The 71,622-nt window shown below is 32.8% G+C and overlaps 3 protein-coding genes across 5 annotated transcripts; 2 read left to right on the forward strand and 1 right to left on the reverse strand.

Annotated features, from left to right (window-relative positions):
* Nucleotides 1–3,099: 3,099 nt before the first annotated feature.
* LOC134696193 (cytochrome c oxidase assembly factor 7B-like) lies at nt 3,100–33,829 on the reverse strand. Of its 2 annotated transcripts, none has more exons than XM_063557871.1 (3): nt 33,728–33,829; nt 13,263–13,415; nt 3,100–3,565 (listed from the first exon to the last, which is right to left on the reverse strand). In XM_063557871.1, the coding sequence occupies exons 1-3, from the start codon at nt 33,768–33,770 to the stop codon at nt 3,135–3,137; spliced, it is 627 nt and encodes a 208-aa protein (XP_063413941.1). In that variant the 5' UTR covers nt 33,771–33,829; the 3' UTR covers nt 3,100–3,134. The 2 variants fall into 2 exon arrangements, with proteins under 2 accessions (XP_063413941.1, XP_063413935.1); XM_063557865.1 differs by lacking the exon at nt 33,728–33,829 and adding an exon at nt 20,164–20,375.
* Nucleotides 20,333–30,518, forward strand: LOC134696183 (uncharacterized). 2 transcript variants are annotated; one of them, XM_063557853.1, is made up of 3 exons: nt 20,333–20,378; nt 21,957–22,030; nt 24,254–30,518. In XM_063557853.1, the coding sequence occupies exon 3, from the start codon at nt 24,275–24,277 to the stop codon at nt 26,762–26,764; it is 2,490 nt and encodes an 829-aa protein (XP_063413923.1). In that variant the 5' UTR covers nt 20,333–20,378; nt 21,957–22,030; nt 24,254–24,274; the 3' UTR covers nt 26,765–30,518. The 2 variants fall into 2 exon arrangements, with proteins under 2 accessions (XP_063413923.1, XP_063413914.1); XM_063557844.1 differs by lacking the exon at nt 20,333–20,378 and adding an exon at nt 20,402–20,457.
* A 1,758-nt stretch (nt 33,830–35,587) lies between the features above and the next one.
* LOC134696210 (serine palmitoyltransferase 1-like) lies at nt 35,588–49,219 on the forward strand. The gene is made up of 16 exons (XM_063557883.1): nt 35,588–35,735; nt 37,454–37,558; nt 40,420–40,523; nt 40,892–40,985; nt 41,527–41,599; nt 41,989–42,121; nt 42,873–43,002; nt 43,736–43,825; nt 44,224–44,331; nt 44,578–44,673; nt 46,033–46,129; nt 46,410–46,464; nt 46,941–47,058; nt 47,319–47,392; nt 47,881–47,976; nt 48,636–49,219. The coding sequence occupies exons 1-15, from the start codon at nt 35,652–35,654 to the stop codon at nt 47,969–47,971; spliced, it is 1,452 nt and encodes a 483-aa protein (XP_063413953.1). The 5' UTR covers nt 35,588–35,651; the 3' UTR covers nt 47,972–47,976; nt 48,636–49,219.
* Nucleotides 49,220–71,622: the final 22,403 nt, after the last annotated feature.

Here is a 71,622-nt window from a genome sequence, read left to right on the forward strand (position 1 = left end):
TTTCGAGATATTAATAAACACTTTCTTTTTATGCAGTGGCTTTGTTAGAAAGTACTTAAGGTTAGCCATCTATTTATTAAACAATGGGATTTTTTTTCTTTTTCATTATTTATGCTTTATGGATAAAGCTGTTGTCATAAATTGTATCCTTTGAAAGTATTATTTATACAAGAAGATGTGACATGAATGCTAATGAGACAAATGAGTAATCCCCTCTAGATACCAAATGGGTAGAAGTTAACATCTATAGGGCACTGTAAGGCCTTCATCAGTGATCAAAACCCATTCCGCAAAGTAAGCTGTAGATTGCCTCGAAACAATGTAGGATACTTCAGAAGGGAAAACAAACAGCCAGATTTATGTACAAACCATTATATGAAAAACAAACATACATAAAGAAACAAACAAAAAGCACTGAATTACAGGCTCCTTACTTGGGACTTGCATATGGATTAAACCTGGGTTCAAAACATTCCACGAACTTTTGACAGTGGTATAACAGTACAGTGGCCTGTTTGAACAATTCACAATTTGAAACTACTTAATAACACAAGGACACAGATTACAAATGGATTGAAATAAAACTTTCAAATATTAAAGAACAGGTGCACTAAGTTTCAAATCAATGCAACAATTTCCTTGACCTCATTTTCATTGTATAGCAACCTATTGATATAAATTATTTTTGTTAAGTGTAAAAATACTCAATTATTGCGAGTACAAAATGTATTTGGTAAATAGGATCCCTACTAGGTTTAGTTTATTCAGAGTTATCTTGACCTGGACCTTAATTCACAGGTATGTTTTTATGGTAAAAGTCGGATACTAAAGGATATAGGTGTAGATGCATCTATCTGGCAGATTTCATCCTATGGTAGAATTTTATTGATTCATTGGTCAATATTGAGTTTTAATGGTTTTTGTGTCAGTTAAATAGGATACTCTTAGCAAAAGTTCAACTATATTGTTGTATGGAATCATTTTTAGGTGTGTAGGTCTGTCTGGCAGGGTTCATCTGACCTTGATATCTTTTTTCATGGTTCACAAGTTAATGATATCTTTTTTGTGTGTTTCTCAGATAATTATCATATTGACTTAAATTTGTAGGTTATCCTTTGCTTAACAAATTTGCCATGAACATTTTATCTGTGTCTATCATAGTATCACAGATATGATTGGCTTTTTGTAATTTTGTATTAAAATGGGGTGTGGGGGGGGGGGGGGGGGTCCTGATCCCGAAATCCTGTGCTTAATAACAATGAAATCCAGAGGTCCTGAAATTTAAAGAAATTTAAATCCTCACATCCTGAATGATATAAGAATTCCCAAATTCCGAAATCTTGAGCTTAAAAAGACCTGATACGGATGCCTAAAAAAGGTTCTGCCCCCTCTAAGACAACTATGAAAGATTCAAAGTTTATGAACTGACTGTGCAGGATCAAATAACCACCATGGAAAGAAAAATGACAATGCTTCATACCAACTAAAACTTATTACTAAATATGAAAAGGGGAAACTTCAGTGTTTTCCTAAAGTTAGAGAGTGAGTGAACAGTCAGTACTGTTGAAGCATCTCCATGACAATAAGACTTGCATATACATGCTTATATTAATTAATTAAACAACTGCATGCCAACTATCATTGACCTTATATTAGTGGTTTTCTTCAAACTATTTAATAACAAACTTAATATCTTGTGGAGAGTTGCCTTTTTATATTGAACATGTAAATTGTGCAACAAGAATGAATTAGAGGAATAAATAACCGTTTTTGAAATGAAATGTGCTAATTTTCCCCTGTAAAACTGAACCAATTATGAACTAATAATATCATGACCAATCACCAGTGAGGGGGGATAGGACCTTTATCGGGACTCGGGGATCGGGTGTTTTTAAGCTCGGGATTTCGGGATTGACCTTTTCGGGATCCGGGAATTCTTGTTTTCGAATTTCGGGACGTCAGGATTTACTTTATTTAAATTCGGGACTTCGGGATTTCGTGTTTTAAAGCCCGGGATTTCGGGATCAGGACCCCTCCTATCCCCCCTCACCAGTGATTCCCAATAAACTGACCTAATCTCAACTAATATACCACTGATAGAAGTCTAAGTCTTGCTATTTTACTGCTTTAAGAAAGACAATAACTATTATGTACAATAACTATCAAGGACAATAACTTCACTCCTACATTGATGGACAAATTAACCATGTTTGTCAATATATGGTAATTAACTGCTTAAATTTGTTGCTGTTTAAAATTGCTTTTATCTTTATTTGTTTTCAAAATAATAACTGATAAACTGGTAAAATTCATCATTTCAGGGGCAATAAGTTGCCAATAAGTCCATACAGTTGCTATTGATGTTAAATTAAGAAGATGTTTTATCTTCTAGTTTATATGTTCAGGAGCATTAGTATTCCTGATAAACTTTAGTCTTTTAATTCCTCCCTCTGAAAACAAAATTGTATAGACCATAGTTGAAAGAAAAGTGGATCAAACTAAAATAAATATATTTAGTAGTTGCTTAAATCTACATCATTTGGTCCCTGTTGGACTGGAGTGTCTACATGTATCTCATTTGCAATCATGCCACATGTTCTTATTTGTATTTACAAGTTCAATCTGATTTTTTTTATCAACTTGAAGCATTTCTTATGTGAAACCGATGATTTTTTTAAGTATTCTAGGACAAGTATGGAACTTATCTATATTTTTAACAACAACTGCAAAACTGGCTGTACAGCAGGAACCATCAAACACATATTTCATTCTTATAAGATTTATATGATATTATCAAAAGCATTGTACTGTGACCATTGAAAGTTATTATTAGTAATGGCAGCCATGTTGATAGACCATTGAGTGGAATTATAAAATGTGTAAGTTTTATGATGCACACCAGATGGATAATATTTGTCAACTCGTGTTTCAATTGGGCCAGTGGTGTAAGATAAGATGTCTATTTAGCTTGGCAGTTACAAATTGATGGCAGCAAACTCTCACAAGAGAGCTTATACTCTTCAACATTTATCCAAGAAAAATAAGCTTAAAAGTATAATGAAGAAATTATTAATAACATGTTGATACCCAATAATAATAAACATCAAAATATCACTTTATTAAACAGAATAAAACTATTGACTCATTTTCATTGTTGATGCCTTATCTTTTTCAGCCAGTTTTTTCACAATGTCTCTATATTTTTCAGCTAAGTCATCATTTTTTGGAATACCATCACCCTTTCTGTACATGTAACTAAGATTCACACATGATTGTGGCATTTCCAAATCACAGCCTTTTTTATGATATTCCAATGCTTTTGTCATGTCTTTTTGGACATGAGAACCTTTTCTATAGATCTCTCCTAGTTTACTACAACTCCTACCATCATTTCGGTCACAAGCTTTATTGAAATATTCTAAACATTTTTTAAGATTTGTATTTTCACCAACATATTCAGGGTCCATTTGCATCAATGCTGAGGAATAGCATGATTCATTGTTTCCATACTGACAAGCTTTATCATGGTATTTAAATATGTCCTCTGTCTTTCCATCCTTAATGCCTAAAATAAAGAAAAAGAAAAATGTGAAGGATAATAAGTAATCTATATTTTTCTTGTTGGTTTGATTCTACAATTCAAAAGTATTGCACATCTATGCTTCACACACTTTCAATATTAAAATGTATCAAAGACATGGTTACACATGATTGAGAGATTACATGAAACATAAAATGACAACAATGAAGGATGAGACACCATGAAACATGGAACAAAAGATTGTTAGAGGTCATGAAACATAACATGGAACAAAAGATGGTGAAATGTCAAGAAACATAACATGGAACAAAAGATGGTGAAATGTCAAGAAACATAACATGGAACAAAAGATGGTGAAATGCCAAGAAACATAACATGGAACAAAAGATGGTGAGATGTCATGAAACATATCATGGAACAAAAGACGATGAGATGTCATGAAACATAACATGGAACAAAAGATGGTGAAATGTCAAGAAACATAACATGGAACAAAAGATGGTGAGATGTCATGAAACATAACATGGAACAAAAGATGGTGAAATGTCAAGAAACATAACATGGAACAAACGATGGTGAAATGTCAAGAAACATAACATGGAACAAAAGATGGTGAAATGTCAAGAAACATAACATGGAACAAGAGATGGTGAGATGTCATGAAACATAGCATGGAACAAAAGATGGTGAAATGTCAAGAAACAAAACATGGAACAAAAGATGGTGAAATGTCAAGAAACATAACATAGAACAAAAGATGATGAAATGTCAAGAAACATAACATGGAACAAAAGATGGTGAGATGTCATGAAACATAACATGGAACAAAAGATGGTGATTTGTCATGAAACATAACTTGGCAAGAAAAAAGCATTAAATTTACATAAGTTACCTATTTTTAAAATTGGTGCTTAGTGGGCCGATATTAAAGTTTATGACATGCTTCGACTTTTTATCATATGCCTTTCTGTAAATTTATCGCATGGCATTCCGATGATACTTGGCAGTTTTGGGAAAATACACCTCAATAGTAAGTTTTCAGTGAACACCATTACAAAGTAGGATACAAAACAGTTATTTGGATACAGGAAAGTATATTGTGTTAAATGAAAAAATAAAAACAACAAACAAATAATCAAATTATCGAAAGTTTCCTAGAAGTACATAATGTAAAAGTTTCTTTTAAATGTTGACTTTTCCAAACAGTGATCAATTATGTATATTGGATTTTTATATCTTCCATTCAAAAATATATGATACTTTCATATTTCTTCTCTGTTAAGGCATATGATTGAAAGAGGGACGAAAGATACCAAAGGGATAGTCAAACTCATAAATCTAAAACAACTGACAACGCCATGGCTAAAAATGAAAAAGACAAACAGAACCAGATGCTCCGCAGGGCGTAGCTTTATACGACCGCAGAGATTGAACCCTGAACGGTTGGGGCAAGTATGGACACAACATTCAAGCTGGATTCCGTTCTAAATTTGGATTGTGATTAAATAGTTGACACAGCATAGGTTTCTGACACAGAATGAATGTATTCAAATGAACTTAAAATTTTTGTTTTCTCTTAGAGCAATTCACTATGCTGTTGAATATTAATCCTCTCAAAAAAATGTTTGAAGAAATTTTCTTTTTATTTATGAAATTTCAAATGAGAAAAAATTGAACCCAATTTTTTAATCACATCCCCCTTTCCCTTATTCCAAAACTAATTTCAATTAAAATATTCTAATGGAGTTTGCAACAATTACTACTCATTTAAATACATCATAAAATATTAAGATGTAAAAAAACTGCTTGTTATCACTGAATGGTTTTAAAAGATTATTTAAATTTATCACTTGGTAGTAAAAAGTGAATATACATTGTATATTGTATATAACAAAGATTTAAGTTGATTCTGGACAAAGAAAGATAACTCCAATTAAAAAAAATTCTTGCAGATATTTCTTGCTTACTATACTGGACAAAGAAAGATAACTCTTAATTAAAAAAAAATTTGCTATTTCACAATATTGTGAAATTAGATATTTCTTGCCATTGCACAATACTGTGCAATTGAAAAGACTTGCTATTGCACAATACTTAATATAATAATTTTAGATCCTGATTTGGACCAACTTGAAAACTGGGCGCATAATCAAAAATCTAATTACATGTCTAGATTCAGCATATCAAAGAGGCCCAAGAATTTAATTTTTGTTAAAATCAAACTTAGTTTAATTTTGGACCCTTTGCACTTTAATTTAGACCAATTTTAAAACTGGACCAAAAATTAAGAATCTACATACACAGTTAAAATTGGCATATCAAAGAACCCCAATTATTCAATTTTTGATGAAATCAAACAATGTTTAATTTTGGACCTCGATTTGGGCCAACTTGAAAACTGGGCCAATAATCAAAAATCTAAGTACATTTTTAGATTCGGCATATCAAAGAACCCCAAGGTTTCAATTTTTGTTAAAATCAAACTAAATTTAATTTTGGACCCTTTGGACCTTAATGTAGACCAATTTGAAAACGGGACCAAAAATTAAGAATCTACATACACAGTTAGATTCGGCATATTAAAGAACCCCAATTATTCAATTTTGATGAAATCAAACAAAGTTTAATTTTGGACCCTTTGGGCCCCTTTTTCCTTAACTGTTGGGACCAAAACTCCCAAAATCAATACCAACCTTTCTTTTATAGTCATAAACCTTGTGTTTAAATTTCATAGATTTCTATTTACTTATACTAACGCTATGGTGGGAAAACCAAGAAAAATGCTTATTTGGGTCCCTTTTTGGCCCCTAATTCCTAAACTGTTGGGACCGAAACTCCCAAAATCAATACCAACCTTCCTTTTGTGGTCATGAACATTGTGTTTAAATTTCATTGATTTCTATTTACTTTAACTAAAGTTATTGTGCGAAAACCAAGAATAATGCTTATTTGGGCCCTTTTTTGGCCCCTAATTCCTAAACTGTTGAAACCAAAACTCCCAAAATCAATCCCAACCTTTCTTTTGTGGTCATAAACCTTGTGTCAAAATTTCATAGATTTCTATTAACTTAAACTAAAGTTATAGTGCGAAAACCAAGAAAATGCTTATTTGGGCCCTTTTTGGCCCCTAATTCCTAAAATGTTGGGACCAAAACTCCCAAAATCAATACCAGCCTTCCTTTTATGGTCATAAACCTTGTGTTAAAATTTCATAGATTTCTATTCACTTTTACTAAAGTTAGAGTGCGAAAACTAAAAGTATTCGGACGACGACGACGACGACGACGACGACGACTGACGACGACGACGACGACGACGACGACGACGACGACGACGACGCCAACGTGATAGCAATATACGACGAAAATTTTTTCAAAATTTGCGGTCGTATAAAAACAATAGTACATGTGACACAACATAGAAAACTAAAGAATAAACAACACGAACCCCACCAAAAACTAGGGGTGATCTCAGGTGCTCCAGAAGGGTAAGCAGATCCTGCTCCACATGCGGCACCCGTCGTGTTGCTTATGTGATTACAAATCCGGTAAATAGTCTAATTCGGTAGGTCAAATTCGTGAAACGGTTATTCCATAACGGTCAACCAACTTGTGATGGCGTCCGTAAAATTTACGAAGGGATGATTTCAACTTCACCATTGAAAGATTCAATATCAAATGTACTACATTTGGGGTCTGACGTTCCTAAACTTTCACTCTTAAAAACTTCAATTTGAGAGCCACTTAAGGGGGCTCGTGGGTATAAATCAATAACAAAAATTTAAATAAGATTTCGCTATTATTTTCTTTAAATGAACTTCATCATATTCTTAATAGAAAAATAAAGCAATAAAATGGGGGTCACTGTTTATTTAAGCTCACAACCTACCTTTGAAAGAAGCATGCATTTTAGTGAAGGTACTTTTTTTCTGTAGAACTAATAGGTGAAATATAGGTAATAACGAAATTAAGAACTTAATTACAGAAATCGCTTAAATTTAATAATAGTTTATTCTAAATACAGCTCATTTGAAAATAATAATAAAAAATATAGGTCATCGATGAGTTAAAAAAGATATTATAATTTTAATGCAAAAAAATGACATTTTTGCACCAAAGGGAGATAATTTAAACATTTTAAATGATATAAACATTTTAAAAGTCAACTGGGTGGTGAGATACATAAACATAAACATAAAATTAACACATGGCAACGAAGGATGGTGATATACAATGAAATATAACATGGCAACAAAAGATGGAGACAAACCTTGAAATATAACATGGCAACAAAAGATGATGACAAACTGCAAAATATAACATGGCAACAAAGATGGTAAGATACCTCAAAGCATAAAATGGCAACAAAATATGATGATATACCATGATATACAACATGGCAAAAAAAGATGGTGAACAACACAAGATGGTGAGGTGAGATAGCATATCAGATTGGTAGTTAAAACTTTTATCTCAAAAATTGTTCATTGGAGGCTTGAAAATGAGCAGTATTTTGAAGATAACAGACAAATGAGATTTTCATGAAACAAAACTTTTGTAGACTCAGTATTGATAATAAACTATCACACACTCCAGTAGAGCAATGTAATAAAGATAAATTCAACAAAAGAAAATAAGACCTTGGTGCTTGCATATAAGTAAAAAATATAAATGTCCCAGTTGAAAATAGTTTACATATATCAGTAAATAAAGAATACCTGTATAATTATTGTTCATTTTGAATGCTAAATCACCCTGAGCAGATATAAGGAGAGGTGTGAATAATTTAAGAGAGACCATCAAAGACTCTGGGAAACTTTAGAGCTTGAAATACTGTTTATACACATTTCTATTGCTGATGATTATATGTAGCATTATACCGATTGAAGACTTTAACAAAGACTATAACAAAGGACAGACATATATTTCAATTTGTATGTATTAAAGATACATTTATGGTTTACTATTGTTTTCTATGGTTTTCATTCCATGGGAACATCATATTTTTCCTTGAAAAAAACAATCATTTATTGACTAATTTGCCTGTACAAATAAAAATAACTCCTAGTCAATTACAGGCAAGAAAATAACTGAAAACATAACATTTTATTTAGAAACATTTTCTATTGTCAATATATTTCATTCTGTCCATAGTATGAGCATCTATTAAAATAAATTGTAGCACCAATTTTCCATATTGAAGCTTTATACGTTTGTCATAATTGTGTTACTTCTACCAAAATTACCTCCCCTAAGATGTCCCTTCATCATTAAGTGTAGCTTACCTCCCCTAATTTGTCCCTTCATTATTGAGTTTAGCTTACCTCCCCATGGATGTCCCTTCATCATTAAGTTTAACTTACCTGCCCTAAGATGTCCCTTCATCATTAAGTGTAGCTTACCTCCCCTAAGATGTCCCTTCATCATTTAGTTTAACTAACCTCCCCTAGGATGTCCCTTCATCATTAAGTTTAATTTACCTCCACATGGATGTCCCTTCATCATTATGTTTGGCTTACCTCCCCTAAGATGTCCCTTCATCATTAAGTTTAACTAACCTCCCCTAGGATGTCCCTTCATCATTAAGTTTAACTAACCTCCCCTAGGATGTCCCTTCATCATTAAGTTTAATTTACCTCCCCATGGATGTCCCTTCATTAAGTTTAACTTACCTCCACATGGATGTCCCTTCATCATTATGTTTGGCTTACCTCCCCTAAGATGTCCCTTCATCATTAAGTTTAACTTACCTCCCCTAAGATGTCCCTTCACTATTAAGTTTAACTTACCTCCCCTAAGATGTCCCTTCACTATTAAGTTTAACTTACCTCCCCTAAGATGTCCCTTCACTATTAAGTTTAGCTTACCTCCCCTAAGATGTCCCTTCATCATTAAGTTTAACTTACCTCCCCTAAGATGTCCCTTCATCATTAAGTTAAGCTTACCTGCCCTAAGATGTCCCTTTTCCCTTCATCATTAAGTTTAGCTTACCTTCCCTAAGATGTCCCTTGTCCCTTCATCATTAAGTTAAGCTTTCCTGCCCTAAGATGTCCCTTGTCCCTTCATCATTAAGTTTAGCTTACCTCCCCTAAGATGTCCCTTCACTATTAATTTTAACTTACCTCCCCTAAGATGTCCCTTCATCATTAAGTTTAACTTACCTCCTCTAAGATGTCCCTTCATCATTAAGTTTAGCTTACCTCCCCTAAGATGTCCCATGTCCCTTCATCATTAAGTTTAGCTTACCTCCCCTAAGATGTTCCTTCACTATTAATTTTAACTTACCTCCCCTTAGATGTCCCTTCATCATTAAGTTTAACTTACCTCCCCTAAGATGTCCCTTCATCATTTAGTTGAGCTTATCTCCCCTAAGATGTCCCTTCATCATTAAGTTTAACTTACCTCCACTTAGATGTCCCTTCACTATTAAGTTAAGCTTTCCTCCCCTAAGATGTCCCTTCACTATTAAGTTTAGCTTACCTCACCTAAGATGTCCCTTCACTATTAAGTTTAGCTTACCTCCCCTAAGATGTCCCTTCATCATTAAGTTTAACTTACCTCCCCTTGACTGTCCCTTCATCATTATGTTTGGCCTACCTCCCCTAAGATGTCCCATGTCCCTTCATCATTAGGTGTAGCTTACCTCCTCTAGGATGTCCCATGTCCCTTCATCATTAAGTTTAACTTACCTCCCCTAAGATGTCCCTTCATCATTAAGTTTAACTTACCTCCCCTAAGATGTCACTTCATCATTAAGTGCAGCTTACCTGACCTTAGATGTCCCTTCACTATTAAGTTTAGCTTACCTCCCCTAAGATGTCCATGTCCTTTCATCATTAAGTTTAGCTTACCTTCCCATAGAGGTCCCTTTATCATAATGTTTGGCTTACCTCCCCTAGGATGTCCCTTCATTAATTTTAGCTTACCTCTCCAAAAATGTCACTTTATCATTATGTTTGGCTTACCTCCCCTTAGATGTCCCTTCACTATTTAGTTTGGCTTATCTCCCCTAAGATGTCCCTTCATCATTAAGTTAAGCTTACCTGCCCTAAGATGTCCCATGTCAGTTCATCATAAAGTTTAACTTACCTCCCCTAAGATGTCCCTTCATCATTCTGTTTAATTTACCTCCCCTTAGATGTCCCTTCATCATTAAGTTTAACTTACCTTCCCATGAATGTCCCTTCATCATTATGTTTGGCTAACCTCCCCTAAGATGTCCCATGTCCCTTCATCATTAAGTTTAGCTTACCTCCTCTAGGATGTCCCATGTCCCTTCATCATTAAGTTAAACTTACCTCCCCTAAGATGTTCCTTCATCATTAAGTTTAACTTACCTCCCCTAAGATGTCCCTTCATCAGTAAGTGTAGCTTACCTCCCCTTAGATGTCCCTTCACTATTAAGTTAAGCTTACCTCCCCTACGATGTCCCATGTCCCTTCATCATTAAGATAAGCTTATCTGCCCTAAGATTTCCAATGTCCCTTCATCATTAAGTTTGGCTTACCTCCCATAGGATGTCCCTTCATCATTATATTTGGCTTACCTCACCTAAGATGTCCCATGTCCCTTCATCATTAAGTTAAGCATACCTGCCCTAAGATTTCCAATGTCCCCTTCATCATTAAGTTTAGCTCACCTTCCCATGGAGGTCCCTTCATCATAATGTTTGACTTACCTTCCCTAGGATGTCCCTTCATTAAGTTTAGCTTACCTCTCCTAAGATGTCACTTTATCATTATGTTTGGCTTACTTCCCCTTAGATGTCCCTTCACTATTAAGTTTGGCTTACCTCCCCTAAGATGTCCCTTCGCTATTAAGTTTAACTTACCTCCCCCAGGATGTCCCTTCATCATTATGTTTCACTTACCTCCCCTAAGATGTCCCTTCATCATTATGTTTGGCTTACCTCCCCTTAGATTACCCTTCACTATTAAGTTTGGCTTACCTCCCCTAAGATGTCCCTTCATCATTAATTTAAGCTTACCTGCCCTAAGATTTCCCATGTCCCCTTCATCATTAAGTTTAGCTTACCTCCCCTAGGATGTCCCTTCATCATTATGTTTAACTTACCTCCCCTAAGATGTCCTTCATCATTATGTTTGGCTTACCTCCCCTAAGATGTCCCTTCATCATTAAGTTTAAATTACCTCCCCTAGGATGTCCCTTCATCATTATGTTTAACTTACCTCCCCTAAGATGTCCCTTCATCATTATGTTTGGCTTACCTCACCTTAGATGTCCCTTCACTATTAAGTTTGGCTTACCTCCCCTAAGATGTCCCTTCATCATTAAGTTAAGCTTACCTGCCCTAAGATGTCCCATGTCCCTTCATCATTAAGTCTGGCTTACCTCCCCTTAGATGTCCCTTCACTATTAAGTTTGGCTTACCTCCCCTTAGATGTCCCTTCACTATTAAGTTTGGCTTACCTCCCCTAAGATGTCCCTTCATCATTAAGTTTGGCCTACCTCCCCTAAGATGTCCCTTCATCATTAAGTTTGGCTTACCTCCCCTAAGATGTCCCTTCATCATTAAGTTTGGCTTACCTCTCCTAAGATGTCCCTTCATCATTAAGTTAAGCTTACCTCCCCTAAGATGTCCCTTCATCATTAAGTTTGGCTTACCTCCCCCTAAGATGTCCCTTCATCATTAAGTTTGGCTTACCTCCCCTAAGATGTCCCTTCATCATTAAGTTTGGCTTACCTCCCCTAAGATGTCCCTTCATCATTAAGTTTGGCTTACCTCCTCTATGATGTCACATGTCCCTTCATCATTAAGTTTAGCTTACCTTCCCATGGATGTCCCTCCATCATTAAGTTAAGCTTACCTCCCCTAAGATGTCCCTTCATCATTAAGTTTAGGTTATATCCCTTAAGATGTCCCTTCGTCATTAAGTTAAGCTTACCTCCCCTAAGATGTCCCTCCATCATTAAGTTTGGCTTACCTCCCCTAAGATGTCCCTTCATCATTAAGTTAAGCTTACCTCCCCTAAGATGTCCCTTCATCATTATGTTTGGCTTACCTCCCTTAAGATTTCCTTTCAACATTCGATGTTTGTCTAACCTCTTGAAAACTTTCCCGTCAGCATAATAGATGTTTGGGTTACGTCCTCTTATTAATCTAAAATTTCCTTTCAACATAATGTGTCTGTCATGTGTTCCTCAAGATTTTCTTTTAACATTATATGTCTGTTTAAACTCCCTCCATCTTTCCCTTCATCATTATTTTTTTGGGGTTACCTCCAAAAGATTGCCCTACAGCCTTATTTGTTTGGCTTAACCTCCCTCAAGATTTCCCTTCAACATTATATGTTTGCTATGTCTCCCCCAAAATTTCCTTCAACATTATATGTTTGCTATGTCTCCCCCAAAATTTCCCTTCAACATTACATGTTTGCTATGTCTCCCCCAAAATTTCCCTTCAACATTATATATTTGTCTTACCTTCCCATGTTTTCCCTTCAGACTATTATAGGTTTGTTTTACCTCCTGAAAGCTTACCCTTCACTATAATATATTTGTTTCCTCCCCAAAGTTTTCCTTTCACTAAAATATATTTGTCTTACCTTATATAATATGTATACATGTGTAACTCCCCTGAGTTTTCTCTTCACTATTATATATTTGTCTTACCTCCCCCAAGCTTTCCCTTCACTTTATATGTATTATGTATATATGTGTAACTCCCCTGAGTTTTCTCTTCACTATTTAATATGTCTTACCTCCCCCAAGCTTTCCCTTCAGCATCATATGTTTGGCTAACTTGTTACAGCTATCCCCATGTTCATTATCATCACAATTTGTTTGATATAGCTTCATTGCTTTCTTTTTGTCAATTTTGATTGTGTCATAAAATGATGCTAATCTATAACACCCTGTAAAGAAACAAAGAATTTATGAAGTGATAATATACAATCTTTTATGGAACCCTTTATATATTAGGTTAGGTATTTCTGTTTTCCCTCCGAATACTGCCCACATTTATCAACATGTTGAATATAGTCGCAAGTTCAGCATGTATTTAAAACCTGTTTCTAAACAGTTTCCTTTTTGCATGGTTTTACACTAGTCATTTTAGGGCCCTTTATAGCTTTATGTATTGTGTAGTTCATGATATTCGAACTGTATGTATACTAGCTAGACTATTGTTGTTTTCTTTTTGTTATTGTCTTATTTTTGTCTTATATTGTAATATGCTCCTTGTTAGCCCATTTAAAGGAAATCAACATCTTCTTCTTCTGCTGTTCAGTTTGAGACAGGGATTCGTGTTAAAGGTCATACTTTGTCTTTGACCTATAATGATTTACTTACTAACTGCACAAACATTAACATCAACTTCATTACTTACCAAAATCCATACTGGACTTCTAATAGGGAGGATGTGTGTGCATATGGGTTGTGTGGTGACAGATGTACTATTTTATTTGGCCAGACTGGCTGTAAAAAACTTATTTTGACTAATTTTGTACACCAGACAGGACTTTGACTACAAAAGACTCACCAGTGATGCCCCAATAAAAGCATGGGGGGGGGGGGGGGGGGGGGGGGGGTCTCAACATGGGATTTTGGGTAAAGGTGTGCAGCTGGGATTTTAAAAACACCCCCCATTCATATATTGAATAATTGTGAAATCCCTACCTATACATATATTTCACAGCGAAATCATAACCCATTCATATATTTATGACCCATTGATATATCACAATCGGTCAATTACTACCTATTGATATATTTCCTCGGTAAAATTGCACCCCATTGATATATTTGACGTTCAAAAAAGGGACCCATTCCAGCGGCACATATGTATATACCTTTATATAGGAAGAGACCCCCCGTGAATAAAAGCAGTTTAACTTTAAACCTCAAATAAATTAAAAATTGGTTGAAGAGAAGAGTCATTGATGACCCAAAATTCTGAAAGTTTTGCATAATGGGTCTCACTTATTAGCGACAAGAAGTGTCAAAAGCAACAAGAAGAATAATTTAGCGTCAAGAAAACTTTTTAAAACTTTAATTCCAAATAAATATATATAAAAAATATAAATTGACCTGCCTTGACATTTTTTAAATATACAGGCAGTAATCAAGTGTTTTTCTTACATTATTTATTATAAAAATGAAGAAATTAACCATTTGTCATGAAAGAAGTTTTTTTTAAATATATTGAATATATGTTTAAGTTTTAATTTTGGAACACCAGGATAAAACTGTTTGCAAATGAGAATATGCATGTAAACTGTTTTTCAAGAGTTATCTCCAGAGTCAACAAATATGTCATATAGCCCAGCTGAAGTTGAACAAAAAATGAAATGCCATTACCATCCTTATATTCTTGTAGTTTCAATGGATACTTTAAATTCTAAAATTATTATTGTGAAAAATTTGTAAGGGTTCCGCGGAACCCAGTGTCTCGCCTACTTTTGCTGTAAATCGCAGGCTCAACAAAAATGAGGAAAAAATCAATAAAAATATTCTTCTTGATACTATCTTATGATTGTAAGAAGCTTCTGTCCAAGTTTGGTAAAAATCTATGATAGTTTAATGAATATGATAAATGTTTCAAAAACTTTCACTGCAGACTGTATGTAATGTTACCTCGCAAAAAAACTAAGTCCATTTAAAAGTAAAATACGGAAAAAATGGATTTATTTTTTAACAAAATTTACCTCTTGATACTATCTAATGATCATAAACAAGCCTCTGTCCAAGTTTGGTACAAACCAAGCATAGTTTAAGAAAGTTATTAAAATTCTAAAAACTTTAACCACAGAGTGAATGTAATGTTACCCCGCAGAAAAACTAAGTCCATTTAAAAGTAAAATACGGAAAAAATGGATTTATTTTTTAACAAAATTTAACTCTTGATACTATCTTAAGATCATAACCAAGCCTCTGTCCAAGTTTGGTACAAACCAAGCATAGTTTAAGAAAGTTATTAAAATTCTAAAAACTTTAACCACAGAGTGAATGTAATGTTACCCCGCAGAAAAACTAAGTCCATTTAAAAGTAAAATACAGAAAAAAAAGATTTATTTTTTTACTAAATTTACCTCTGGATACTATCTTAAGATCATAACCAAGCTTCTGTCCAAGTTTGGTACAAACCAAGCATAGTTTAAGAAAGTAATTAAAATTCTAAAAACTTTAACCACAGAGTGAATGTTATGTTTCCCCGCAGAAAAAACTAAGTAAAATACAGAAAAAACGGATTTATTTTTTTTACTAAATTTACCTCTGGATACTATCTTAAGATCATAACCAAGCTTCTGTCCAAGTTTGGTACAAACCAAGCATAGTTTAAGAAAGTTATTAAAATTCTAAAAACTTTAACCACAGAGTGAATGTTATGTTTCCCCGCAGAAAAAACTAAGTCCATTTATGAGTAAAATACGGAAAAAATGGAATTTTATTTTTACAAAATTTACTTCTGGATACTATCTTATGATCATAAACAAGCTTCTGTCCAAGTTTGGGAAAATTATTAAAATTTCAAAAACTTTAACCACAGAGTGAATATTTGTGGACGCAGCCGCCGACGACGACGGAATGTAGGATCGCTTAGTCTCGCTTTTTCGACTAAAGTCGAAGGCTGGACAAAAATGAGACAGGGTTATCATGGTTATAATCATAGCAATAATTTAAGCTGGCATTATGAATTATTTTATATGAATCAAATAGGATTTTCTCCAATATCGCAATATTAAAATTGAATTTTAGTTTAAACATGTTAAAATGAGAAAATTGCAATGATAAATTCATGCAAAAATTTCTGAATTTACAATAATTAACTATTGGAAATGAACTTTTATATTAAGTTTCCTGTTCGTGATATAGATATCAAGATCCAGGAAAGGGCAGTGTTTGTTGTTAGTATTAGCTTAAATATTCAAACTTTGAAGTCAGTTCGGCAGGATGAATCTCTTTAGGGTACATACTGAAGTTGTCACTATTGAGAGGCGATATCTCATCTAAATATCTAAAAGTGTTATCAAATCTTTGAATCAAATGTTGTTTTAAAGGGTCTTAATTGTAAAAAGAAAAGTTATAAACCAGGGAGAAAAACACCCAAACATACACCACTTAGAGTACTTACCATAAATTTCCAATCAATAAAAAACAAAAAACCTGAACTAGAAGAGATCTTAGACTCTGTTAAGCCAAATATTATATTTGGAACTGAAACTTGGCTAGATAAAGAAACATCCTCATATGATTACTTTCCAATATCTGACTACAATGTATACAGGAAAGATCGCCCACCAAATGAAAAAAATCAAAGTCATGGTGGTGTCCTAATTGCCATATCAAAAGACATCATATCTGATGAAATCTCAGAACTTCAAACAAACTGTGAAAATGTATGGGCTGAAGTTAATATAGCCAACTCCAGAAAATTAATTCTTGGTTGCTACTACAGACCACCTTCAGACACAGGTTCTTCACTTGAAGAACTTAATACATCTCTAAGCCGTACAAATGGAAACTCAAAAGCAACTATAATCTTAGGGGGGGATTTCAACCTTGGTCATATAGACTGGCAAATACCATCAGTAATTCCTGGAAAGCCAGATAACAAACAACACCAAATTTTAATTGACATAATAAATGACCACTCCCTGGAGCAAATAGTAGACAAACCAACAAGAGGTGAAAGAATACTAGATCTTATCTTAACAAATGCACCAAACATAAAAAATAAACTGGAATTAATGCCACCTATTGGTAATGCAGATCATGACATCGTATTCACTGAATGTTCAATATCACTGAAAAGAAACAAAAAACCAGCAAGACAAATTTGCCAATTCAAAAAAGCAAACTGGGAAAACATTAAATCAGACATACAAGTACTAGAAGGAAAGATTAAAACTATATACAATACAAGTAACACCAATGAACTTTGGCAAACATTCAAAGAAGACCTTATAAAGACAATCAGTACTAATATACCACAAAAACAAATAACACATAAAATGAAATTGCCTTGGATCACAGACCAACTAAGAATCAAGATTAATAAAACTAAACGTCTGCACAAAAAATCAAAGAAAAATCATCATCTGCAAATTAGATACAAACATATGAAAAAAACATTGCAGGCAGATATGCGTTCAGCCTATTGGCATTATATTGAAAACATGATCCTAGACCTCCCAATTGAAGAACTTGGAACCACCAACAGAAAGCACACACCAAAAAACTTGTTTTCATACATCAAGAGCATGAGAAATGATAATTCAGGTGTAGCTGCACTAAAAAAGGATGGATTGCTCGTAACAAACACCAAAGATAAGGCAAACATCCTCAACCAGCAATTTCAAAAGGCATTCTCTACTGAATCATCTGCAGATCCAATACCAGTAAAAAACTTATCATCACATCCACAAATGAATGAAATTAAAATATCAGAAAAGGGCGTCAACAAACTTCTTCACAACATTAATCCGAATAAAGCCACAGGCCCTGATGAACTATGTGGAAAGGTATTAAAGGAAATGAAAGATCATCTCAGTCCTATCATCACACTCGTATTTCAAAAATCTATTAACACTCATAAAATACCTATAGACTGGAAACATGCAAATGTCTGTCCTGCATTCAAAAAAGGCGACAAAAACAATGCCATAAATTACAGGCCTATTTCACTAACATGTATACTTTGCAAAATAATGGAGCATATCATAGCTAGTCAAGTAATGGAACATCTTGAAAAAAACAATATTTTATATGATTTACAACATGGCTTCCGATCAAAACGTTCTTGTGAGACACAACTATTATCTTTCATTCAGGACCTTGCAAGAGACAACAACATTAACATACAAACTGATGTCGTTGTGATGGACTTTGCCAAAGCTTTTGACAAAGTCCCTCACAAAAGATTACTTTACAAATTAAAATACTACGGCATAGACAATAATACCTTGGAATGGATTGGTGACTTTTTAAACAACCGTACACAAACAGTCATGCTAGATGGAGAACAATCAGAAAAAATTGGGGTAACATCTGGGGTACCACAAGGCACTGTCCTTGGCCCAATTTTATTCCTCATTTACATAAACGATTTCCCAGAATACTTACAACACAGCACCTTAAGATTATTTGCCGATGACAGCATCATCTATAGAAACATCAAAAACACAGATGATGCTGCCAAACTACAACAGGATTTAAATTCAGCGGCACAATGGGAAAAAGACTGGTTAATGTCATTCCATCCAGACAAATGCTCCATACTTAGAATTACACAAAAAAAGAAACCAGTCAACCATGACTACATCCTACATGGTCACATTCTCCAAACTGAAACAGCTACAAAATATTTAGGCATAACCATCCAATCTGATCTAAAATGGAATAAACACATCAATAATGTAACAGCTAATGCAAACAGACAACTGAATTTTCTCAAACGTAACCTTAAAGTTTCATCACAAAAAATCAAAGAAAGGGCATACATGTCTTTAGTTAGACCTAAGCTTGAGTACAGTTCTTGCGTCTGGGACCCTCACACAAAAAGTCAAATCAACCAAATTGAGATGGTCCAACGCAGAGCTGCTCGCTACACATGTAATAAATACCACAATACCAGCTCTGTCTCAAACATGCTTGATCACCTACAGTGGCCTACATTAGAACTGAGACGTATACAAACAAGACTAGTGGTATTCTATAAGATCATACACCAACACATAGCAATTTACCCTAAAGATCTTCTAGTTAAATCAGACAGTAGAACAAGATATAAACATACAAACCACTTTAAACAAATTCAAACAAATAAAGATTCATACAAGTTTTCATTTTATCCACATACAATAGTACAATGGAACCTACTTCCTACATCAGCAATCCTTTGTACAACAGTCGACGGCTTCAAAGAGCAGATTTCTATATCTGCTCTTTCACAAATATTCTAAAAAATGCATAACATGTACATAGTTTTAACAAGAAATATACATAGGATAACAATCCACAAAAAAAAAATTAAATCACTGTTATATTTTTACTTTAATTATTTTTTCTAAGCACCAATGCAATGTAACGTAATATTACTGCAAATTTATTTCTTTTTAATTGTAAATAAGCCACGCATGCAACGGCACGTAATAGTCAAAGTTGTGACTGAGTGCGGAAATATGAAGATAGATAGATAGCTGATTTTAGTCATAAATTATAACTTTAATCAATACAGAAACAAGTCTACAAAAAGTGGTGCACAGTTAGTCCCCATGGGAATTCAGATTATTTTTTCTATACTTTTTTATTCATTGATAGAATATTAATTTTCTTGTCGCTAAATTTGAGTAACTTTGATTTTCACATAGCTAAATATTCTTCTTGTCGCCATAATTATTGTTGTCACATATAAGTGAGACCATGCAAAATACATCTCCAACATAATCATCATACTGGTTTTGATCATCAGATCATTTTCTTTCATGGGAACAGAAAAAAAAGGTTAAAATCGACCTCATCCATATTTTTAAGCATGACAAAGTCTTTTACTGTAAATGTTACCTAAAGATATTTATATCCGGAAAAGGGACCAGTATTCATTTTTTTCTCAAATTATTCGAATGCGTTCTACAATTTATATTGTCCGATTTGCAAACTTACCATCAGGATTCTTTTCACTAAAGCAGTGAAATGAATACTCGATTTCTATATTTTTAAGGTAATGTTTTACATCTTCTTCATTCGATAAATCATACGAATAAGGGGTACTGGCACTTGTTGCCATTTTAAATAATTGAACAAGTGCGACCTTGAGTTGTCGAAAGTTGAACTGTGGTTTGCCACCAGATGGCAGTTCGCGCCAGAATAATCAAGTAGTAAGTAAAACGTTCAACAAATGTTCGATTTATTTCGATGACAGCATTCGTTGTTGGTTTTGGCAGTTATTTCGATAACGTACTGTGTTTCCCAACATATTCTTCATACATTTCAAACTGTTGACAGTGCTAGGGTGGTGCCAGATCGTTTTTTTAATGTTTGACAGTTGGCATGTTTACATCCCAGCGGCCATGTTTGTTATGTTTTCATCATTTTCAAGCAAAAAAAAAGTCCTTAAGTTATACTATGTCTGATTGTTCTCAAATATTGCCCAGTTTTTGTAACCTTATAATTTTATTTTATTGTCAACTGCATCGAACCGATGACTGTCATAAGATGTATAATACTTCTAAAGTAGTTTCTGTTTTATCAAATCGGGTGCACATGTTGATTTCATCAGATACCAAAATACACTTAAAGCAAGTACCTTTATTTGTTTCATTAAATAATTTTCTATTGAAATGTCCTCTTAAGGATATAAATCTTGCGCATACAATATTATTTTGTTTGTGAAGAAAAACTTCCTGGTATACATGTATGTGTGTTGGCTAATACACCTTATTGCTATTCCCAACTGACTTGAAAATTTGTCATGCTTGAACAATTGACGTCAAACAACAATCTCTTTTTTATTGTGGCTTCAGATATCTTGTATTATGACGTCAAAATTATACGGGAACCTGTAAGATGTCCATTAATGGTGGACAAATATGATAAGGTGTATAGAAACTATAGACTAGTAATAGGGTTTAATTCTATTTTTTTCCCCCAAGGGTGACTGGGGTACAGAAATATGGTCACTTGGTCTTCTCCTGACCGGCAGTAAATTGCTTGCCGAAGTGGGGCGTCCGTTTCGCTGTTTGCAGTCACGTCCAGTCAGAAGGGGGATGTTAAATCTGATGCCTTGTGTAAAGAGAGTGCCACGCTCTTTGCACGTTAAGAACCCTTGCAACAACTCTTTGAGGTGTCCATAGGTTGCCTGTTGCAAGGCAAAATTTCTGTCCCTATCCAATATACCCTCCTTTTCAGGTGGCAGTCCAAATTTCTCCGACCATCATCCCAGATTGCCTCTTTTGTATCAACCTATCTATTGTATTTATTGTGAACTTGTTCTCGTCCTGAATATGCATGAGATATTTGCCACTGGACGTTTAGCAAACAACAATCAATCAATAATTCTATTTTCGATAAATCAAAACCTGAATTATTGGCTCTATATTATACTGAATCTTACATTGTGCATTTATATTTTTATGTCATGTATGTTGGACCCTGTTTTCACTCAAGTCTTGAGCCATATTAATTTTTAATTGTTCAAAATTAAACTGCTTGATTACATCCAAAATTTAAAAAAAATATGTGCTAAAAAGAAAAATATATAAAAAAATATTGCCCCAACTATTCAGGGTTCCATCTCTGCGGCCATATCAGGCTGTCCCAGAAACACCTTTTTTCTCCTTTTGCAGATAATTTTGAAAGTACAAATGTCAACTGTAACTCGATTTTGATTATTATCATATTGCAATATTATTAAACATTATATATATTTTATGACTCAAATATGAATATTATTTCAGAGATTGGTTTGAAGATAACAAGATACAGGTGTAGAGATATAGATTTGTCCATTGAAATGTCTATCTGAAAACAGGTACAAATTAGAGATCCAAAATTGTGATATCCAGAAATATTTTAAGCTACATTACTGTACATGTTGTTAGGATTTTTTTCTATAAATCCAACCTAGAAAAGTAAGAAATCTAAAAAAGATAAAAAAGCACACAAACATTGATCATGTTGATTGTTATGTTTTGTTAAGAAAAATAAAACCTTGCAGATAGTTAAGGTTATTGTTGAGATTACCCAAGATAATCTGTTTATTGCTATGTTGTCTGACGACGTTGATGTTTACATTTACAACTGCACATGCATATCTAGCAATAATTTTCCTATCACTGTACTTTGCTGAGAGAGGAAATTATCAGGCAGTAAGATCAAACGAAACATTTTTGAAATAGCAATAATCCTTTTTATTGGAATTAGTTTAACTATTAGACTGCCTTCTTATACATTTACCGGAGAATATTTCAGCTTCATAATGACACAGGAAAAACAAGATTCATATAGTGTCTTTCATAATTAGGACTTAGTCCAGATCTTCAAAACTTTAAAGTAGTTTTGTTTTCAAAAACAATTACACTAGAAGGGAATGATTTTTATGGCCTTAAGAAAGGGGTAATAAGTGTTGCACTTAACTGTCAGTTCTTCTGTCCATTCGCTTTTCGTTTCTCTTATAAGTTGTTTTATGTAAATTTTATTATTTTTTATCAAACTCATACACAATGCCAAGTAACTCTAGAATTATGCCCCTTTATAACTTATTTTTAACAGCTCATGATTAATAATAATGATATATATAAAAATTGTAATGCTTATATTTGGAGAAAGGACCAATAATTATATATATAACCATTTGAAACATTATAACACCAGAACAAAGAAATACATTTTGGACCATACAACCTTACTAAAGATAAGAATTTTCTTTCTTTTCTGACAATTTTAAGTTTGAAAGAAAAAAACAGGTGCAATTCACAGCTTTTAACTTAAAAGCATATTTATGTTCAAAACATTTACTAAATTCTATCAACGGTATAAGGAAATAATTCGTAAATATAACTCAACATGCAGACATCTTATACGTTCAGGTATTTCACATCCAATTTTTTATGGAAATATTCTTTATAAAGCACAAAAATGTCAGTATTCTCCTCAGAAACTAACAAAACCTTTAAATAGACTTATTAAAAGGGATATAGTTACGATACTGTTGTCAAGTCATTAAAGATTGCATATTTTAGCTTTAACATTGATTCACTGATAGGGTCTTTGCATCGGAACTAAACACATTTATTTCTAAAAAAAACAGTTGTTGGCATGACACATGTTATGTTCTTCTCATATATTTTATGATAGTATGATACTAAACCCCTAACGGGAGGGATTATACCTGATATTCATATGATGAAGACATAATCTTTCAATCAGTTTAATTGAGGTCTGGAGCTGGCATGTCAGTTAACTGCTAGTAGTCTGTTGTTATTTATGTATTATTGTCATTTTATTTATTTTCTTTTCTTACATCTTTTGACATCGGACTCGGACTTCTCTTGAACTGAATTTTAATGTGCGTATTGTTATTCTTTAACGTTTCTACATTGGCTAGAGGTATAGGGGGAGGGTTGAAATCTCATAAACATGTTTAACCCCGCCGCAATTTTGCGCCTGTCCCAAGTCAGGAGCCTCTGGCCTTTGTTAGTCTTCTATGATTTTAAATTTTAGTTTCTTGTGTATAATTCGGAGTTTAGTATGACGTCCATTATCACTGTACTATTATGCATATTTTTAGGGGCTAGCTGAAGGACACCTACGGATGCGGGAATTCTCGCTACATTGAAGACCCATTGGTTGCCTTCGGTTGTTGTTTGCTCTATGGTCGGGTGGTTGTCGCTTTGACATATTCACCATTTCCTTTCTCAATTTTATTATGTTTCATCAAATTTTTAGATAAACCAGAAAAAAAACCTGGTCAGAAAAATTGAAATCCAATGTAAATGGATGGTATTCAAAATATTGTAAAAACTATATATTTCATTTTACATATTACTTATAACTTATAAGTCAGGCCATGGAGATACTTATAATAAGTAAGGAGTAGTTGTATGGTTTTCCACTTTATATTGACCTAATGGGGGGGGGAAATGTACACTAAGACATTAAAAACAATTATACATTGTAACAGTTTTCAACCAGTTCTCCAAAAAAGCCATTCATACATGTACACTGTATTTATAAATTATAATTTTATTTTCAGGTCAGCTGTGAAAGTGACAATATGACAGACTTCAATAGCTCCTTCTTGGCCCACCTTAAGAAATCAGAGCAGGAAAGAAATAAAGAATTCATGAAAATACGTGCATTTAAGAATAAACCGTATACTTATGCCGTTGATAAACTCTTGAGAAAGTATAAACGGAAGATCTGGAGAAACAAACCTCATCGGAAAAAAGTGTACAAAACAGTTAAAGGTGACCTTCTAAAGATCAAAAGTAGAAGCAGATACTCATGGCCAACTTTGAATGATCGCAAAAGTGGTTTAAGTAAGAGCCATTCATTTGACTCTGCAGTCTTGCCAGATCTGGGCGAGTGTAAAGACTTTCCAATGTCAGAAATTGGAACTCGTAATAATGGGAACAGTCCATTTAATAGTAGTACCAGTTGTAGTTCACCTCCAGATTCACAGCTGTTCACCAAGGTTGAAACAAGTGGAAAGAATGACAAAATTCAATGTCAGAAATGTAGACTGGGTAACTCTGAACAAAACAATAACACTAACGTTAGATGTACATGTGTCAATAGAGGTGTACAAGATAGCTGTGACATTGTAATGAAAACTGAAGGAGAAACTAGTGAAGACAGTTCCGATTCAGAAAATGAAGAGGTTTCAGAGAAAAGTGCAGGGTCAAAAGTTCATGAAACTGTTAGTTGTAGGACAACCGAAAACAATGACAATGATAAATGTATGAATTCAGAAGGTTATACTAGTGAAAACTGTTCAGAACTCGATACTGCCGGTGAAACTTACATTGATGTAGAAAGTCTGGACGATAGCAGTGAGATAAAGTCAACTGAAATTGCGAGATCATCTTTAAATAAAGTAACAGAAGTATTTGAAAACGGAATTGTGAATGAAAAAGTGCAATATGTTGGGTCCAATGTCAAACATTCTCAGCCATCAAAACAAATCGCCCAAGTCAAATGGCAGCAACAATTCATGTCATTCATTTCATCAGGAACAACACCAAATGTACAAAATAATGAGCAGGACTCAAAATCTCCCCGACGAAAACGATCTCGGAAAGTAAGACAGAGTATGTGTTCTTGTTGTATGGGATCAGGACATCATAAAAGAAAACCAGAAGACTTAGTGAGATATCGTAAACCACATTCCATGATGAGAGATCATAGGCGATTTATTCGTGATATGACTCAGCTCATCTTGTTACGAAACAAAGTGATGGAAGTGTGTAGGCTTTTGTTCCCACAATGTGTTCATGAAATATTTAATTACGCCAGTCCTGATAGTGAAGATGTGGACAAGTGTATTGATCAAATGATTTCTATTCTTCACAATGCACACCAGCAATTTTTACACAATTTTAACAGTAAATCTGAGATCAGCAGGAGTGGTAAAAGTAATAAAAAATTCAAATCGGAAAGAAAAGGGAATCTCAAATACGATCAGATCAATTCAAATGAATATGTTGTATCAATTTGTGATCCCTCCAAACCAAAATTGGACTCTGAAAAACAAGGTCCTCAGAACTCAATGAACAATCCCCCCTTAGATGATGAAGCACCACCTATATTATATTGTTCTCAGTCAGACCAATTAGATGAATCTGGTGAACCTGAATTATTCTCAAAGTTGTGCCTTCCTGAGGGTGGTGATGAAGGTATTGTTTATGCTATTCCTGTAGAGAACGGCATAGTTTATCCTGATCAGACTCAAGTTCTTCTCACTGGAGGTATGTCAGAAAATGTAAGTTATGTCAATGGCGATCTATTTCAGAACCGAAATAAAGACGATATTGAAAAAGGCGAAAGTCATGAGAGAATTTTGTCTGAGGCTGATTCGGGAATTGTGAATGACCATGACGTTAGTTCCCCTGAGAATGTCGAAAAAAGTAGCATAAATTACCAGAAGAAGAATATTATATCGAAAGACATTATTTCGAAATCAAAAACTAGTCCAAATAGTGCTAAAACTGAACAAACTGCTAATATATTTGATTTATTTGCTAATTATGAATCAACTCCTAAGTCTCCTTCAAAAGTTGAAGAAAAGTCAGAAATACAATGCAATGTGTCGAATTCTAGTCATGAAGATAAAAAAAGTGAGCACAAAACAAATGCTAAATCAAGCGACCGCAATATTTTTGAAAGCTTATTTGGTATGAATATAGAATCGTCAGTTCCACCAACACATTGTGAACAAAAAGACATTTCTTTTGATGAATCATGTGACCAAGAAATTCAAAGTTTTTATCTCCCTTTGAATAACTCTGACAATATTGGCAGCAACTCTCCAACTCAAGATGACAAACCAAAAGAAACTTATGTGGAAGTCTATGATCCTGCCATCGTTTTGTGTAAGAAACCAAAGATTTGTTTACGAGCATTTAAAGAGAAAATCTGTCTTTTACTAAGATGGCTCTTACCAGAAATAACATTTGAAAGGAACTTTTTCAAGAATCCAGACAATCTGGTTTATGTCCTTGATGCAGTCATTCTTAGTAATCAGAAAGATTCATTGACTTCATGATATTTTTTACTAAATATATATTAACAATGATGTTATATGATCAGCTATTTTTATATTAATATTTTGTATGCTTCAATTTATTGTTTACATTATTGAAAATTCAGGTATTGAAATAGTAGCTATATATGTTTCTGTATTTGTTAAGGGCTGTTCAAGAAATTATTTGTTGGGGAGGCCACAGGGTATCAAAAGACATGCCAATAAAGGTATTTTTTTAAAGAAAAATAATTGGTAAAATTACAGGATTAACCAATTGAATACTATGCACGGGGAAAGGGACAATAAGGGATTTTCTTTTTACTGTCCCCTATTTCCCCTTCCACCCCTTCTAATTCTAGAACAGCCCTTAGTTTATCTAACTCATATTCTCAGTACATTTCATTTTGTAATAAGCTTTTCATTGTTCAGTCAAGAAGAAATTTACCCAGTGATACAACATACTTACCTAATAAGCTGACTATGACTCAGGAGTAAATTAATTATCTATGATTTTACTTATGTCCAAGAATAAACCGTTTAAGACTATTAACATCAAGTCAGTTATTTGCCAATATTTTTGTTTATTGAGTACATGTACATTTTTTAGTGCAGACATGTTGGATCAATCTAAATGTAAAAAGGAAAGTTGAAAAAGGAATCTTTCTTAATCTGATTTTTAAATATAATGTTGGGCATCTGAAATTTGCATGTTATTTTTTGAATACCTTGAAATAAATTAACACACTTATTGAAGAAACAGTTAAGTCTTTTAACTCCTGGTTGTCTGTTGTAATATTGTTATCTTAAAGTTGAAAATTTGAATGCAGTTTTTTATTTATTTTTGATTAACTATGTTACATGTACAAAGGGTTATTACTTGTTATTTACATCAATTGTTACTTTGTAAATAGTGGTGTACATAGTTTTGACAGTTGGTTTATACCATGGACTTTCTTAGTAAACACATGTGATAATTCACTGTTGTTGTGGGTTGGTAGTTCTTGTCTTTGTTTTTTTTTTCTCTATAAAAAATTCTAGATTTTCTGTTCAAAGGGAAATAACTATTTTTTTATAAGATTTGTATAAGAGAGTATTTTAAAATAAATGACATTTTGGATTTTTTTCCTTTTTTTTAAAAGAATTTAGTGGTAGATTTTTTTGTTATTTTGTGAAGTTAACACCATGCAAGTTATCATCAAATTAGAATTTCGTTCCATTACAATGAATTTTTAACCGGAAGTGGACTTTTGCCTTGCAATATTCACAGAATGCTTGTTTTAGTTATAGCTTTAAGTTTAAAACAAGTGTTTAATTTCTCAGAAACTACACATATAAACAATGTTAACATTCTACAACAGTTACAAGAAATGGAAAGCTATTATTTCCCTACTTTAAAATTATTTAAAAGAAATTAGTTAAAAGAGTTGACTTTGACTCCCATGTAAGTTATTTTTTCACCAAAACTTTTGGAATTATATTTGACCAAGTGTTTGAAACTAAGAATTGTCAACTAAAAAAATGTAAGTCTATGATTAAAAGTACAAATATATAAAAAAAATCTTTCGTTCATGGTGAAAACCGTTATAAAATATTCATGAACAAACAGCCCAGAAGTTTTTTTGTACATAAAATAGTATATTTTCTATAATATCAATGTCGGAATAACAATAAATTTGGGTCAATTTCATCATTTAGTTATGATTCTCAAGTTGATTTAGCATTAGATTTGTTCAATTAAAGCAATATATGAAAAGTTCTGTTAGTAGGAAAATAACTTTGACAAGAGTTACAATTTTAAAAACCTATTTTAAAGTGTTATTATGTTTTGTAAATTGTACTGTATAGAATTAAGTCGTAATGAATTTACCATACATTTTATTTTTGGTAGATTTTCTCAGTATTTTTTGTATTAGACAATGAACTGAATCAAGTGATTTTAATTTGATGAGTATTATGTACATTTTCTTCAATTATACTTTTGATGGAAATAAACTCAGTTGATACAAATGTGATGAGAATGCAAATAAATTGTTTCTTGTCGAGTAGGAAGTAAGATCCTTGATTGTAAAACAGTGTATATTTATTTAATATTGCAATATCATACATGAAATTATGGTTGAATATTCTCTTGAACTGAGGTGAACCACTCTTAAAGGCTGTTTGAATATATACATGTAGTAAAATAATGAAATGCTATATTTCAACAGCGAGAACAAACACAAAAATGGGATAGCAGACATCATGTAGTTGTAATTATTTATTATCAGAATTAGTTTCATTTAGTATTACATTATTTGCTATATAGACTTGATATTTTTACACCAGGGGCTATTTTTAAGGGGAAAATGATTAGTAAACTAGGTTGTATTGATGCTTACATGTATGTTACTGTTTGAAAAGGGAAAATCTAATTGGTATTTCTGTTTGAAAAAAAAATTCTAAGGAATTTGATAATGAAAGTATTTGTAAGAATAAAATATTTTTAACAAAATACACTTTTAAATTTACATTCAGTCTTATAATGATAGATTTAATCAGTTTCCTAAAGAACAATAGTTTTCAACAGGCAGTCTTTGTTATTTTATACATAGAATTTCAGGTTGTCTACCCTTAATTTACTCTTGTTTTTGAAGATGCACATTGTATTTGCATTAAAAGCATTACTTTCTATATGAGTATTGAAAGAATTGAAACAGTGATTATAATTTTTACAAAAAAAAACACGTTGAAAGAAAATTATGTACTAAAGACTGACCACTTTGTATCAACATTAAGTGTGAAGAAAGTTAAACGATTTTTGTTCTTGCTTGCTACATGTAGATAATAATCTAAGACAAACAGATAAACTGTTGGATGTTATTATTTTCATAAGTTTTCTTTTTCAATTGTTAAATCAAAAGCAGTATTATAAATTTTAGATCAATAGCACCTTAAAAAAATTCAAAGGCAGACTTGTCATTTGATGATGTAATATATCAAAAAGAAAGTAAGAAATGAGCATTGGAATTCATTTATATTTTTGCTTAAATAAAACAAATCACATTAATTTCTTTCGTTACTGGTCCAAGGACACAGTTATCGTCCTTTGGTTTTCGTTGTCTACGAATATAGTCCCTAGTGTAAACAGTGTATAACTTGCATGTTTTATTTAATACACTTTCCCAATTTATTTCTTTATATTAAATGCATGAAATATTAAGTAGGGAGATGTTATTACATGTCAAAAAAATTTGGGTGCTGAAACTTTATGTTAAGTAGTGAATTGGTCCAGTTCTAAAAGGTCAAATTTTATCACGTCTGAAGCTGTCAAACTGAATTTTACACCCCCTTAACACCGAATTGTCAATATTTTGAGTTAGAGCTGGGAGAAGTTTCTATAATTTTGATATTATTTGTCTCACTGGTAGTACACTACACTGTAAAAATATTTTTGAGAAAGACCAGGTGCGATTTTTTTAATTTGAATTTATTGTCTAAAAGAAATGCACTACGAAATAACTGTGTTCTCGGGCCTACTGTTGTAAAAAAATCATGACAGATTCAAAACAGCAAGTAAAGTTTACATAACTTGTCTACACACTAAAAGTTTAAGTTGACAAAATCAGCAAGATAACTGGTAATTATCATGTTTAAATTTATGTAAATTTGAATTAAATTTGATTATTTACATTTGTACATACCTACCATCTGTACAGTATTTAATGTTCATACAGATTTTGTATTTATTATTTCATCATACACTGCTTCAAACCAAAAATAAAAATTGTTTTCATGCTCTTGTTTTTCTGGTTATTTCTCACTAGCTGTGTCAGCAAAAAAAACAAAGCTTAATAACAGGATGAATTGTCAAGGACAAAGTGCAAGACCTAAAGTTACAATGTCTCCACAACAAGGCAACTGTTTCGTACATGTATCAATAATAAGTTTACGGTATTTTAGTTTGGATTCAATCTGGTTGAAAAATCAAGGAAACAGTACAGAATAAGATAGTTGATAACTATTCATCAATGAATAAAATTGAGAATGGAAATGGGGAATGTGTCAAAGAGACAACAACCGAAGTTTACATAATCAAACAACTTGAAGAATTTCTACCACCAAATTATGTCTAATACATTTTTAGATTTTTTATCCAATTTCACGGTCCATTGAACATGGAAAATGATAATGCGAGTCGGACATCCGTGTTCTTAGGACACATTCTTGTTTACCAAATTCTTTACAAATGGAAGTTTTTAACGACCTTGACTGGCTATACAGCCCTTGCACGGTCGGTATATATCAAAATTCTTTGAAAAAGTCAGCATTTATATATAGAAAAAAGAACCCCTGACAAAGTGGCATGAAACAGGCACATTAGCATGTGACAGGGTAAAACTACTTTTATCACATAACCTCTCCCTTAATCATCTTGATTGCGGCAGTTGTATAACAAAACGTTTATAAAAGACACAAAAACAACGTCCAAAAGAAATTCGTGAAGAAAAAGTGAATATAGTACCTCTATAATATTGGTGAACAAAAGACAAAACCTCAAGAACAAATAAATAACTATTGAGAACTGTATAACAGAAGATGATAGATAGCTGTTTAGGTGTCAGTGGAAAATAAATTAATATACAAGAAAAACATGTATTCAATTATGCTTACAGATACCAAAACTAGTGCTAATACTTTGTCTAGAAATTATGCCTTGTTACATTTTATTATCATCACTTGGCGTCCGGCGTCTGCTGTCCGTTATCTGTCTTTGTTCACTTTTACAAAAATCTCCTCTGAAACTACCAGGCCAAATTTTACCAAACTTGGCCACAATCATCATTGGGGTATCTATACACATGGAAAAAAAATCATATTTAGGGTATTTAGTTTTAGATATGTGTCCGGTGACGTGGCCATTCAATCAAGATGGCTGCAATGGCTAAAAATAGAACATATGGGGTAAAATGCAGTTTTTGGCTTACAACTCAAAGACCAAAACATTTAGAGCAAATCTGACAATGGGGAAAAATTGTTTATCAGGTCAAGATCTATCTTTCCTTAAATTTTCAGATTAATCAGACAATCTGTTGTTGGGTTGCTACCCCTTAATTGGTAACTTTAAAGAAATTTTGCTGTTTTTGGTTATTATCTTGAATACTATTATAGATAGAGATAACCTGTAAACAGCAATAATGTTCAGAAAAGTAAGATTTACAAATTAGTCAACATGACTGAAATGGTCAATTGATACCCTAAGGAGTAATTGTCCTTAATAGTCAATTTTTAACAATTTTCATACGATTTGTAAATTTTTACTAAAATTTTCCACTGAAACTACTGGGCCAAGTTCATTATAGATAGAGATAATTGTAAGCAGCAAGAATGTTCAGTAAAGTTTAAAGATGTACAAACACATCACCATCACCAAACACAGTTTTGTCATGAATCTATTTGCTTCTTTTGTTTAATATTCGCATATACCAAGGTGAGCGACACAGGCTCTTTAGAGCCTCTAGTTTTCAGTCTTGTGGTAGTTAGATTTTTTTAAAGTCATGAGTTTGTGTATTTGATTAGCAAAGTCATTTTTAGCTCACCTGGCCAATGGGCCAAGTGAGCTTTTATCATGACTTGGCATCTGTCAGCTTTGTTTGTTTCTTTTGTCTTTGTACACATGCAGATATATGAACTGTTGAAAATTTGGGTTATATTTTTGTAGCTGTTCATTTAAGTATGTATGTCTTTAAGATTGTCATTTTTTTCGAGCCTGTGACTTTTGCCGTAGAAAGCTTGACACAAGCAGGGGCGTATCCAGCCAATTAAAAAAGGGGGGTCCCAACCTGGATCTGCCACTGACAACAATAGTTATACAGTTGCAGTGTTAGCTTACATCTTGAATGCTATATGTTTTAGAAGCTGGAAGCCCTGGATGCTTCATACTTTGTACAGAGAGGCTTTATGTTGTGAAGTTTCCGTGTGTTACATAGATATAGGAAGATGTGGTGTGAGTGCCAATGCCAAAAATAACAATTTAAAAAGTAAACCATTATAGGTTAAAGTACGGCCTTCGACACGGAGCCTTGGCTCACACCGAACAACAAGCTATAAAGGGCCCCAAAATTACTAGTGTAAAACCATTCAAACTACATGTCCATTTTCCTTGACCTCATTTTCATGGTATAGTATTTAAAATGGGGAATGTGTCAAAGAGACAACAAACGTATCATAGATCAGACAGCAGCAGAAGGTCACCAATGGGTTTTCAATCACAGGCAAGTGCCTGTGTCTGCAATGCAGCGAGAAATTTCTGCACCCAGAAGCATCCTTCAGCTGGCCCCTAAACAAATATAGTTCAGTGATACTAATAATGAACACTATACTAAACTCCAAAATGTACACAAGAAACTAAAGTTAAAACAATACAAGACTAACAAAGACCAGAGGCTCCTGACTTGGGACTTGTAAGCCAAAAATGTGGCGGGGTTAGAGATGTTAATGAGATCTCAACCCTCCCTCTTTACCTCTAGTCAATGCAGAAAAGTAAACGCATAACAAGACACACATTAAAATTCAGTTCAAGAGAAGTCGAAGTCTGATGTCAGAAGATGTAACTGAAGAAAATAAACAAAATGTCAATTATACATAAATAACATCAGACTACAACACAGGCACTTGTCTCAGGAAAAAAAATCCTGTATACCTTAATACCAAGGTATATAGGATTTTTTTCTGAGACAAGTGCCTGTGGACTACTAGCAGTTAACTGACATGCCAGCTCCAGACTTCAATCAAACTGATTGAAAGATTATGTCTTAATCATGAATATCAGGCACAATCCATCCCGTCAGGGGTTTAGAATCATACCATCATAACATATATGAGAAGAACATAACCCGTGTCATGCCAACAACTGGTTTTTAAATAATGTGTTACTACTTGAAAAAAATGTTTTGTAATGTTATTTTCTCTCTTATTATGAGGAATAGGATAACTATATTTGCGTACCTTGCAAGGTCTGCACATCCGTCATACAGTTTTCACTTGACATTGGCCTTATTTCATGAATCAGTGAACAATGTTAAGTTTTCTTTGTCAAATTAATATCTCAGATACTGTAAGCAATAGTTCTATAGTTGGTTGGATTGTAAGGTGTACATGGTCTAACTGACAGGTGTCATTTTTCATTGGCCTCATTTTCATTGTTCAGTGGTGAAGGTTAAGTTTTAGTGTTTTGGTCTGTTTTTATACGACTGCAAAAAAAATGCGGTCATATATTGGTATCACTTCATTGTCGTCTAAAGACATTTGGTTTTCGCACAATAGTATAAGAAAACAGAAATCTACGAAATTTAAACACAAGGTTTATGACCACAAAGGAGTGGTAAAAATTCACTATATGGGGTTATGGGTCTAACAGTTTAGGAATAGGGGGGAAAACAAGGGTGTCCTGGTTAATGGACAATTACTTAAGAACAAAACACAATTTAAAAGCAGTGGAAGGAAGGTACAGTAATTCAAACACATTTTGAATTACCTCCCTTACAATGCTCTAAAATAATGTATTAAGAAATGTTGTATTGTCTTGAGGGGATTAGCTGTCAATTTATTATTAGAAGTTACGATTTTAAAAATGCTGATGAAGGTAATCTAGATAGTTTTAGACATGATTTAATTTGGGTTGTTATGGTTGCAAACTCCATTGAAAATTTGAATTGAGATTATAACCATATCTTGAGGGAAAGAAATTTATTTTTGGAAAAGGGGGAGGTTAACAAAAATTTGGGGTGAGGACAATTTGTTTTCAAGATTTCAGAAACTAAAAAGAAAATTTCTTCAAATATTTTTTGGGGGTCAATTGCAACAGCATATCGTATTGCACAAAAGCAAAAAAAAATAATATAAATTCAAATCACACAACCAATTTAAGTTCAGACCTATAATAAGTGTGAATATTGTGTCCACTTTTGCCCCAACTGTTCAGGGTTGAAACTCTTCAGTCCTATCCAGCTGTGTTCTGAAAAGTAATTAATTCTTATACTGTATGCAATATGTCTACTATAATTGGTGTATGGAGTATTGTTAAGGTGTACATGTCCAAATAGCAGTTGTTATTTGACCTTGGCCTCATTTTCTTGGTTTTTAATATTGGTTAAATTTAAGTTTTTGTGTTTTGGTCTGTTGTTAATACTTTATGCAAATGGGCAACTACATTTGTTGTATACACATATTTTACAATGTATATACTGGTATGTTTGTTTGGCATGTTTCATTCGACCTTGACCTCATTTTTATGGTTCATCGCTCAATGTTATATTTTTTGTCTATTTTTCTACTGCTATAAGTAATATATCAACTATATTTAGGGTATTCGATGATTATAGAGTGTATATGTCTGTCTAGCAGGCTTCACCTGAACTTGCTTTCCTTTTCTTGGTTCATTTAGCAATGTTAACTTTTCTGGTTAACTTTAAGTTTGTTTCTTAGATATGCAAAAGGTCAACTATATTTCATACCAGGAACATATATATTGACAGATAACAGATATTGTTAGATATACTGTTCCCAGGTTCATGGAAAAAAATATCAAATAAAAAACCCTCAACTAAATGTATATATGTTCCTGCATGAACAATCTAGTTAGGTTTTTTTAATTGATAAATATCTAAAAAAAAAAATCATGAACAAAAAATAGTACAAATCTGTGTATAAACACTAAATCGCTTTACTCAGGAACATATATAGTAATATAAACTGTTTCCAGCTTTACTGAAATTGGACACCTATTATAGTTCGTAATTGTGCATTTATACAACAATTCAATTTTGGTTATCAGGCAAACCTCTTAGTTTATTCGGAAACTTTCGGGATTTTATTCGTAAGACCTCATGACTTTCCTTTGGGTGGAGGATTGGCATACCTACATGACAACATGATGAACATTATCATGGCCACGAACAACTCCTTTTTACCGAAATCTAGTGACATGTACGAACTGATAGAGTCTTTTTTACAGGTAATACATTTATGAAGGGTTTTTTTAAAGCATGAACTTAAGATTTAATACAAATACATGTTCAAAGACTATGCTGCATGCAGCCACCTGATGATCAACGTCGTATTATCATCAGATGTTCTACATAACTTGTGTCATAAATGATTATGTAATGGTGTCACATTAATCATGTTTATTTTGACTAGTTTATAATGCAAACGAAAAATAGTAGATTTATACTGAATTGTGAAGACTTGGTGTGAATGTTTATAAGTTATATAACATTAAAATCTACATATTTCATTATTTGACTGGAAATTTATAGTACAAAGATTAATACAATTACACTAATGAAATATAAAAATGTATATTAGGACAAAAAATTAAACAACAATTACACTAATGAAATATAAAAATGTATATTAGGACAAAAAGTTAAACAACACAAAAAGCCACAAACAGATTTATTGTAATCACACCTTTCATTTTTATGCCCCACCTACGATAGTAGAGGGGCATTATGTTTTCTGGTCTGTGGCTCTGTTCGTTAGTTCGTTCGTTCATCTGCAGGTTAAAGTGTTTGGTCAAGGTAGTTTTTGATGAAGCTGAAGTCCAATCAACTAGAAACTTAGTACACTTGTTGCTTATGATATGATCTTTCTAATTTTTCAGCCAAATTAGATTTTTGACTCAAATTTCACGGTCAACTGAACATAGAAAATGAAAATGGGAGTTTCAGGTTAAAGTTTTTGGTCAAGGTAGTTTTTGATGAAGCTGAAGTCCAATCAACTTGAAACTTAGTACACTTGCTGCTTATGATATGATCTTTCTAATTTTAAGGCCAATTTAGACTTTTGATCCAATTTCACAGTGCATGGAACATGGAAAATGATAGTGCCAGTGGGGCATCCGTGTACTTTGGACACATTCTTGTTCCTTTTATATTAAGAATGCTGAATTTTGATTGATTTGTCGCCAAAGTATTTTTCGCCTAGTATTAAAAAAAATTAATTCCAAACAAATTTGCCTGTTTTTCAACACTGCCAGTGAATTTGCTTCAAATTCCCCTCTATGCCCAAGTCCTTGTTTTTGTCCTCAAGAGCATGTTACGGCCAAAATTAAAATGGTATGACAACGTTTGTACATAGATACCATGCATATGACATTACTTTAAGACTGCTTTAGCATGTAAAAGTACATGTATGTATATAATTCTGGCTGTACTATGATAGTCTCTACTTAACATCTATGGATGGCAGGTTACTAGTTAAAAAAAAAAATCACTTCACCTGCACAAAATCTATTTGGTCAGGTGTAATAATTTGAAACATATTTATTTATTATGGATTGGAAAACAAAGTTATTGCAACTTTTATTAATCCCTTTCAACTTTTCGGGTGCAAGTGCTGTCTTGTAGCAGCATTAGCCTGATTGTTTTTACGTGATCAACAAAGGTGTGTTGTTTTACGTGCAAGATATTCAATATTGCAAGTTTCTTATCTGCACCAAATTTCACCTGGATAGATTAATGTACTATGAAGCTATTTTGTCTATGAAAATTTTGCATTTAGTTTTTACTGCATTATCAATATTTTATATAGCTTAGGTGGTTGAGGTGTCTAGGGCACTGTACATAGTGCAGGCAGTGTTGCCAAGATGTCACAGAAGCAAGGATTTGATTCCTGCTAATAAAAGAACAAAACATCAGCCTGAAACCATCACATTATTTCTGTTTTCAGGCTCCCACATACCACCTGATATTTGAAGCTTTATTGATAATATGGATTTTCAAGCTGATATTCTTTTCTACAGAATATCGTCCAGAATCTGTTCTGACAGAAAAGGTAAGAATGAATAAAGTTACAAATGCTGTTTAAGGTTCTGAGTTTGTAGGTATAAATAAGAGAAAATGTTATTTCAAAACAGATTCTTCTATAATTATTAATGATATATTTTTGGCCTAAATGGTATTTAAATGTGATCATACTTTCTGATGCTGTTCATGTCCTACCTAGTGGTATTATGCTTTTGTTCTGTGTGCATCTGACTGTCGAGCTACGGTTTAAAGTTAAAGTCCAATCAACTTATAACTAAGAAGACATTTTCCCTATTATATAATCTTTCTAATTTAAATTAGAGATTTCACCCTACTTTCACAGTCCACTGAACATAGAAAATGATAGTGAAGTGGGACACCTATGTACTATGGACACTTTTTTGTTTTAATCTTAAATGGTAACTTAAATAGTGGTGTTTTAGCATGTTGCACTTTATGTAGTATTAAATGACTGTTTGTTTTAATTTATCTCTGTTAGTTCAATTTGGAGAACACTTGGTCATTTCAACCCATTTTTAGAAACTAATAAACCATATAAGAATTCAATAATTACACCCCCGCTTTAAAAAAGGGGGGGTATACTGTTTTACCTCTGTCTGTCAGTCCGTCCATCAGTCCGTCCGTCAGTCAGTCCGTCCCATGAAACTTTCGTCACATTTTTCTCAGGAACTACACATCCACCCTTTCTGTAATTTGGTATCAACATTTATATATGTCAGCCATACCATGTGATGCGTTGTCAGATTCATTATTCATCGACTTCCTGTTTACCGAACACTTGTATGATTTTACACATGATAGCCAAGTTGAAAATTTTCGTCACATTTTTCTCAGGAACTACAATACAAGGATTTCTGAAATTTGGATTCAGGGTTTATCTAAGTCAGCTATACAGTGTGATGCGTTTTCAGATTGATCACTTGACAACTTCCTGTTTACCGAACACTTGTATGATTTTACACATGATAGCCAAGTTGAAAATTTTCGTCACATTTTTCTCAGGAACTACAATACAAGGATTTCTGAAATTTGGTTTCAGGGTTTATCTTAGTCAGCTATACTGTGTGATGCGTTTTCAGATTGATCACTTGACAACTTCCTGTTTACCGAACACTTGTATGATTTTACACTTGATAGCCAAGTTGAAAATTTTCAGCACATTTTTCTCAGGAACTACAATACAAGGATTTCTGAAATTTGGTTTCAAGGTTTATCTAAGTCAGCTATACCGTGTGATGTGTTTTCAGATTGATCACTTGACAACTTCCTGTTAACCGTACACTTGTATGATTTTACACATGATTGCCAAGTAGAAAATTTTCGTCACATTTTTCTCAGGAACTACAATACAAGGATTTCTGAAATTTGGTTTCAGGATTTATATAAGTCAGCTATACCGTGTCATGCGTTTTCAGATTCATCACTTGACAACTTCCTGTTTACCGAACACTTGCATATTTTTACACTATTAATATTATCCACTTGCGGCGGGGGTATCATCAGTGAGCAGTAGCTCACAGTTTCCCTTGTTTCATTTGCAAATGCCTCTTAGAAAATTCATTTAGATTCTGTCAGTATGTTATTGTTTTATTATATGTAATTATAGTATATTTCTATTATGAATTAGAAAATATATGGAACCACAGGTGCATTACGTTTGCACGCATTACCATTACATTTGTGCGCAAAAATCATTACGTTTGCGCGCAGCTTTTGATTACATTTGCGCGTATTTTTTCGACAGGTTAATTCAGGTAAAATACAGGTCATAAAACTTTATTAGATGATTAATTTGTTCAATTATTTACAAGTATCAGTACCCCTTCCGTTAGTCTAAGTCTCTTTTTAGGCAGGGAAAAAGGAGATAAAGCCGTATTTTTTTTCGATTTTCAGATACAATTCAACAAGTCAAAGGTGTAGGCAAAAGTTGAAGAAATCTGTGACATAGCCCATTTATCATAACTTGAACTTATAAAGATATAACGGGGTTTTAAATTGAGTTTAAAATTCAATATGAATAGTATATAATGTGAATTAACAAACTATTTTCAAAATTAATAATTGATAGTCATATCTTTTATGAAAATACCAATAAAGTATATCATTTGTTATTTAATATATATGAATTATTATTTTTACCTGAGATTACCTGTAAAATGAATGCGCGCAAATGTAATCAAAAGCTGCGTGCAAATGTAAAATGTTTTAATCCCCAAATGCGCGCAAACGTAGTGTGCCCGGAACCACAAACGTCAAAATTATTTAATTATGTAGTGGAATGAACCATTTGTGGATTCTTATAAATTCTATAGAACTTTTGGACTATGAAAAATCTCAATCTATTTTTGAAATTAATTCTTACATACTTTTGATTTTTTAACCTTGTATGCTAACATTACCAATGTGAAATTTTAGAGTTGTTTGTATAAACATTGAACGACAAATATTTGACGTATAAATTTTCTGATTTCAGACACACGAAATTGTTTCTTTTAAAATTGTAACATGATGATGACTGCTGTACCCATATTTTGACTATATTATTTATAATGTCTGTTTAGTTCATGCATCATTGTAAATATATTGGTATTTGATGAGACTTGTACAAAGTGAGAAGTTTAGCGCTATAAAACCAGGTTTAATCCACCATTTTCTACATTTGAAAATGCCTGTACCAAATCAGGAATATGACAATTGTCCATTTGTTTTTGATGTGTTTTGTCATTTGATTTTGCCATGTCATTAGAGACTCTCGATTTGATTTCCCTCTGAGTTGAGTTTTTTTGCGATTTTACTTTTAAGAATGATAAGAAATCTATTTTGCAATTAATTGACAAGCTTTTTAAAAAATGCAGCTACTTTGTTTAGGAGAAAGCAGAATTAATTGAAGAATGGCAGCCAGATCCATTGGTTCCTGATGTGGATGAAAATCATCCATTACTACAAGCCATGGAGAAGAATATTATATCAGGGTTGGTTTTTCTTGGATATTATAATATTTATCAACTATTATCACTCCTATAATTTCTATGTTATTGTGGCAAACATATTATCATTCCTTAGTAATCAATTTGTCAAAAAATCACACAACATCTATAGTGATCATAGTGATCAAATGTCATTTGCTATAGTTGTGATTTGACAATGTTCAGACATAAATCTGTAATTTTATTTATTGTCAGTTTTAATGCATATTAAGTATCATACCCCAAAACTCATAATCAAATATTAAGGAGGAAATTTCTTTATATTTAAAGGTGAATAATTTTTACAGGGTTTTACTCTTCAGATTTTCATGGATGTCAATCATAATAATTATTTTTGCTTCTTTTATTTATAGAAAACCAGACAAATATGTGATGATTAACAACAAATCCTCATTAAACATGGCCACACTGAACTTTTTAGGAATGGCAGGAAATGCAGAAGTTGAGGTTTGTTTCAATATTGTAAAGATGACATGAAGAAACCCATAAAACTGTACCTAACACAAATAAACATGGGCAATTTTCAGCAAACAGCCTATTTTTTTTTAAATCAGTAAGCTTTTTAAAACAGTAGCTGATACTATTAAAAAAACATATTTAGTGACTCCATTATAGAAATTTACTATCTTGTGTGTCGAAATATAAAAATTCTATCACATCAAGTGTGATACGATATTTATCCACTGGAGACATTTAAATTTTCAAATTTGATATGTGAGGCTCGCCGAGTGTTTTAAATATGTGAAATTCAACTGTCGAGAGTGGATAAATATTGTCTACACAAGATAAAGCGTGTAAGAAATTGAGAAATATAAATTTACCAACTCAATGTTCCCTGTTGGAATAGAAGGAAAGAGGAAAAGTTTTGATTATGTATAGAAAGATGATATTATTGTTTTATTGACTCACTATTAAAAATACACCATTACATTACATTTGTACTTTCAAACTTTTCAAGTCACTAATTCTATGTATGTTTATTTTTCAGGCTGCTGCCATTAAGACACTGAAAAAATATGGAGTAGGATCATGTGGTCCTCGAGGTTTCTATGGAACTATGGGTAATTATTCCTGATCAATAATCACTCAAGAATTGAAAGGAAGCTGACAAAAAGATTTCATCTCAAATAGCATATAGTTGCAGGTGTTGCTTTTAGCAACAACAAAAAACTTAACAAAATACACATTACCTGTATTAAGGATTAAAAGAACTTTTTGAATATCAGATTGGTTTCTTAACTATGCTGCTTTATTTACATTCCTTGTATTAGATTGAAACGTAGCTGAGCTTTGAGATAAGAATTTCAGAATGAATGGATTAAATGACACCAGTTAGATTTTAAGATAAGGAGTAAAATGACAAATTTGGTTTATCTTATGACTTATTTAGAGATGATTTTGATTTAATTCTCTAATGTTGCTTTGTAAATTTCTGATTGTTTTTCTTCAGATGTCCATTTAGAATTAGAAGAGAAGTTTGCCAAGTTTATGTATTGTGAAGAAGCAGCTTTATATTCCTATGGTTTTGCCACCATAGCCAGCGCCATCCCTGCTTACTCAAAGAGAGGAGATGTTATATTTGTGTAAGTTTAAAAAAGCAAGGTATTGAAAAAAGTTTTCATTTATGAAATTTTAATAATATTTTGCTGAGCAACTATAATTCATAACTTCTCCATATATGATACAAACCATCATCCTCACTCAACAGTCTTGAAAATGTGACGTCCCAAATGAACCATCTGACACGCACTGAATTAGGAGGGGTGCTTGCATAGCAGGATGCTTCCAAAATGTCAGTTTTATTACCTGGCTTTATCGTTAACCTCTCTTCTAAGGAGATGAACTTTTCAAACAGGGTATCAAATGTTACTTATGTATAGACAATGCCATCGCTCTTTTTACTAAGAAGAGGGTACTTTGAAAGACGTATTATCACCATAGATGACTGATACAGCAAACAACTTGAAACAAAAGAAAAAACAAAAGAAAGAAATCAGAAAATTTGGTGCAAAAACTCAGACGAACAAGATAGAAATTTGGTGTGGCCTTTCTTCTAAATATATGACAAATGAAAATAGAATTAGAAGTAAGATTTATGTAAGAAAGGCAACAATATTCAACAGTTTTAAAATCCTTAAATCATCATTTTAAATATTTGCTTCATCTATTCAAAATATCATGTATGAAATCACTGAATTTGGTAACCTACTTAATACAGTTAAATTGTTATATTTACACAGGTGCTATACATTTGTTTTAAAACGAAGGTTTTGTGAATTCTGGTAGCAAAGTTACATGCATTATATATATGATTATTATATTGTATTTTTACAGGGATGAGGGTGTTTGTTTCTCTATACAGAAAGGTTTGGTAGCCTCTAGAAGCAGAATTAAATGGTTTAAACACAATGATATGGAGGATTTAGAAAGATTATTACTGATTCAACAGGATGAAGATAAAAAGGTACACTGATATTCTAGTAAAGGAGTAGGTTCAGTAAGACCCCCTTTTGGCCAAAATATAGCAGTGTTACAAAATTGTGTTAAAGTAATCATGAAGCTATTTATTGGAAAGTAGAAAGATTCTGCTACATAAATAGGGGCTGTTTTTGACAATACAATGCACATATATCGCGGACTAGCATCATAAAGTCATGCTAAATTACTGAAATCTTCACAAAATTAGCATTTTAGTTAAATTTTAGACGTTTTCTGTCTAAAATGAAAGTGGCCGCATTCGTGTTCATTCATAATATTGAAATGCAAGTTGTATTTGACGATAATACATAATATATATAAAGGTTGAGAATGAACTCGGATGCGGCCACTTTCATTTTTGACAAAAACCATCTGAAAAGTGACGATTTGTGGCAAATTTGATAGATTTTTCATACTTAAGCTTGAATTGGAGCGTTTTTAATGACTTCATCAGTTAAAATCTTTCACAAAAACTAATTAAATCAATTGAAATAGACACTTTAGTGATTAAAAAGTGTCTAAAATATTTCGTCAGATGAACTTGAAAATTGAGGGCAAAATCGGCCCTGACGGGACCTACTCTTTTTAAAAAACAGCAAATTTAAAACTATCTTCCGTTCTCTCTCTCAAGTTTGCATGAGCTCTTTTTAGATTTCAGCAATTGTACATAAAATGCAATAAATATTTAAATCACTGATTGATATGTTTATATTACATAGAATCCCAAAAAGGCCAAAGTAACGAGGAGATTTGTGGTGGTAGAAGGATTATACTTTAACTATGGTGATATCTGTCCACTTCCTAAAATTGTAAGTATAATTATTATTTCATTGTTAATTTCAATAATTTCTAAAATATATATATTCTTTGAAAAATATCGTGAAATTTTACCATGGATAAAAAGGCATTACCTCATAGCAATAAAAGTCCAGGAGTTATGGAGAATTATTGAGTTGTAGTCTTATTTTACTTAAACGAATTGTAGATTGTCTGTCAGAATTAACTCTAGAGATTAAGTATGCTTATACATTAAAATGAGAAATGAGAAATTTAAGTGATACAATTATACACCATAGCATAGCAATACATTTAATTTTTAAAACATTGAATGTTATTATGAGTTTGAAAGTTTTTATCTTGCAGTATGAATATAAGTAATCTTTAGTCAAATGTAGGATACCATTTTAAAAGACATTTTTATTGATAGGTTGAACTAAAGTGGAAGTACAAATTGAGACTGTTTATGGAAGAAAGTTTTTCATTGGGTGTTCTTGGGGCCAATGGAAGGGGAGTTACAGAACACTATAATATATCAGTGAGTATTATATCATCACCATGGTTCACATACACGTCCTTTGAAAATGAAATTGCCATTGAGATATATATCTACCACAAACTATTCTCTATGACATTAAAGTGAAGACAAATCTTCAGGTTACCGCAAGACCTTTTGCATGTGTTTAAGCAAAGTTTGAACATATTGTAAATTAAACAGAAGTTAATTGATGCACTAAAGTTTGGGCTGCTCTAGAAACATGTAAAATGTTGATTTGTATTATAGGTAGATGAAGTAGATTTGATAGCAGCTTCATTAGAGAATAGTATTGGCAGCACTGGAGGATTCTGTTGTGGTAGAAAATATGTCATAGATCATCAGGTAAGAATTAAAGATAATAATAACAAATTCATATTGTTTCTGTTTTAATGATTATCAGGTTTAGGTGATTGGTTCTAAGTCTTATTACCTCCCCTTTTTGTCCCTGTTGTAACATAATAAACCGTTTTTGATTTAAAGATTATCTGGTGAAGGTAACTGGTTCTCAGTCGTATTACCTCCCCTTTTTGTCCCTGTTGCAGCATAATATACCGTTTTTGATTTAAAGATTATCTGGTGTAGGTAACTGGTTCTCAGTTGTATTTCCTCCCCTTTATGTCCCTGTTGTAGCATAATATACCGTTTTTGATTTAAAGATTATCTGGTGAAGGTAACTGGTTCTCAGTCTTATTACCTCCCCTTTTTGTCCCTGTTGTAACATAAAATACCGTTTTTGATTTAAAGATTATCTGGTGAAGGTAACTGGTTTTCAGTTGTATTACCTCCCCTTTTTGTCCCTGTTGTAGCATAATATACCGTTTTTGATTTAAAGATTATCTGGTGTAGGTAACTGGTTCTCATTCTGATTACCTCCCCTTTTTGTACCTGTTGTAGCATAATATATTGTTTCTGTTTTAAAGATTATCTGGTTGAGGTTACTGCCTTATTACCTCCCCTTTCTACCCCTGTTGTAACATATCATATTGTTTCTGTTTTTAAAGATTATCTGGTTCAGGTTAATATTTCTCTGTCTTATTACCTCCCCTTTCTACCTCTGTTGTAACAACATATTGTTTCTGTTTTGGAGATTATCTGGTTTAGGTTACTGTGTCATTACCTCCCTATTTTTGATATGATTTATTGGTTCTATTTTAGAGATTATCTGGTGTAGATTACTGCCTTATTACCTCCCCTTTCTATCCCTGTTGTAACATAAGATAATGGGTGTGTTTGGATATACACCTGAGGCGGCCGTTGGTTTGATATTTTATAAACAAAATATCAAATCGTAGGTACCTATGGGTAACCATAAGCCGCCTCAGGCGTATATCCAAACACACCCATTGTTTCTATTTTAGAGATTATCTGGTAAAGTTCACTGTGTCTCTGTCTCATTACCTCACCTTTGTTTCCTTGTTGTAACATAACCTATTGTTTCTGTTTTAGAGATTATCTGGTTTAGATTACTGCCTTATTACCTCCCCTTTCTATCCCTGTTGTAACATAACATATTGTTCTGTTTTAAAAATTATCTGGTTCAGGTTACTGTTTCTCTGTCTTATTACCTCCCCTTTCTACCACTGTTGTAACATAACATTTTGTATCTGTTTTAGAGATTAACTGGTTTAGGTTACTGTTTCTCTGTCTTATTACCTCCCCTTTCTACCACTGTTGTAACATCACATTTTGTTTCTGTTTTAGAGATTATCTGGTTTAGGTTACTGTTTCTCAGCCTCACTTCCTCCAATGTTAGCCACGGCTGCTGTAGAGGCTCTCAACATTATGCAGAATGATTCCAGTAAGTCTTTATTAATGTCATTTAGATTTTTATTTATAAAAAAGAATAAATGATATGGACTTATAGAAAAGATTAATTGTTTGCAAGATATATTTGATCAAATGAAATTCTTGAATAAGGAACATGCAAATCAAAATTTCTCATCAGAATGGATTTTAACAATAATTTTAAATAACTGTAGAAATATTTTAACCTTTGTATATTTAGGAAAAGGTAGTAATAACAAGTATTGATTAAATTTTAGAAATGATATTCAAATAAAAAATATTTTTTATTTCAGGTATATTACAAAGACTTAGAGAAAATTGTAGAAAGATGTATGATGGTTTGTCAATGTAAGTCTATGATATACAAACATTTAATTTTTGTGTTTTATGTCAGCTATTTTTGTGTTTTATGTCAGCTATGTTTAATGTTATTGTCTCCCCTTTATCAACATACAATTTTATTTTCATATTCTAAATATGATGTTTTTAAAAATTTGTTCTTACTGTAATATATCCCATGTGTTCTGACCAGGAATTCAACCACCTTCAATATTTGGAGATCGAATTGTCACTTCAGTCATTACACAATACATAACTTCTACCCTCATATTCATTCTTCCTATCATATAATCATGATATTATGTCAATGAAAAATGGTGTAACAAATAATGTGTAAAACCACTGACCATTGTAATCAAAATTATAATTATTCAGGACATATCAAATACAATTTACTTCTCTGACCATAATTTTTTATTAAATATTATGTTGATCTGAATATGGAGATACTGACACAGGATATAGTTGTGAACTTTTCTTTACAGGATATCAGGTGTAGAAGTGATGGGAGATCCTTTAGCTCCTATTAAACATGTCAGATTAGCAGAAATTAGCGATAACAGAGAGTTAGACATGCAAACTTTACAGAGGATTGCTGATCACGTAAGTTCACAACATTATATTTGGCAGGACAGACAGACTGTTATACTGTCTGTCTGTCTGTCTGTTACAAAAGATTGTCATTTCAAGTGTCCTAAAAAATTACCCAAGTTGTCATTATTTGAGTATTATACTCAACAATACATGAAACAACAAAATAATGATTGACTTAATACTTGAAGCTTATAGGTTAAAAGTTTTCAGTGTTTATATATGTTGTAAAATTAAAGACATCATATAATGTTGTTTTTTTATATTATCAGGCTATGGAGAATGGTATTGCTATAGTTTTAGCCAGACATTTAGAGAAAGAAGAACACAAATTACCACCACCAAGGTACGTCTGGTTAAATGTTATCAATCATTCTGGTTACACACAAGAGAATATGTAGGTACAAATATAAACATGATATAAAAAAAACCACTGATTGGTTGCTGTCGAATTTTCTCCAAATGTATGATTTATATATAAAATAGATGTATCTTCCCAAGCCAAGAAATTTCTTTGTTTTATGAAGTAATAGTGAATTTTCAGGTCTCATAATTTCAAAGAAGTACAAGGTCTTTTTTGTGGTAATTTCAAAGGATAGCCATAAAAAAAACAGAATTAAAAAGTTTATCAGATAGTATACTTTTGTTATATAGGGAATATATTGTTTCAAATATGCAGTATTTTTCTCATTTTAAAATTTAACATTTTGGAAGTGGAGTTCAGTAAATTGAATATGTTGGTTAGCAAATTGTTTTTTTTTTATTATACATTTTCATACAAATTGCTGCTACAGAAATAGTTAAATAATTGTATTTCCTTGGTATTTGTTTCAGTATTAGAATTGCTGTAAATTGTCAGCTAACAGAAAATGAAATTAACCGTGTTGTGGATGTTTTCACCAATGCATGCAGATCTGTTTTATGATTGAGGTAGGATAAACTTTAGTTCTACATTATAACTCTGACAAAACCAGACAATGCTGTCAAATTTGACAAAAAAGCACATTGTTTTAAATGTGAACCTGAGAAATGGTTTTCAATTTTGAAATCCTTTCTTATCAGTTACAGACAAGAATATCAGTGTCATTTATTGAAAATATAACTAAATTAAGATTAAAAAAAAATACAAAACTTACCAAGGGCTGAGGCTACTGATTTGGTACAGGCACTAATTAATTACATTTTGACAACATTTATCTGTAGATGATAACCTTTGCTTGAATTGTATTGCCAAATTGTACTTATAGATTATCGTTTGAGTTTTTTTTAGATTGATTTTCATGCTTGAGCCAGTACGGTGAAAGTGAGAATAGCAATCAAGTTGAGCTGAGCAATGATAATTTGTCTATTGCCATTTTACCTATGACGACAAAGTCTAATTGGTAATTTCATGACAACTGGCACATGGGTCCTTATTTTCCAGCGATAACTGTATATCATTCTACTCCGCTGAGAGAGAAAATTATCAGTCAGCAAGATCAAAGGAATTTTTCGTAAAATACATAGACTCATAATATATTTAATTTAACAGAAATGATTGGGTGCTGTTTGCCATAACATTATGTTTAAAACTTTTTATTGTTTTGTAGAAAAAAGTGAAACAGAGTGAAAGACTAAGAACAACAAATATTTTGTATTGACATTTATATGATATTACTATAGACAGGAGTGATTAGTCTGAGAGTGTCACTTGGAACAAGTGCCTATTTACATAAATATAACTGCATTTTGAAGGTGTTTTGTGTGATACAAAGCATGATTAATGCTCAAATGTTAAAAACTCATTCTAAAATTGAGGTGCATTGTGTTTAAGATAAATGAGATTTATTTTAGAAATACTGTGGATTGATTATTATTCTTGGATAACAATGTTAAAGGATTTTGTGAATACTATGGAACCACAAATTCCAATGTTCAATGAATAACCTATTTTCTTCCGGAATTTAAGTAAAATTTGCCCAAACCACGAATTTCAAATATCAAGTTTTTCTCAATCCATGAAAATTGATACCCAAAAAAATAAAGAATCCACAGTATTAATAACCACATGTTGTTTATTTTTATAATGGTGTGCTTTTTTTTAAACCAATTGTGTTATTTCACAGTATTCTATGCAGATTCATTCATTTGTTCAACATCATATACTATGCTGTTATTCTACAAAGTAATTAATTGATCAAAATAGGCCATTTACATTAGAGTTGTTTTATAAATAACAATCATGTAACTTTATATCAAACATTTTCATAGAGAAAACAGTTCTCTCAATGACTGTTTTGTTATTTTTTTAATTTTGATATTCTTTCTGAGATCATAAACTGCTTTAGTTTTAATGTTGATTGAAATTTGTATTGATAAATATAAGTTGCGATATTGGTTCCTTCATCTATTGGGGAATATAGGGTGACCTCCCTTTGTATTGATAAATGTATGTTGATGAATATACATGGTTCATAATTCTGTATATACAAGCTTACCTCCCTTTGTTGTGAAAAATGTGTGTTACGTCAATGGTTGCATGGGTAAATTCAGTAAATAAATAAACATCATTTAATACCACTCATTTCTGGAAGAGGTTTCTGGTTAACACTACAGTCATGTGCTTGTAATAGATGCTTTTGGTGGATCAAAACTAGGGTTAAAAAAAGTTTTAGCTGGATGCAGTTATTTTTTTGAAAGAAGTTGAGGTCATTGTTCCTCCCTTTAATATTGTTATTTTTTTTATGATACATGTATTATATTTTAAAATAACTTTTTAAACTGGTGTTTGAATTCCTCTAAATTGTTTACAAAAATAGATCATTTCTTCTTAAAAAAAAATGTATGTTTATATTGTGTATTTCTTCTTAAAAAAATATGTATGTTTATATTGTGTATTTCTTCTTATAAAAAATGTATGTTTATATTGTGTATTTCTTCTTAAAAAAATGTATGTTTATATTGTGTATTTCTTCTTAAAAAAATGTATGTTTATATTGTGTATTTCTTCTTAAAAAAAAATGTATGTTTATATTGTGTATTTCTTCTTAAAAAAATGTATGTTTATATTGTGTATTTCTTCTTAAAAAAATGTATGTTTATATTGTGTATTTCTTCTTAAAAAAATGTATGTTTATATTGTGTATTTCTTCTTAAAAAAATGTATGTTTATATTGTGTATTTCTTCTTAAAAAAATGTATGTTTATATTGTGTATTTCTTCTTAAAAAAATATGTATGTTTATATTGTGTATTTCTTCTTATAAAAAATGTATGTTTATATTGTGTATTTCTTCTTAAAAAAAAATGTATGTTTATATTGTGTATTTCTTCTTATAAAAAATGTATGTTTATATTGTGTATTTCTTCTTATAAAATATGTATGTTTATATTGTGTATTTCTTCTTATAAAAAATGTATGTTTATATTGTGTATTTCTTCTTAAAAAAATGTATGTTTATATTGTGTATCATTCATGTACTTTAAATGCTTGTTAACATGTATAAATATTCAGTGATGCACATGTATAAACTTTTGTTCAATTTTTTACTTTCAATTTTAAAGCCATCTGATGATCATGAATGAAATAACTATTTGAAACACACTGAATCCTTTGATTGTCATTCATTGTTTCTTTCTTACCTACATAAAATGTTATTGTACATGTCTTCTTAGTAGAAGTTTCTTGTATATGAAAGACTACAAAAGGAAATAATAACTCCATGTTTTTATACTTAACTGTTTGTTTATATATTTTTATACGTTTTTTGTAACAAGTAGTGTATATATTTGTCATTATTTATTCTGTTGACATCTGTAAAGTAGTTTTATTAGTGATTTTGTTGATTTTTCAATCAAATTTTCTCTCAACTATCACTCAACTACACTCAGAATTCTTGTTAATTTACTTTTATGACATTGAAACATAGGAAATGTTGGGTTTTTTTTTATTAAAAATGATTCTGTGATTTTAATTGAAAAGTAAATTTCAAGGATTATGTTTGGGAAATGGAATAATAATCATGATGCAAACATTTTAAATATTTAAATGTACACATCAGAACCAGATAGAAAATTGTAATAGAGTAGGGAAAATCTGATATAACACAGTATTTATTAAAGTAAATTAATGCTATTTTTCAACTCTAAAGGGATCATGAAAATCACTTTGTGTTCTAGACGTACTGTTTCTTTCCATGGTCTAGTTATTGCAGGTTGTTCTACCATAATACAATTGCTCTACATGGACTAAAAATCTATGATGGTATAGGTTATGGTGTTTTAGTAACTCGAATGTGATGCTCTTTTTTCACGTTGTAGACAAAGCCATGTTCTAATTCCAATAGAAAATCAGGTACTTCTGTTAACTGTCACAGATGAAATTGCAATATCACTTGTATTTTAAAGAAACCCAGAGATCAAAATGGACACTTTTGTAGATTTTGTTTTAAAGAAAATATTAAAATATAATTCTATAAGTAATTTTACATGTATCTGTTTATTTTTAATTGAGGAATGTATTGTTTTCTTGAATGTTTCACGTCATCAAATCAAAAGGTTGTTTAAAGATATGTTTTGTGTTCTTTGAAGTACAAAAGCTATGAGTTTCCTATCAGAATTAAAATATTTCTATCATGCCATTATATGTTCATTTTATCATGTGAAAGCATTATATTTATTAATATTTTACACCACGCCAATGTTTGATGTAAAGATATTATCAATTATAATGGCTTCTCATGTTAAAAATGAGCACAGCATTGAAAAATATTTTTTAAAGGAAGTCAGACTCTATTTTGAATCTTACACCTTTTGTTTTAGAATGCACTGTTTCAATCATTATGATGTTAAATTAAATAAAATTTAGGAGGATTTCGCTGGGGAAACAAAAGATCTAGTTTTATCAAACTTTGGCTAAAAATCAAAGGGCTAGAAGCTTTTGGGTATCACAGACCTTATTTGAATAAACGAAGAAGAAAAAAATCTTATGTTAGGGCATTTATGTTTTTTAGCAATTGTAATTTAGTCATTGCTGTTCTGAAACTATAAGGTATTGTGATAATTACATTTATGTGAAGTTGTGAATATAACTGAACTGTGTATAATATCAATAATATTAATATATCATGTTATGCTTTAACTTCATTAGAACACACCGATTTTAAAGATTAAAATTTTTATAGTTTATGAACTATTTGTATTCTTGTTGTCTCTTATAAGACTAGTTTCTAGATGAAGTCGGTTTACCAGCAAATGTCATTTAGATTTACAAATGTTTTGGCTACCAACATCAATTGTTGAAATATGATCTGGTGCAGATAAATTGGTGCTGTTTATGCTGTTGATGTTATTAGTTATCAAAAGTACCAGGATTATAATTTCATACGCCAGATGCGTGTTTCGTCTACATAAGACTCATCAGTGACGCTCAGATCAAAATAGTGAAAAAGCCAAAACATATACAAAGTTGAAGAGCATTGAGGACCAAAAATTCCAAAAAGTTGTGCCAAATACGGCTAAGGTAATCGACTCCTGGGGTAAGAAAATCCTTAGTTTTTCGAAAAGTTCAAAGTTTTGTAAACAGAAAATTTATAAAAATGACCATATAATTGATATTCATGTCAACACCGAAGTGCTGACTACTGGGCTGGTGATACCCTCGGGGACGAAACGTCCACCAGCAGTGGCATCGACCCAGTGGTGTAAATAGTTATCAAAAGTACCAGGATTATAATTTCATACGCCAGACGCGCGTTTCGTCTACATAAGACTCATCAGTGATGCTCAGATCAAAATAGTGAAAAAGCCAAAACATATACAAAGTTGAAGAGCATTGAGGACCAAAAATTCCAAAAAGTTGTGCCAAATACGGCTAAGGTAATCGACTCCTGGGGTAAGAAAATCCTTAGTTTTTCGAAAAGTTCAAAGTTTTGTAAACAGAAAATTTATAAAAATGACCATATAATTGATATTCATGTCAACACCGAAGTGCTGACTACTGGGCTGGTGATACCCTCGGGTACGAAACGTCCACCAGCAGTGGCATCAACCCAGTGGTGTAAATAGTTATCAAAAGTACCAGGATTATAATTTCATACGCCAGACGCGCGTTTCGTCTACATAAGACTCATCAGTGACGCTCAGATCAAAATAGTGAAAAAGCCAAAACATATACAAAGTTGAAGAGCATTGAGGACCAAAAATTCCAAAAAGTTGTGCCAAATACGGCTAAGGTAATCAACTCCTGGGGTAAGAAAATCCTTAGTTTTTCGAAAAGTTCAAAGTTTTGTAAACAGAAAATTTATAAAAATGACCATATAATTGATATTCATGTCAACACCGAAGTGCTGACTACTGGGCTGGTGATACCCTCGGGGACGAAACGTCCACCAGCAGTGGCATCGACCCAGTGGTGTAAATAGTTATCAAAAGTACCAGGATTATAATTTCATACGCCAGACGCGCGTTTCGTCTACATAAGACTCATCAGTGATGCTCAGATCAAAATAGTGAAAAAGCCAAAACATATACAAAGTTGAAGAGCATTGAGGACCAAAAATTCCAAAAAGTTGTGCCAAATACGGCTAAGGTAATCGACTCCTGGGGTAAGAAAATCCTTAGTTTTTCGAAAAGTTCAAAGTTTTGTAAACAGAAAATTTATAAAAATGACCATATAATTGATATTCATGTCAACACCGAAGTGCTGACTACTGGGCTGGTGATACCCTCGGGTACGAAACGTCCACCAGCAGTGGCATCAACCCAGTGGTGTAAATAGTTATCAAAAGTACCAGGATTATAATTTCATACGCCAGACGCGCGTTTCGTCTACATAAGACTCATCAGTGACGCTCAGATCAAAATAGTGAAAAAGCCAAAACATATACAAAGTTGAAGAGCATTGAGGACCAAAAATTCCAAAAAGTTGTGCCAAATACGGCTAAGGTAATCAACTCCTGGGGTAAGAAAATCCTTAGTTTTTCGAAAAGTTCAAAGTTTTGTAAACAGAAAATTTATAAAAATGACCATATAATTGATATTCATGTCAACACCGAAGTGCTGACTACTGGGCTGGTGATACCCTCGGGGACGAAACGTCCACCAGCAGTGGCATCGACCCAGTGGTGTAAATAGTTATCAAAAGTACCAGGATTATAATTTCATACGCCAGACGCGCGTTTCGTCTACATAAGACTCATCAGTGACGCTCAGATCAAAATAGTGAAAAAGCCAAAACATATACAAAGTTGAAGAGCATTGAGGACCAAAAATTCCAAAAAGTTGTGCCAAATACGGCTAAGGTAATCAACTCCTGGGGTAAGAAAATCCTTAGTTTTTCGAAAAGTTCAAAGTTTTGTAAACAGAAAATTTATAAAAATGACCATATAATTGATATTCATGTCAACACCGAAGTGCTGACTACTGGGCTGGTGATACCCTCGGGGACGAAACGTCCACCAGCAGTGGCATCGACCCAGTGGTGTAAATAGTTATCAAAAGTACCAGGATTATAATTTCATACGCCAGACGCGCGTTTCGTCTACATAAGACTCATCAGTGACGCTCAGATCAAAATAGTGAAAAAGCCAAAACATATACAAAGTTGAAGAGCATTGAGGACCAAAAATTCCAAAAAGTTGTGCCAAATACGGCTAAGGTAATCGACTCCTGGGGTAAGAAAATCCTTAGTTTTTCGAAAAGTTCAAAGTTTTGTAAACAGAAAATTTATAAAAATGACCATATAATTGATATTCATGTCAACACCGAAGTGCTGACTACTGGGCTGGTGATACCCTCGGGTACGAAACGTCCACCAGCAGTGGCATCAACCCAGTGGTGTAAATAGTTATCAAAAGTACCAGGATTATAATTTCATACGCCAGACGCGCGTTTCGTCTACATAAGACTCATCAGTGACGCTCAGATCAAAATAGTGAAAAAGCCAAAACATATACAAAGTTGAAGAGCATTGAGGACCAAAAATTCCAAAAAGTTGTGCCAAATACGGCTAAGGTAATCGACTCCTGGGGTAAGAAAATCCTTAGTTTTTCGAAAAGTTCAAAGTTTTGTAAACAGAAAATTTATAAAAATGACCATATAATTGATATTCATGTCAACACCGAAGTGCTGACTACTGGGCTGGTGATACCCTCGGGGACGAAACGTCCACCAGCAGTGGCATCGACCCAGTGGTGTAAATAGTTATCAAAAGTACCAGGATTATAATTTCATACGCCAGACGCGCGTTTCGTCTACATAAGACTCATCAGTGACGCTCAGATCAAAATAGTGAAAAAGCCAAAACATATACAAAGTTGTTATAACTGTTTTTCACAAGTTATCTTTTATAAAATGGACCTCAACCGCATAACCACAATCTTTAACCTAAGGTTATCAATTGTCATCCACTGTTTATTGAAAACAGGTTGCTGGGTAGTCTAATTATGAGAACTACTGTGGCTGAGTAGTGTAATTATGAGAACTACTGTGGCTGAGTAGTCTAATTATGAGAACTACTGTATCACTAGCCTGTCAACACTGAGAATGTAACTTCCAACCCAGCATGTGGCAGGTTCCATCCATTTCCAATCTTAATTGACAAGGATTTTGAGTTTGCCTGCCAGAGGTCATTGCTTCTCTCGGGACACTTGGACTTCCTCCACCCCCAACAACAGACTGCCACGAAAAATTCAATAAAACTGAAAGTTGAATTTATTGAACACCCATGCAACTTTTAAATAATGATGTAAATGAGAAAATAAATACATTGTATCATAGACTGGTTTTAATAAAAAAAAATATTATCTGTTTTTTTGAAATGAAGGCAAACTATGATTGCAACCCTTAAAAATAAAATATTCTAATTGAAAAACTCAAAAATCATAAGAAAAGCACTGATAGATGTCTATTTTTATTTTAGAGTGTTTGGAATTTTTGTATTAATGTACTTACTGAATGTTATAACTTTGAGGATGTAAGTGTTTATACTGTACTCTGCTATAAGTGTTGATACTGATCAGTACTTGTGTCCATATTAAATGTTCCTACATAGCACTCTTATATCAATATTGACACTGATCAGTACTTGTGTCCAGACTGAATGTTCCTAACTAGCACTCTTATATCAGTATAGACACTGATCAGTACTTGAGTCCACACTGAATGTTCCTACATGGTTCTCTGATATAAGTATTGACACTGATCAGTACTTTTGTCCACACTGAATGGTCCAACATAGTACTCTTATATCAGTATTGACACTGATCAGTACTTGTGTCCAGACTGAATGTTCCTACTTGGTTCTCTGATATAAGTATTGACACTGATCAGTACTTGAGTCCACACTGAATGTTCCTACATGGTTCTCTTATATCAGTATTGACACTGATCAGTACTTGTGTCCAGACTGAATGTTCCTACATGGTTCTCTGATATAAGTATTGACACTGATCAGTACTTTTGTCCACACTGAATGGTCCTACATAGTACTCTTATATCAGTATTGACACTGATCAGTACTTGTGTCCAGACTGAATGTTCCTACTTGGTTCTCTGATATAAGTATTGACACTGATCAGTACTTGAGTCCACACTGAATGTTTAAACATGGTTCTCTTATATCAGTATTGACAATGATCAGTACTTGTGTCCAGATTGAATGTTCCTACATAGTACTCTGGTATAAGTGTTGACACAAATCAATACTTGTGTCCACACTGAATGTCCCTACATAGAACTCTGATATAAAAATTGACACTGATCAGTTTGTGTGTCCATACTGAAAGTTCCTACATAGTACTTTTGTATAAGTGTTGACACTGGTCAGTACTTGTGTCCTCACTGAATGTTCCTACAGAGTACCCTGATATAAGTGTTGACACTGATCAGTACCTGTGTCCCTACTGAATGTTTCTACATAGAACTCTGATAGAAGTGTTAACACTGTTAAGTGCTTGTGTCCAGAGTGAACGTTCCTACATAGTACTCTGATATAAGTGTTGACACTGATCAGTACTTGTGTCCATACTAAATGTTCCTACATAGCACTCTTATATCAGTATTGACACTGATCAGTACTTGTGTCTGTACTGAATGGTCCTCCACAGTACTCTGATATAAGTGTAAACACTGATCAGTACTTGTGTCCACACTGAATGTTCCTACATAAAACTCTGATATAAGTGTTGACACTGATCAGTACCTGTGTCCACACTGAATGTTTCTACATAGAACTCTGATATAAGTTTTAACACTGTTCAGTGCTTGTGTCCAGATTGAACGTTTCTACATAGTACTCTGACATTAGTTTTAACACTGTTCAGTGCTTTTGACCAGATTGAATGTTCCTACATAGTACTCCGATATAAGTGTAAACAATGATAAGTACTTGTGTCTGTACTGAATGGTCCTCCACAGTACTCTGATATAAGTGTAAACACTGATCAGTACTTGAGTCCACACTGAATGTTCCTACATAATACTCTGATATAAGTGTTGACACTGATCAGTACTGGTGTCCTAACTGAATGGTTCCCCAAAGTACTCTTAAAAGTGTTAACACTTATCAGTACTTGTGTCCACACTGAATGTTCCAACAAAGCACTCTTATATCAGTATTGACACTGATCAGTACTCGAGTCCACACTGAATGTTCCTACATGGTTCTCTGGTATAAGTATTGACACTGATCAGTACTTGTGTCCACACTGAATGTTCCTACATAGTACTCTGCTATAAAGTGTTGACACTGATCAGTACGTGTGTCCACACTGAATGTTCCTACATAACACTCTTATATCAGTATTGACACTGATCAGTACTTGAGTCCACACTGAATGTTCCTACATGGTTCTCTGATATAAGTATTGACACTGATCAGTGCTTGTGTCCACACTGAATGTTTCTACATAGTACTCTTATATCAGTATAGACACTGATCAGTACTTGTGTCCATACTGAATGGTCCTACATAGTACCCTGATATAAGTGTTAACACTGATCAGTACTTGTGTCCACACTGAATGTTCCTACATAGTACTCTGCTATAAGTGTTGACACTGATCAGTACGTGTGTCCACACTGAATTTTCCTATATAGTACCCTGGTATAAGTGTTGACACTGATCAGTATTTGTGTCCATACTGAATGTTACTATATAGCACTCTTATATCAGTATTGACACTGATCAGTACTTGAGTCCACACTGAATGTTCCAATATAGTACCCTGGTGTAAGTGTTGACACTGATCAGTACTTGTTTCTACACTGAATGTTTTAACAAAGTTCTCTGATATAAGTATTGATACTGATCAGTTTATGTGTCCATACTGAATGTTTCTACATAGTACTCTAATATAAGTGTTGATTCTGATCAGTACTTATGTCCACACTGAATGTTCCAACATAGTACCCTGATATAAGTGTTGACACTGAGCAGTACTTGTGTCCACACTGAATGTTCCTACATAGCACTCTTATATCAGTATTGACACTGATCAGTACTTGAGTCCACACTGAATTTTCCTTCATGGTTTTCTGATATAATTATTGACACTGATCAGTACTTTTGTCCACACTGAATGTTTCTACATAGAACTCTGATATAAGTGTTGATACTGATCAGTACTTGTGTCGACACTGAATGTCTCTACAAAGTAACTCTTATATCAGTATTGACACTGATCAGTACTTGTGTCCATACTGAATGGTCCTACATAGTACCCTGATATAAGTGTTGACTATGATCAGTGCTTGTTTCTACACTGAATGTTTCTACATAGTACTCTAATATAAGTGTTGACACTGATCAGTACGTGTGTTCACACTAAATGTTCCAATATAGTACCCTGGTATAAGTGTTGACACTGATCAGTACTTGTGTCCATACTGAATGTTCCTATATAGCACTCTTATATCAGTATTGACACTGATCAGTACTTGAGTCCACACTGAATGTTCCAATATAGTACTCTGATATAGGTGTTAATACTGATCAGTACTTGTGTCCACATTGAATGTTTCTGCATAGAACTCTGATTTACGTGTTAACACTGATCAGTACTTGTGTCCAGACTGAATGTTTCTACAAAGCACTCTTATATCAGTATTGACACTGATCAGTTATTGTGTTCACACTGCATGATCCTAAATAGCACGCTTTTATCAGTATTGACACTGATCAGTACTTGAGTCCTGACTAAACGTTTTTAAATAGTTTTCCGATATAAGTATTGACATTGATCAGAACTTGTGTCCACACTGAATGTTTCAACATAGTACTCTGATATAAGTATTGACACTGATCAGTACGTGTGTCCATACTGAATGTTTCTACATAGTACTCTAATATAAGTGTTGATTCTGATAAGTACTTGTGTCCACACTGAATGTTCCTACATAGCACTCTTATATCAATATTGACACTGATCAGTACTTGAGTCCACACTGAATGTTTCAACATAGTACTCTGATATAAGTGTTGACACTGAGTGATCAGTTCTTGTGTCCATACTGAATGTTCCTACATAGTACTCTTATATCAGTATTGAAACTAGTCAGTACTTGTGTCCACACTAAATATTCCTACATAGTACTCGGATATAGGTGTTGATACTGATCAGTACTTGTGTCCACACTGCAAGTTTCTACATAGCACTCTTATATCAGTATTGACACTGATCAGTACTTGAATCCACAGTGAATGTTCCTAAATAGTTCTCTGATATAAGTATTGAAACCGATCAGTCCTTGTGTCCACACTGAATGTTTCAACAAAGTACTCTGATTTCAGTGTTGACACTGAGTGATCAGTTCTTGTGTCCATACTGATTGTTCCTACATAGAACTCTGATATAAGTATTGACACTGATCAGTACTTGTTTCCACACTGAATGTTCCTACATAGCACTCTTATATCAGTATTGACACTGATCAGTACTTGTGTCCACATTGAATGGTCCTACATAGTACTCTTATATAAGTATTGACACTGTTCAGTACTTGTGTCCACACTGAATGTTCCAACATAGTACTCTGATATAGGTGTTGACACTGATCAGTACTTGTGTCCACACTGAATGTTCCTACAAAGTAACTCTTATATCAGTATTGACACTGATCAGTACTTATGTCCACACTGAATGTTCCTTCATAGTACCCTGATATAAGTGTTGACAATGATCATTACTTGTGTCCACACTGAATGTTCCAACATAGTACTCTGATATAAGTGTTGACACTGATCAGTACTTGTTTCTACACTGAATGTTCCTACATAGTACTCTGATATATGTGTTATCACTGATCAATATTTGTGTCCACACTGATTGGTTCTACATAGTACTCTGATATAGGTGTTAACACTGATCAGTACTTGTGTCCAAACTGAAACATTCAGTTTGGACACAAGTACTGATCAGTGTTAACACCTATATCAGAGTACTATGTAGAACCAATCAGTGTGGACACAAGTATTGATCAGTATCAACGCTATTACAAGAGTAACTATGTAGAAACATTCAGTTTGGACACAAGTACTGACCAGTGTTAACACCTATATCAGAGTACTATGTAGAACCAATCAGTGTGGACACAAATATTGATCAGTGATAACACATATATCAGAGTACTATGTAGGAACATTCAGTGTAGAAACAAGTACTGATCAGTGTCAACACTTATATCAGAGTACTATGTTGGAACATTCAGTGTGGACACAAGTAATGATCATTGTCAACACTTATATCAGGGTACTATGAAGTTACTCTGGTAATAGTGTTGATACTGATCAGTACTTGTGTCCACACTGAATGTTCCTACATAGTTCTCTGATGTAAGTGTTAAACTGATACTGAATATTCATACATAGTACTCAGGTATAAGTGTTTACACTGATCAGTACTTGTGTCCACACTGAATGTGTCTGCATATTGTTCATGTATAAGTGTTTACACTGATCATGATTTGTGTCCACACTGAATGTTCAGGCATAGTTACTCTGACATAAGTGTTGACACTGGTCAGTACTGAATGTTCCTACATTGTACGCTGATATAAATGTCGATACTGATCAATACTTGTGTACACACTGAATGCTCTATTATACTACTTCTATATACATATCGTTACTAATTTATATTTATGTTTGCACTGTATGCTACAACACTTTTTGGGGTTTCTATTAAAGTGTTTACTTCAATTTCGTTATGTTAAACCACTACCCCAGGTTAGAGGAAGTTTGGCACAACCAAACTATAGTGTAACCCCGCCACATTTTATACGATCCTGCATGTTCCTGTCCCAAGTCATTACAATTCAGTGGTTGTCGTTTTATTGCCGAGCCTGCGACTTTAGTTGCAGCAAGCTCGACATAGGTTTAGTGATCCGGCGGCGGCGTTCACTTTCTTCTTAAAAGCTTTATAATATAGAAGGTAGAAGATCTGGATGCTTCATACTTTGTATATACATGCCTTATGTTACGAGCTTCCACCTGGTCATGTCTGTTCCGGACCATATGAGTATTTGGACCATACGCGTATGGTCATGGCCATATGCGTATACTCATATGGTCAGACCATATGAGTAACTGTATTATACTCGTTTGGTTATTAACGGGCCGGACCATATGAGTATTTGAACCATATAGGTATTTTTTCAAATACTAGTATACAATAGAAATAAAACAATAAACTTTATCTTAATAACAAATGTGTTTACAAACAAATGTATTTGTTTTACATTTCAAAAGCTACATAAACATTAAATATTGATGCCAAAGTCAGTTGATCTTAGTTTTCATCGCTAATTGTATTCGTGTATGATTTTGTATACTTCGAATGACCTTCACACGGTACCATACATGTAGCTTTTCTGCGATTGCTTGTTTTGGGTTTTCAGGGTGTGCACTCTTGTTGGTGTATATCACATTCAATTGTTGTTCGATGTTAAAGCAGACGTGGAGTTAGAGGGTGCTTTCTTGTGGGAAAAAAATGGTTTCTGGTGGAGAGTTGTCTCAATGTAAATCATACCAAATCTTCTTATTTCATATTGACAAAAGTCTGCTTCCATGCTGCTACAATGATTGCTCTTTTTTTTTTACAATAAATGCAATGGTAACTACAATACAGCACTGTTTCTCCAATACCTGCACTGCCTATTAAACACACGCTTTGTGCTGCCTAAATCATCAGTCTATTGATTGATGACTTTTAAGTGTCAAAAGTCCAAATAATGTACTAGTATATGAAAAGTGTGTCGAGAACGACTTGCTGGGCTAGATATTACACATGCTTACTCACTAGTTTGCAAATCTTAATAATTAAATTAACATCTGTAATATCGCTATGCTTAAAACTTTGAAGAGTAAACGAGTCAAAATAGATCTGATTATTTTTATCAACTTTAATATATAAAGTTTTTTTTTTTTAAATTTATATAATGCCTAATTTAGAAAATGTTTATAGCATAATTTTATTTATATGTAATTCGCCTAAACAGTAGCCCATCAATGTTAGATCTGTAGTTTGCTTTCGTAAATTTTTAGTTCTTCCCTCGCCGGGATTAGAACTCGTGCTACTGAGATATCGTGACACCAAATCGCCTGCACTGTATACGACGCGCTAGACCATTTTGCAACCTAGGCTTCAATTTACTAGTATATAGATTCATTCACATAAATTTACAAAAAAAAGATACAGTGGTGTTAGAGATTTGCAAAAAAATCAAATCGCAGAGATTTCATAATTATGAAATTTGTTTCGGAATTTTTGTATTCTTCGTTGTTTTGTTTTTTTTGGCTAAAAAGTAGAGATTATATATAGTCACTATACAAACTGTGGGAAATGGCCTTTTTTATCTTAATTTCGCAGAGGTTTCATATTTATGGTTTTGTTTTTTGACATCTTCTTGTTTTTTGTTGTTGTTGTTGCTAAAATGTAGAGCTCACTGTTCAAACTGTGGGAAAAGTTCTTTTTTTCTTTTCTAAATTTCGCGCTCATATGGCGAGTGATTTCCAACTCCTGTGATCCACTTGTCTTTTAACAACAAAATTTGTTCTCACAGACAGGTGCCAGAACAAAATATATTGAATCCGTTTTGTAGATCATGTGCGAAATTGTGCGATTAAATGACTTTATAAACTAAACCAGGAAATGCATAAATCATTTTGTTATTTTGTAATACATTTAAATTCATTCACAATTCACCAAATTTTTACCTGATCTTCTAACATTCTATATTAATATCTACTTTAATATTTCATATCCCTTCTTCAATATCAGATTTTCTATTTTATATAGACAGTGCACCTGGTACGCTTACGGAATATAGAGTGCACTTTTACATTCTCTACTTTTCAACAGGTATTTTATAATACAAGTTAAAAAGATTAAGGGCTGGTTTAAACATTTCAAATGCAGATATGTGCGTCTATAAAGATTATTCTTCCATTTAGTCAATCAGTCATTTATCTTGTCAGAGCCCACGTTGTATTCACTTTCATCTTTTTCGACTCAAAATTCAGATCACTTATTTGTCAAATATGGATAACAAAAGCGGGATAAGTTGATATTCTATAAGTTACGGAGTGAATAATGAGGTTGACTTTAATATCAATTATAACCTCATTTTCACTCTAAATACTGCACGTGTGAAGTTCATAATATTGTAAGTGAGAATTTTACGACTCTGCGTTGTACAATGAAGTTTTAGTGTTGTCATAGTTTCCCTGTCTTTTCCTTCTACTATTCGGTATCTTGCAGATAATGAAACAATTTTCTGAATGAATTTTACACGCCAAGATGCACGATGTATTATCCTATTTTGTATTACAATCCAACAAGTGACACTTCTCCTATTTGTAAAGACAGATATTTGACTAATCGTAAATTGAATATTTAGTCTCACCTGTGAAAGTTTCGATATTGAATTTGTAAATCGTCTCTACATTAAATCTTTCAGGAGGTTTTATACATAAAATTGACATGCAACTTTTTAATGGCCGATTATTTGCTCTGCTGAAGCAGATAAATATCCGAACTCACTTACCATAGTACTAAATGACCAGTTGTTCACTTTGGTCAAGAGAACTTTATATCACTGTCACAAAATAGCAGCTACTGATGTTTTTACGAAGACTGCTAATATTGGACTTTCAACTTTATTCTGTGGCAGTGCAAAATTATGTAAATTACTACAGTACTGAACCGCTTATAACTTTCTACGCTGTTGTGGTCAGTCAATCCAGAACTAATTTGTAGTCACTTTATACAGAACTAAATTATAGCCACTTAATACAGAACTAAATTATATAGCCACTTAATTAATACAGAACTAAATTGTAGCCACTCAGAACAAAACCAAATTGTAGCCACGTAATACAGAACTAAATTGTAGCCACTCAATACAGAAATCAGGACGCGCGTTTCGTCTACATAAGACTCACCAGTGACGCTCAGATCAAAATAGTTATAAAGCCAAACAAGTACAAAGTTGAAGAGCATTGAGGTACAACATTCCCAAAAGTTGTGCCAAATACGGCTTATGTAATCTATGCCTTGGATACGAAAATAGAACATTTAAATTGTAGCAACTTATACAAAACTAAATTGTAGCCACTTAATACAGAACTAATTTGTAGTCACTGTAAACAGAACTATAACTTCAAGTCTTGTAAGTCCGTCAACAAATTATAGCCTGGCCCACTCAATACAAAACTATAATTTGTAGTAACTGAAAACAGAACTAACTTGTAAGTCTGTCAACAAATTATAGCCTGGCCCACTCAATACAAAACTATAATTTGTAGTAACTGAAAACAGAACTAACTTGTAAGTCTGCCAATAAATTATAGCCTAGCCCACTCATTACAAAACTATAATTTGTAGTCACTGAAAACATAACTAACTTGTAAGTCCGTCAACAAATTATAGCCTAGCCCACTCAATACAAAACTATATTTTTTAGTCACTGAAAACAGAACTAACTTGTAAGTCCGTCAATAAATTATAGCCTGGCCCACTCAATACAAAACTATATTTTGTAGTCACTGAAAACAGAACTAACTTGTAAGTCCGTCAACAAATTATAGCCTGTCCCATGCACTCAATACAAAACTATAATTTGTAGTCACTGAAAACAGAACTAACTTGTAAGTCCGTCAACAAATTATAGCCTGGCCCACTCAATACAAAACTATAATTTGTAGTCACTGAAAACAGAACTAACTTGTAAGTCTGTCAACAAATTATAGCCTGTCCAATGCACTCAATACAAAACTATATTTTGTAGTCACTGAAAACAGAACTAACTTGTAAGTCCGTCAACAAATTATAGCCTAGCCCACTCAATACAAAACTATATTTTTTAGTCACTGAAAACAGAACTAACTTGTAAGTCCGTCAATAAATTATAGCCTGGCCCACTCAATGCAAAACTATAATTTGTAGTCACTGAAAACAGAACTAACTTGTAAGTCCGTCAACAAATTATAGCCTAGCCCACTCAATACAAAACTATATTTTGTAGTCACTGAAAACATAACTAACTTGTAAGTCCGTCAACAAATTATAGCCTAGCCCACTCAATACAAAACTATATTTTTTAGTCACTGAAAACAGAACTAACTTGTAAGTCCGTCAACAAATTATAGCCTGTCCAATGCACTCAATACAAAACTATAATTTGTAGTCACTGAAAACAGAACTAACTTGTAAGTCCGTCAACAAATTATAGCCTAGCCCACTCAATACAAAACTATAATTTTTAGTCACTGAAAACAGAACTAACTTGTAAGTCCGTCAATAAATTATAGCCTGGCCCACTCAATACAAAACTATAATTTGTAGTCACTGAAAACAGAACTAACTTGTAAGTCTGTCAACAAATTGTAGCCTGGCCCACTCAATACAAAACTATAATTTGTAGTCACTGAAAACAGAACTAACTTGTAAGTCCGTCAATAAATTATAGCCTGGCCCACTCAATACAAAACTATAATTTGTAGTCACTGAAAACAGAACTAACTTGTAAGTCTGTCAATAAATTATAGCCTGGCCCACTCAATACAAAACTATAATTTGTAGTCACTGAAAACAGAACTAACTTGTAAGTCTGTCAACAAATTATAGCCTGGCCCACTCAATACAAAACTATAATTTGTAGTCACTGAAAACAGAACTAACTTGTAAGTCTGTCAACAAATTATAGCCTGTCCAATGCACTCAATACAAAACTATAATTTGTAGTCACTGAAAACAGAACTAACTTGTAAGTCTGTCAACAAATTATAGCCTGGCCCACTCAATACAAAACTATAATTTTTAGTCACTGAAAACAGAACTAACTTGTAAGTCCGTCAATAAATTATAGCCTGGCCCACTCAATACAAAACTATAATTTGTAGTCACTGAAAACAGAACTAACTTGTAAGTCTGTCAATAAATTATAGCCTGGCCCACTCAATACAAAACTATAATTTGTAGTCACTGAAAACAGAACTAACTTGTAAGTCTGTCAACAAATTATAGCCTGTCCAATGCACTCAATACAAAACTATAATTTGTAGTCACTGAAAACAGAACTAACTTGTAAGTCTGTCAACAAATTATAGCCTAGCCCACTCAATACAAAACTATAATTTGTAGTCACTGAAAACAGAACTAACTTGTAAGTCTGTCAACAAATTATAGCCTGGCCCACTCAATACAAAACTATAATTTGTAGTCACTGAAAACAGAACTAACTTGTAAGTCCGTTAATAAATTATAGCCTGGCCCACTCAATACAAAACTATAATTTGTAGTCACTGAAAACAGAACTAACTTGTAAGTCTGTCAATAAATTATAGCCTGGCCCACTCAATACAAAACTATAATTTGTAGTCACTGAAAACAGAACTAACTTGTAAGTCTGTCAACAAATTATAGCCTGTCCAATGCACTCAATACAAAACTATAATTTGTAGTCACTGAAAACAGAACTAACTTGTAAGTCCGTCAACAAATTATAGCCTGTCCCATGCACTCAATACAAAACTATAATTTGTAGTCACTGAAAACAGAACTAACTTGTAAGTCTGTCAACAAATTATAGCCTAGCCCACTCAATACAAAACTATAATTTGTAGTCACTGAAAACAGAACTAACTTGTAAGTCTGTCAACAAATTATAGCCTGTCCAATGCACTCAATACAAAACTATAATTTGTAGTCACTGAAAACAGAACTAACTTGTAAGTCTGTCAACAAATTATAGCCTAGCCCACTCAATACAAAACTATAATTTGTAGTCACTGAAAACAGAACTAACTTGTAAGTCTGTCAACAAATTATAGCCTAGCCCACTCAATACAAAACTATAATTTGTAGTCACTGAAAACAGAACTAACTTGTAAGTCTGTCAACAAATTATAGCCTGTCCAATGCACTCAATACAAAACTATAATTTGTAGTCACTGAAAACAGAACTAACTTGTAAGTCTGTCAACAAATTATAGCCTAGCCCACTCAATACAAAACTATAATTTGTAGTCACTGAAAACAGAACTAACTTGTAAGTCCGTCAACAAATTATAGCCTGTCCCATGCACTCAATACAAAACTATAATTTGTAGTCACTGAAAACAGAACTAACTTGTAAGTCTGTCAACAAATTATAGCCTAGCCCACTCAATACAAAACTATAATTTGTAGTCACTGAAAACAGAACTAACTTGTAAGTCTGTCAATAAATTGTAGCCAATCAATGTACAACAAAATTGACATTTGTAGTCACTTAATAGACAACTAATTGTTTACATTTGTAATTTCTGTGCCTTTTTATAAATGACTATGTGGTTTGGGCTTTGCTCATTGTTGAAGGCTGTACGGTGAACTAAAGTTGTTAGTTTCTGTATCATGTTGGTCTCTTGTGAAGAGTTGTCTCATTGGCAATAATAATAAATTCTTATAGACTGATGAAATGGTGTACATAACTCTTTCACATTAATTAATAAATAGTAAATTATTATAAATTTTGATTAACAAAGGAACTATATGCAAACTTGTGTATATCTAAAATAAAGAAACTGTTCGACTTTATTTTTTTTCTTAATTAAAGAGCAAATAACGTGTAAAAAGTTGTCAGAAAAGCATAGACTTAGTTTCGTGATATGTCTTCAACTTAGAATTCTGCACAATCTCAAAATCTGGAGTGACTGCACATAGATACGACATGGCTACGTCAACAAAAGTATTGCAGTCTCTACATATGCACTAATTTTCCGAGTGTTCCTTGTCACAGAAAATGAAAGTAAATATTCTTTTAACCATCTGTTTGTTTTATCTGATTTTATGTACCAGAACGTTTTAGTGCACTAATATTCAGCATTGTCCTAGTGTGGACAAAAGTTGCTAATAAAATCTTCATGCTTTATCAGGAAAAACTTAAGTTAGTTCCAAATATGCGCCTTTCAGTTCTGCGTATCTACACGTTTGCGTCCATTCCACATTATCACCACTTGTTCTCAACTATTGGTATCATATGCACGAAAAAAATAATATAACGGTTGCGTCAATTTATCCTCCATGGCTTGTATGAGGGGGGCTAGGAGGGGTACTGATCCCGAAATCCCGAGTTCCAGAATTTAAATAAATTTAAATCCCGTCATCCCGAAATTCGAAAAAGGAATTCCCGGATCCCGAAAGGGTAAATCCCGAAATCCTGAGCTTTACAACAGCCGATCCCGATAAAGGTCCTATCCCCCTCTTGTATACATATACAGTTTACTATCAGATAGTATAGTTGATTAAATGCTGGAATTTGTAACTAATGACACGACTGAGCTCTCCTCTAGTAAAATACTGATACTCTGCATCAGTATGAGTATTTACGTCACCATGCCTAACCAACTTGGCAAAACAAATGCTTTGGTGATGGTAGCTAGCAAAACCTCGTTCACGTCGTAGACGGGCATTCTTTTTAACAAAATCAACACGCATAGAAGTAAAATTAATTCTCTTATTATATTTCTCACAAGATTCTTATAGCAAAGATAGCATTTTCTAGTAACAGTGCCATTGTTTAGCAGAAAAAAGGAGTCACATTAGTGATATGTAATATTTCTTCCTATTTTGAATATAAACGCTTAAAATTACTTTTTACGATTCCAAAAATAATTAACGACTATATATAAGTAAGTAAGTAAGTAAATTATTTATTATAGTGACATGTGTAAATTATGTACAGATTATAAACATATAATATATGATAAATAGTAATACACCCGGCCCAATGGACCTATAAGTCACCTCAAATAAAGTAAAACAATTATTAAACAATTATATCACGTTCTAATCTTTCGTTGACGTAAAAAAAATCAAAAATATATAGACATAAAAATATTTGTAAAAAAAAAATTAAGCTTTAAATATTTAAAAAAAATAAATTAAGTGTTATATAACAACTGACGTCTGATATGAAATGCACGAACTATATATTTTGCTAATTTTCTTATGTGGAAAGACATTAAAATGTTCAATTTGTCAGCATGATTCAAATCTGTGAAATTTTCCTCAATTAAAAGTTTACCAAAAAAGTTAACTCGACATTCAATATACAATGGACAATCAAACATGAAATGGAACTCAGTTTCAGTTTCTTGGTTTTTACAAAATATACATAGTCTTTCTTTCACACTTTCGTTTGAGTATCTACCAGTTTCAACTCTTAATGGTAAAATTCCACTTCTAAATTGCGCTAAGTGTGACCGCTCAATTTTATTCAAGTTCAAATTCACGTAATTATCAGTTTCAAAGACTGTTTTAAAGTTCCTATGCTATATGTTCGTAATTTTGAAACGTCTTGGGCGGAATTCCTCCAGATATCTGAATACAGACGAAAAATGTTAGTTTCAACCAAAGATAAATCGACCTCTGATTTCAGTTCGTAAAAATGTCCTAGTTCAAGCTGGTCTAGTATATCCTTTACTTCGCTACACCAGTTACTTTGACAACGATCATAGTCAATATTGAATGCTCATTTGGTGATGCGGTTGTTGTCAAATCGAATGAGTCTATTCCAGTATCTCACCATATTGATCCAACGCCGATACTGACTCGGGATCCAGCCGATATCTCCGTGTATAGCAAGGATAGGTGCAAATCTGTGTACTCCTAAATAGTAACGAATAGCCCTGTTCTGAATATTGTCTATTGACTGATATTTTCGGTATCCCCATACACCAGACGAGTAATCAAGTATAGGAACAATACATGAGTTGAATAATTTTTCATATGATTTATATCCAAAGTCCTTCATATTATGGATTTTAGCAATTATATTCCCAAGCGCTCGTCCGCCACTTTTCGCAAGAAGATTCACATTTGACAAAAAACTGCCGTTGTAGCTAACTGTTATACCTAAGTATTTGTACTCGTTAACTAATTCCAACTGGTTCCTGACCACGGTGAAATTAAACTCAGTTTATATATATGTTACAGGCATTTTATAAAACCCCGTACATTAGAATTAATTATACTTGGCGCAAATAATACGTTTCAAAAAGAACAGTTGTCTAAACTGTTAGAACTTATTTTTATAATTTTCCTACTTTTTAAGTCATGTGATATTTGAATGAAATAAATAATAGAAATAATAATAATTGTTTGTCTATGCATTATTTATTATTTTAATTTATCAATTTGAACTATTTTTTTTTTTTGTAAATGAGAAATCTTTTTAAATTGATCGAGAGAAAAAACCTCCAGTAAATATAGTGTTCATATATATATATAGATGTGAATTATTTGGAAAAAGTCTAATAAACCAACTTTCCATGGCTGGGTAATGATTGTTTGCATGTACATTTTTGTTATGTTATTGCATAATGTACAATCAATAGAAAATTTTTATTTACCAAATTAGGGCCCCAGGAGGGCATATCATACAGACAATATTATTATAAACAATAACATATGCAATACACACACAATAAAAGATATGTAACAAGTGTTATAAAAATTATTAAATAAGATAATATACCACAGAAAATACACTCAACAAAATAGTAGCAATGTATTATTATTCAATGAATACTATGTTCAAATTGACTCAAATGCACCCGGTAAGTGTATTTTCACTTTGAAAAGACAAACATGAGGCATTAGTAGTTTGTGCGGAGAAATGTCAATATAAAAAATACAAAAAGAACCCAATAAAAAACAAGACAATTAAGCACTCCCACATTTGACTATGAGGTACGAGTATACTGCAAATAACCAAGTATATTTAATAAAGGATATTTAATATGACTTATCTGCAGAAAGCACCAATTGCAAGTGTCGGTGCTTAAGGGAAGTCCCTACTTGTACTTAATGCAGATGAGTCAAACTCCTAAATTATTTAAAATATATTTTAAAAACATATTTTTAAGATTATAGATTCTGTGTCCAGCCAGCAAGGTTCATCAAGGGACGGTGCCAGATAATTTGAAATTCTTCTTATGATCTGTGCAGGCTTAACAGGGTATCCAAATTCATATTAAAGAGTTATAATGAATTAGTACAGTAATGAATGATTTTGTATAGATGCGTAATAAGAATTTGTTAAAATAAGAATACATGTA

The sequence above is a fragment of the Mytilus trossulus genome, chromosome 1, assembly GCF_036588685.1.
Source record: "Mytilus trossulus isolate FHL-02 chromosome 1, PNRI_Mtr1.1.1.hap1, whole genome shotgun sequence".
Classification (NCBI taxonomy): domain Eukaryota; kingdom Metazoa; phylum Mollusca; class Bivalvia; order Mytilida; family Mytilidae; genus Mytilus; species Mytilus trossulus.

What these genes read in the sequence shown, in the direction of transcription:
- LOC134696183 (XM_063557853.1), top strand. Translation starts at nt 24,275, where the DNA reads ATGACAGACTTCAATAGCTCCTTCTTGGCCCACCTTAAGAAATCAGAG.
- LOC134696210 (XM_063557883.1), top strand. Translation starts at nt 35,652, where the DNA reads ATGATGAACATTATCATGGCCACGAACAACTCCTTTTTACCGAAATCT. An exon ending in GAGAAGAATATTATATCAGG is followed by an intron (nt 40,524 to 40,891) that starts GTTGGTTTTTCT and finishes TTTTATTTATAG; the next exon opens with AAAACCAGACAAATATGTGA. An exon ending in TCTGTCCACTTCCTAAAATT is followed by an intron (nt 43,826 to 44,223) that starts GTAAGTATAATT and finishes TTTTATTGATAG; the next exon opens with GTTGAACTAAAGTGGAAGTA.
- LOC134696193 (XM_063557865.1), bottom strand. Translation starts at nt 20,287, where the DNA reads ATGGCAACAAGTGCCAGTACCCCTTATTCGTATGATTTATCGAATGAA. An exon ending in TAGTGAAAAGAATCCTGATG is followed by an intron (nt 13,416 to 20,163) that starts GTAAGTTTGCAA and finishes GTTTCTTTACAG; the next exon opens with GGTGTTATAGATTAGCATCA. An exon ending in GAAGGGAAAGCTTGGGGGAG is followed by an intron (nt 3,566 to 13,262) that starts GTAAGACATATT and finishes TCTTTATTTTAG; the next exon opens with GCATTAAGGATGGAAAGACA.